This window comes from Eublepharis macularius, chromosome 3 (genome assembly GCF_028583425.1).
Source record: "Eublepharis macularius isolate TG4126 chromosome 3, MPM_Emac_v1.0, whole genome shotgun sequence".
Classification (NCBI taxonomy): Eukaryota; Metazoa; Chordata; class Lepidosauria; order Squamata; family Eublepharidae; genus Eublepharis; species Eublepharis macularius.
The window spans coordinates 16,135,388-16,207,476 of NC_072792.1; positions in this window are offsets into that span (position 1 = coordinate 16,135,388).

Sequence of the window (72,089 nt, forward strand, 5' to 3'; positions counted from 1 at the left end):
GCAGAATCAGTCAGAATGAGCCTTCTTGGCAAATATCACACACCCTAACTGTCCATGGATCACCCTGATTTTCTGATCCCTTGTCATTTTGCCTTTTGGGGAGATTCTGAGCACCTCTTTTTGAAACACTTGTTTTTCAAGGATGGAACAACCTCCCTGAAGTTTTAGAGCTTTGGGGACAAGATGGAGCTTGGCTGTACTGCCTGTTGTTCTTTTAAATAAGGAAAATGACTTGGATAGATTTACTAACACACCATGCAAGGCAGGCTGCTTGCAAATGAACCTGATATCCAGCAGTTGGAGACAATCTTTCAACAGTCTGTCAAGCAAGGATCTTTGAAGTGAGAATAGAGACGTTACAGGTGCCCAAGAATGTTCTTGTTTTCCTCCATGGAATGTTAGACTGTATTCTCTGGTCTGTAAATTGTAGCCACCTTCAGAGAAAAGAGTGAAAAGCCAGTCAACAGCCCAATGGATATAACAACAGTGCAATCCTATGCAGAGTTACTCCAGTTTAAGCCCATTGAAGTCAATGACCTTAGACTGGAGAAACTCTCCATAGAGTTGCACTGTAAGTGAACAGATTCCTTGTTGGAATGCAGCCATATTACATGACCTTAGCAAAATAAAAACTAGCACCCCCAAAGTAGAGGAAATTTTTAATGAGGAATAAAAGCTTAATGAATGCTAAACCAGCAGGGATAGTTAAGTGAATAGTTGTGTTGGTCTAGAACAGCAGAATATTTGTCCGGTGTCACCTTAGAGACCAACAACATTTTCAGAGTGTAAGTTTTCGAGAGTCAGAACTCCCTTCTTCAGACACCTGAAGAAGGGATCTTGAAGAAGGGAACTCTGACTCTCAGAAGTTTATAAACTCTCTAAAGTTTATAAACCAAAAAGCTGACAGAAGAGAAAGAAGCATTACAAAGGCAGAAGAATGCCAATCTTTGGTACCCACTGATACATAAACGTGTTGTCCTAATAAGAAGAGCCCTGCTGGATTAAACCAATCTTCCATTTAGTCTTTCTAGTCCAGCATTACAACAAAAAACACCATACTATCAAAAGTAGTTCTCTTGTGATCCCTCACTACAACTGTACCTCAACATAGAGCAAGTCAGATGCCTGTAAACATCTCAATAACTTGCATTACTTACCAGTAGAGATGGGCATGAACCGAAATATGAACCAAAATTAAGCATGAACCATGTTGGTTCATGGTTCGCGAACTGTGGTTCGTTAGATCCCATTTCTGATGAACCACCACAGACTTTTAGGTTGGTTCATTTGGTTCATTTTTTGGTTCATCACTGCAGACAGCCTGGTGCCAATCAATCAGTTTCCTAGGCAATGGGGGATGGACTTCCTTCAGACCTTCTGCTGACCCGGAAGTGACCTTCTGCTGGCCTGGGACAGAACTTCTGCTGATCTGGAAGTGACCTTCTGCTGACCTAGAAGTGACGATTTTCTGACCTGGATGTGACACTTTCACAAACCAGACAAACCGGTAAGCGAACCAGGGGCAGGCTCGTGAAAGTTCGTGGTTCATGAAATTTGACAAACCACGGACCACATTGTTCGGGGTTTTTTTTGGTTCGTGCCCATCTCTACTCATCAGGTCTCTAGAGAGGTGGCATACACATTTTCTAAATAATTAACCAAATCAAGGCACAATTGAGAATTGCCGTTTTCAAAAACCAAAAGCCACAAAAAGGACATCTCACATGGGGCAGGGGAGTATGGCCTGCTCTTTTTTGGATGGCAAGGATCAAATATATTGGACAAATTATGCCTAGGTCGTTTGCCAATTTGCCCAACACACATTGTATAATTTGTGTAGTGCTAGGCATAAATTGTCTTGAGTCCTGTCTCCAGCATTTGAGCGATGTTACTGTGGGATGAAATAGCTCAAATAGGAATAAGATTCCAGCACTAAATAGACAGGATTTCACACTCTTTGCACTTCATGAAACCATTGTGAAATATATTTAAAAATCCACATTATTTAGAGTTATTTCTGAGAGTGCTGTAGTGTCCGAAATTTACCAAACAGCCCATTGTTCTCTTAAGCTGCTAATACCTTTCTATTCTTACATTTGTTCTATTACTGTCTGTCTGTCTGTCTATCTGTTGGTCGGTTGGTCGATCGGTCGGATATTTCTTAAATTTATTAAGTTTTGCAGATTTCTAAAAACTTTTATGGATTTTTTTGGGTGCTAGTTTTGTGTTCTTTTCAACGGATTCTTTTTGTTTTTGTATTGATAATTTTTGATACTTTATGGTATTGTTTTTACTGGTAAGCCACTTTACAGGATTCTGGAGGGGCAGCCTCTACATTCTCTAAAAGAATGAATAAATGGGGTGATTGAAATTTCTTCATTTATGCTTAAAATAGCACTTTGGATCACAAGCATCAGGTTTATAGATCATGGGCTGGATCCAACCTGCTTTTCCCATGGTGAACAACAGAGGATAAGGTCCCCTTTGACCAGCAGAAGATTATACAGGGAATCATGCTACCTAAAAGGATATAATGAATGGGGATGAAGTAAGGAGAGGAATAAGGCAAGTTTGAATAAAAAGCTGGTTGGATCCAAGCCCAAGGAAGTTTTCTGAAAATATCTTTACTCAGAAAACTTCCCTAGCCACCACCACCAAATATAATACATGGGAAATTGGATGAGGTGAGGGGAGCAAGAAAAGAATATATCACTTAAAGAAAAATGTTTATGCCAAGACAGAAAAATAGTAAAAGAGTGTGGGCGTATAATAGACTGTATATATCTCTAGACCAACTTCATAACTATATGTTTTACCTTTCCGCAAATGCTGTGGACTCTGTTTTTTTTATTAAAGTTTTTGTAAAAGAAAGAATAACAAATAACAGAGAAATAAAACAAAGAGAAAAATTATATAAACTAAACTAAAAAGAGGCTTCCAATTTTCTTTTCCACAAATATAATTACAAATTTTTCTCTTACGCTTATGTTTACGAAAAAAGCTCTAATTTTTCTATTGTCTAAATTGCTTATTCATCAAACCTACAAACCATCAAATCATTACTATCGGTTTCATGCAAAAAGTTTATAAAGGTTTCCAATCAGCAATAAACAAACTTATTGTCTTTTCTCTAATCAGAGAAGTAAGTTCAGCCATCACTGTGAGTTCGAGGACATTCACTAACCATTCCTCTATTGCAGGCAATATTGGACTCTTCCATCTTTGGGCATATAATTATCTCACTGCTGTTGTCACATATATAAACAAAGTCCTACGACTTCTTTCCAGCTGAGTGTACATTAGTTTCAAAAGAAAAGACTGGTTTCAATTGTATATCAATCTTTTAAAATCTTTAAAAGTGTATATCAGTCTTTGAAATCTTCTGTGGACTCTGAACAACTGCAAACACATGGCCATTTCCACATGCCCTTAAAGGGACAGCACTCTAATGGAATGCTGGTGATGTCTTCGTTGGCGAAACAGGTGAGGGCAGTTTGGCTTCTGGGTTTTTTTGGCGCCTTTTCTGGGACTCCGGAAACTGTAAGCCAAGCTACAAGTGACTTTTTTTCACGTAGACAACAATGGACCGTTTTTGCAAGTTATCCTGGGAACTGAAGTCCCAGTATCCTTCCCCTCTCTGTTAGAATCGCTGCCTGAAGAGTCAGAGAAAGCTGGCTGCAGCAGCAGCTTTTGCAAATCATTCCTCCAGTCACAAGCCTGCTCTCACCGATCATTTGGGGGGCGGACAGCTGCTACTTTCTCCCTGGGTGTCCTGCTCTGGGGGAGCTGCTCTGGAGAAAGCTGCCCTTCCTTTTCTCCTGAGCTTTTGGAGAAAAACTGGAATGAGGGCATGTTAGAACAGCAGCAGATTCTTCCGCTGTCACTGCGGCTGGAGCTTTACCAACACGGCAGCTTTCTCCAGAGCAGCCCCCTGGGAGCAGGACGCCCAGGGAGAAAGTAGCAGCTACCTGCCCCCAAATGATCGTTGAGAGCAGGCTTGTGGCTGGAGGAACAATTTTCAAAAGCTGCTACTGCCGCCAACTTTCTCTGGCTCTTCAGGCAGCGATTCTAACAGAGAGGGGAAAGACACTGGGACTTCAGTTCCCAGAAAAACTTGTGGAAACGATCAAGTGTTGTCCACATGAAAAAAGTCACTTGTAGCTTGGCTCTGTGTTCTCAAAAAAGGTGCCCCCAAAAAGAAAAACCTGGAAGCCAGACAGCCCACAATTGCTTTGTAAATGGAGGCATCTAGATTCATGAGGAAAAGCCACCAGTGTTCAATGAGTGGGCCATCCATTTATGGGTGTGTGGAAACAGCCCATGTTAAGAACATAAGAATGTGAGGTTCATGGCTTAAGCCGTGGACCAGTTTGCCTCAGCCCACATGATTAAATGTGGCACAAGGCCTGGTTATTGGGGCTGAGGAGACTCAGAGAAACAGTAGGAGACAGCAGGAAATGTTTCTAGCTGTCCCCTTCCTTCTGCAGGCATTTATTAGAGACTGACAACCTTCCCTCCTGGAGTACATCACGGTACTACTGTTCACCAATCAGGGCCGAGCAAGAACTTGGGGGATTTTCACCAAATTTGGACCTGTTTTTCACCTGCTCCGTTGTGTCTTGGGTGGCAGGAGTTAAATAGACCTGGTCAGGTCATCGGTTAGGCCACAACTAATTTGGCAGGAATAGGACGGGTTACTCAGGATAAGTAGTGTTATTTGGCAAACACCTGGAGGCATCTTGGTGATTGAGTAAGTGTCTGGAACAGGTCATCACATGCCGTGCAGCTGGATGCACTGTGAAAGAATGTCCTGAGTGCTTAATATCGTCTCTCAAACCTGGTAGGTGACTTGCGGTCCATCAAGGGAGGCAGATAAAGCTGGACACCTCTTGGCATAGCAGTGACGTGCTGGCTATAATAAACAAGGGCGGGCAAAGTGCCAGCCAAGCTTGGAGACAGGGTGGACTTGCCAGGCAGGCACCCAGGGGGGAGGCCTAGAGCTACCCACTCTCAAATTGTCAGCTTTTAAATCTAGACAAAGATCAGCAGTTTAAAGTTAAATGATTCAATAAACACAAGCTTGTTGAACCCACACATACTTCTCTATGTAATTATTGCCTTGTCTCATACTTAGGTAACTAAGTACCTTCCTCCATGATTTTTTCCAATCTCCTTTTAAAGCCATCAATGCCTGTGGCCGTCACATGCCAGTATTTGACACAAAACCAAGCTATTGATAAGGCACCCATATAAAATGCAGTGTTTAGTATATTCCAGCCATGTTAACTTGAACAACTGCTAAAAGAGCAAAGTTCAGCAGTCTGATATTTAGTATTTAAGAGGAAAGGGGTGTGTGTGTAACTCTGAAAAACAATTTAAATCCAGCATTTATTTCCCTTTGCAATAATATATATTTTTTAAAGATACAGATGTGAATATTCTGCAAAAATATACTTATAACGTGTATAGATTATTCATTAGGGAACACATCTTCCTTATGCGGATTGAATAACAAAAAAAAAATCAGCGATCTGAAATGTTAAGCATTCAAGATTTGACTTAGTTTCTCACACCCTTAAGCTTTAGCACTCTGTAATATGAATGGCACTAATTATTTGAATGTTGCTATTCATTTTTTCTTTTTTAAAAATCTAGACTTTGTTGAGTATAAAAAGTAATTAATGTGAGAACTGCTCATTTGATGTCAAGATTGTGTTAATCAGTGAGCTACTTTGGGCTGAACTTGGATGTGTTTATAAAGAAGAACTTTCAATGGAACAAAAACATAGGATTGGAGCTAGGGTTGCCAATCTCCAGGTGGGAACTGGAGTTCTCTGGGAATTACAACTGATTTCCAGATTACAGTAATCCATTCCTGTGGAGAAAAATGACAGCTCTGGAGTATGGACTTTATGACATCATATTCCCACTGAGGCACCTCTCCCTGAAATTCTGCCCCCCTTCAAATCTCTAGGAATTTCCCAAACCTGAGCTGGCAACCATATTTGGAACCCAAAATGTTTTTTGCCAGGGTTAACAGCACTAATACCGGTGAAAAAGCACTTCTGCTTGCAGAGATGGGGGTGATTTTCCAACCCCCCCTTTTGACTGCATACTCCGAACTCTCAGAGCCAAACTACAAGTGACGTCTTACACAGGTTGGACACTAGTCGGCTTCCCTCAAGTTTTGATGGGAAATGTAGGCGCCCTGGTTTTACAGCTTGGCTCTCCATTACAGCTGCAAGACCAGGATGCCTACATTTCCCATCAAAACTTGAGGGAAGCCGACTAGTGTCCAACCTGTGTAAGACGTCACTTGTAGTTTGGCTCTTAGAATGACCCGGTTGCAGAATTTTGGGGGACTCTATAGACCTCGACAGGATGGGACGTCAAGCACATTTCTTCCATTCTCTCCATGATACACGAGCTCTGACTCAGAAAAGATAGCACAACAGTTAAAACACTGCAAAGGATTCAGGTTTAAAAATCTGGGGAAAACATACAACTGCAAGTCAATGTAGAATTTGTTTTGCTATTGAAGGCAAGGGTAAACTAGCCCTCAGGAGTTCTAGCATCCCACCACTACCTTTCCAGGTAACCAAAACACATGCCTGGAAATGTTTTGTTCCTTTGAATTTTCATGAAGCAGAATTCGCTGTGGAAACAGTCAAGCAGGAGCGGGAGAGGCATCTCTGTGGGACCTTAAACTAGGAGACAGAACTGCTATAAACTTGAAGAGCAAGGGCTGTGTCCACAGGGTTGCCAACTCCAGGTCAGGAAATCTCTGGACATTTCAGTGGTGGATCTTGTGGACGGGAGGGTTTGGAGAGGGAAGTGGTATTATAATAGAGTCTACCCTACAAAGCAGCCATTTGCTCAAAGTGAAATGATCTTTGTTGTGTGGAGATCAGTTGTAATTCTGGGAGATCTCCAGGTGCCACCTGATGGTTGTCAACCCACGTGGGATGAAGGCAGTGTATAAAGCTGCTTGACTGCATATTTTCTCAAAAGCCAGTATTTTTAAAAAGGTACAAAGCTGAAAAGAATGTAATTTCAGTTAAAGAACAGTTTTATTTTCTGTTGTTCATGCTATTAGCCTCTTGTAGCTAGTTGGATGACCTTGGGTCAGTCTCCACTCTCTCAGAGCTCTCTCAGCCCCACCCACCTCACAAGGTGATTCTCGTGAGGATAATAATAATGTGCTTTGTAAACCACTCTGAGTAGTTGTCCTGAAGCACGGTATATAAATCAAATGTCATTATTATCATTCGTCACGATTTGATTAGCCAGTATCTTGCCAGTGCCTCGTAGGAAAGCATCATCAAGAAGAAATCCTAACATGCTAGTTTCCTAAGGGTAGAGATCTGTCCATCTACATATAAGAACATAAGAGAAGCCATGTTGGATCAGGCCAATGGCCCATCCAGTCCAACACTCTGTGTCACACAGTGGCCAAAAACCAGGTGTCCTCAGGAGGTCTGCCAGTGGGGAAGGGACACTAGAAGTTCTAGAAGTTCTACACACAAGAACATTCAGTTGAGGGCCTACACATGTACTCAGCTTTGCAAGAAGCATGTCATCACCATTAGGTTAGGATTCAGATATATAAAACCAGTCAGTCTGCTTAGCCTCTTCTAATCTGTGTCCAGCTTTCTCTCTCTCTCTCTCTCTCTCATTCCAGTTATACTGACTCATTTCTGGTAGCTGCTCCCACAATCTCTATCATTCATTCCTTCATTTATTTATTTATTTCCCTCCTTTCTCCCCAGTTGGGAACCAAAGTCATTCACATCATTCCCTCCTCCATTTCCCCCCTTCACAACAACCCTAGCCTAAGTATTTGTAACTGGCTCAAAATCGCCCAGCAAGCTTCCATGGCAGAGCTTGGAATCAAACCAGGCTTGCCCAAGTCCTAGGCTGTCACTCTGGCCACTACACCACACGCCCTGTCTACTTTTCTTGATACCACTGAGTTATTCTTCCTCTTTGCTTCCCAAACTTCCTGGTTTAGCGCCTGTGTTGAAAAACTCCAGAGCAGTACCACATAGACACAGGATTACCTCTCAGCAAGGTCTCAAGGCTTACTCAGAAGTATTGCTGGAACTATCCCAACCAAGCCAATCCAGAAGTAAGTCCCATTTTATTCAATGGGGCCTACTCCCAGGAAAGTGTTCTTAAGGTTGAATGGAATATATAGAGCTCTGAATAGGGAAATGATGTGTTACAGCCCCTATTTATTTCTGTGCTGATGGCTAAATTGTTAATAGATACTATGGTAAGTTTTGGCCCAAAGAAGGTTGTTGGATATTTTCTAGGGCCCATCTCCATCTGTAATAATGCCCACCCTCTTTTAGCCGATTGGGATCAGGAGTGGACCAGGTGGCAATGCCCACACCCCCTTCTCCCAGCTGGTATCTGGAGCAGAGCAAGTAGTTAAGCCCGCCATCCACCTTCAACTGTCAGGATCAGGTGTGGAGCAGGAGGCAATACCTGTTCCTCCCTTCACCCAGCGTGGAGCAGGTGGCAATGCCCACCCCCCTTCACTCAGGTGGGATCAAGCTCGGAGCAGGCGGCAATGCCTTCCCCCTTCAACCAGCCATAGTCAGACACAGAACAGGAGGCAATGCCCCCCTCCTTTACCCAGGATGTATCAGGCATGGAGCAGGTAGAAAAGCCCTCCACCCCTTCACATGGCCGAGATAAGGCAGATCAGGTGTGGAGCAGATGACAATGCCCACCCCCCTCCTTCATCAGCTAGAATCAGTGATGGAGGAGGAGCAAATGCCTGCCTGCCTGCCCTCCCCTTTCTAGAGCCCATTGTATTTTTTCCCACAATGGGCTTTGTTGCTAGTCTGTAATAATTATAAACCAGCACTGGGTTGCATGTGTAACCCAGAATCCCCCAGTACATTGCAGGGAGATCTTCAGCAGATAAATCAACATGAATGATACATTGCAGTTAGAAAGCTCGAAAACTCCCTGCTCTTTTTTGCAGGGATGATGAATTTAAAGTTATACCCATTCTGTAGTAGAATAGCAGGGAGGTATGCTTTCTTTCTTTCTTTCTTTCTTTCTTTCTTTCTTTCTTTCTTTCTTTCTTTCTTTCTTTCTTTCTTTCTTTCTTTCTTTCTTTCTTTCTTTCTTTCTTTCTTTCTTTCTTTCTTTCTTTCCTCAACATATATTTCTATTACTGGATTTTGCAGTCGCAAGAGCAACAATAAACTTAATTAAGTACAATTGAAGGAAGGAAACAGGTCAGATGTAAATGGCTAGTTTCTCTCACCCTCAGAAAAAGCAGAGATAGAAGGACGAATAATGAGATCAATTTGCCGCCCGAGATTGCTATGATGCCCTATGATATAGGGCAGTGACAATCCAAATTAAGATTGTTTACAGACACACCACGGAAATCTCATTTAGAATGAGAATGGAATTCACAGTTACAGTCAGAGCATCTGCAACTCATTAACTGGAAGTGCTAATAGGCTCATGCTTTCCATCAGGCGTGCCTGCATGGTGGCAGCTACACCCAAACTGCAAAGTAATCTGTTCTGTTGTGGAATCATAACTACATATTGACAAGTTAAGCTGTGAGACTGAATCCAAGAGGATTTAAACTATAATGTGCGAATTCCCAGGAGGACAGCTGAAGGGACGTCCATCATTCATGCCAGAAGCCCACGCTCCTTTCCGATTTCCCCGTTCCTCTGTAATTTGGCATCCTGAAAGGAAAGCAACTGTAAAAATGTAAAAAAGAGCCCAGGCTTTCCAAGTCCTGCTTCCACATGCTTGTTTAGTAAGGACTGATTGAAAGCGGTATTAACTGACCAAGCTGTAAATATATGGGAGTTTTTTTTCAGTATAATTCTACAACAGACGATCAGCTTCCACCTCACAGGGTGATGTTGTGAGGATAATAACCACACACTTTGTAAATCACTCTGAGTGGGTGTTACGTTGCCCTGAAGTGTGGTATATAAGTTGAAGGTTATTGTTGTTCCTAGAAGAAATTGTTCATGTCAAGCCCCTAGCCCTGAGGAGAATTTCATACATGACCCCAGAAAGGCAGTGTCAGAAATCATGCAAATCCCAAATGCGAGGGTAGTTCCATTCTCTCTGAAGTGATCATGTGTTTTCAAACAAGAGTTTAACCTAATCTTGAATAGAGATGAGCAAGAACCGGGAAAAAAACCGAACCATGCAGTTCGTGGTTCATCAAATTTCATGAACCATGGACCACAAACTTTCACGAATCCGCCCCTGGTTCATGAACCGGTTTGTTTGGTTCGTGAAAATGTCACATATGGATCAGAAAGTCATCACTTCCGGGTCAGCAGAAGGTCACTTCTGGGCCAGAAGAAGGTCACTTCCGGGTCAGCAGAAGGTCCATCCCCTGTTGCCTAGGAAATTGATTGATTGGCACCAGGCTGTTTGCAGTCACAAAACCAAAAAACGAACCAAACGAACCAGCCTAAAGTTCATGGTGGTTTGTCAGAAATGGGATCTGACGAACCGCGGTTCACGAACCATGAACCGGCCTGGTTCATGCTTTATTTTGGTTTGTATTTTGGTTCATGCCCATCTCTACTCTTGAACAATGATCAGTCCTGACTGTAGGAATACAGACTGTCTGAATCAGCACTTTGAAATTTATGAATCTGTGACCAGTCCAAGGACTCTTCCCTAAATCCTTGCCTGAGGTCCCAGGAGAATGGCCTACCAGATCCACAATGCTGTATGCATGTTAAGGTTCCAGGCCACCCCACAGCTCTTTTAAGTTGTGCCTTCTCTAATGAGGAGTTAGGCTTAGAGCATTCATCAACACCTTAAGCTTAAGTTTTGCTTTGCTACCCATTAGAGGAATTTGCATAGGTCCTCCTGGTAGAAGATCTAGCCAACTGGAGATGCTTCTCTCCTTCTCTATCTGTTCTCTCCCCTAAACCTGTTCTCCAGTTATCTTCACTGGCTACTGTCCATCACAGCCTTCTGCCAAGCCAAGCGTCATCTGCTAGAGTTGCCAACCACCAAGTGGGGCTTGGAGGTCTGCTGTAGCACAGTGGTTAAGTGGTTTGGCTGTGAATCAGCACTCTACTGGTTCGAATCCCACTACTGCCATGAGCTCAGTAGGTGGCCTTGGGTAAGCCACTCCTCAGCCCCAGCTCCCCAGCTGTATTGTGGGGATAATAATAACACTAACTTGTTCACCACTCAGAGTAAGGCACTAATCTGTTTAGAAGTATATAAGCACAGTTATTATTGTTGTTGTTGCCATTGCCATTGCCATTGCCGTCGCCGTCGCCGTCGCCGTCGCCGTCGCTGTTGTCATTGTCATTGTCATTGTCAGGGCTTTTTTTCTGGGAAAAGAGGTGGTGGAACTCAGTGGTGGAACTCAAGACCGCACAATGATGTCACTTCGGGTCAGCTGGAACAAGGGGGAGTTTTTTGAAGTTCAAATTGCCCTTGGTGCTGAGCATCACAGAGGGCAATCTAAACTCCCCTCTGTCTGGAGATCAGGGGGTGGGGCCACCAGCCATGTGACCATTTTTAAGAGGTGCCGGAACTCTGTTCCACCACATTCCTGCTGAAAAAAAGCCCTGGCTATTGTTATTGTTATTAAAACTGATTTCCACACTAAGCCTTCAGCCATGGGATACCTGAAGTTGGTTAGCCAGAGGATAGTTTGGTGGCGGTCAACCGCAAACTGATCTTATGGGCAGCTCTTGGTGGTGCTGAAGAATGTGTTTACTGAGCATGTTTTCTCTTTTTGGAGAAAACAGCTGATTTGGAAGATGGACTTCACCTCTCTTCCCAAACCGCATCCTCCAACAAGCTTCTCCACCTAATCTCCAGGAATTTCCCAACTCAGAGCTGGCAACCCTGGCCTCCACAGAGACAACCTGGCCTTCAAAGGCAAGTAAATGAACATTTCTGTCAGTACAAAAAATCATGTATTCTGCCCTCCTTCTTTCGTGCTAGTTTTGCAATCCTGCTCAAAGTTTCTCATGGGTAAATCTCACTGAATGCAGGGAGACTTTGCCGTATGTACCAATGGCTGCAGCCAAAGATAAGCCTCCATTGCACAAAATGATTGACTTGAGAAATCACTTGCAAATAAAAGGTCATCATACATTCATTTCCTCAAGCATACATGGTGCAACAGGATCTTTATTAATGAATCAATTTTGCATGGCTCAACTGTCACTGATGATTGGTTCTATTGAAACATTTTTTCCTCCAGGTGAATGCTTCTGTAATAATGTCTCCTGTGGGAATACAGGCAGAAAAAGTTGCATTGAAATGGAAAATTCACATGGATTTTCCAGAAAGGATGAATGAGCACGGCACCTGATGCTAGGCAGTGTTGCTGAAATCCATATAGATGTTCAAGTTCAAGGAAACCATTTCATAGTATTTTTCCTTGAAAGAATCAGTCCAAAACCACTTCTGGAGAAGAATATATTGCAGATATGAGCTCCATGGTGCCATTCTAAGCAGTTATATCCTTCTAAAACCATTAGTGTAATAGCCTGAGAACCAGAGGAGTTAGCCGTGTTAGTCTGCAGTAGCAAAATAGAAAGGCGTCCAGTAGCACCTTTAAGACTAACCAACTTTACTGTGGCATAAGCTTTCGAGAACCACAGTTCTCTTCGTCAGATGCAGAGACGGGTGTAATTCTGCTTAGGATGAACATCTAAAAAATTAATTCAATCTGAAGTCAACATATTTCAGAGGGGGGAGAACAAACTGCTCCATTATTAATCCAAATGGGCATACACACATGATGTGCAACCATGATTTATATGTGCTTAGAGAAATATTCAGAAATGGAAAACCTTACACACAATTATGTCAGTGGTCAACAACAGTGGTGGAATGCCCTCAAGTCATAGCTGACTTACAGTGACCCCCTGATGGGGTTTTCATGACATGAGACCAACAGAGGTGGTTTGCCATTGTCTGCCTCTGCAACCCTGGACTTTGTTGGAGGTCTCCCATCCAATTACTAACCAAGGCTGACCCTGCTTAGCTTCTGAGATTTGATGAGATCAGGCCAACCTGAGCTATCCAGGTCAGGGTCATAATCCAAATGAAATGTGCAGCTATGTACTAATAGTATCAATAGAACTACACATCAGGATTTCTGAAGGCTATGTCCAAAATATGGGTACAGGAAGGGAACAATAATAAAGGAACAGCTTTTTCACACTCCAAAGCCCCACTGAATTATTACCAAAATCCTACCGGAATTGTCTATGTGTAAAATGTATTGAAATATTAGTTTCTTAGTCATGAATAAATGGGCAGAAGTACAGCCGTGGCTGCTTGCTCATGAATTTCAGCTACGGTTAGACTAGTCTTTTTCCTCTCTCTAATACACTCATGTAAAATTTCCTTGATCAGCATAAACCATTCTTTCATGTATTGGCACTTGCAATTTATTATCAGTGAGTGATTTCAAGGTGACTTAAATTTTAATAGCTTCACATCTTTTAGAAATGAAATTTCTGGAGTGATACAACAGAATAAAAATCTTGGCCATGTTTCATTGATTTGAGGTTCACGGGATATACCTGTAGAACCCACAAGGCACAGTATGTAATACTTAATACCTACAGCTTCCTTGTGGTTCTCCATAGCAACTGAAATGGAAGCCACTTGTTTCACAGAGATAAAATAACTTCTCTATTTTATTATATTTGACAGTTTCACTCAAGAGTTGAAGTGAGTTACCGATTTAACGGCGGGGGGCAGGGGGAGTTCTGTCATAGATTCTGGAATCGTTGCCCTTCCTAACACTGACCTCTCATATTGAACCTCTTAAAATCTGCAAAAAAGAAAAAAAAAGATGTTTAAACCACTGGCAAAACTGTGCAGCCAGATTTCACTGCAATTCACAGTGATCGAAACTGGCTTGCCTATAAAGCATAATTTAAACTTTCATGGCTTCAAAAATTCAATTCAGTTCATTAATTCTGTTCTCCAGTGAGCACAGAAATATACCAAATATTATAAATGCAGACACAGTAAATTCAGCCGACATACTGCTGTCCTTTATTCAGGGTAAACATTGAAAGAACATGGTAAACATTGCCAGCTATGCATCTGTGAGTTTCTCTACACAAGACATCTTAGTCAAGAACACACAAGTTTAGGGAGATACGATGTTAGGCAGTTTAAAAAGACAGAGCAGAAGACTCTGTCAATTTCACCTCTCTACAGAGCCAGTGGAGATCACTCCTCAGAGGGTTTGTTATTTTCATCTTCACCTCGCCAAAGCCTCTGTCAATTTCACCTCCCCTTTCAGGAGGTGAAACTTAAATTAACAAACTGTCTGAGGAGCGATCTCCAATGGTTCTCTCTTTTTAAACTATGCTTCCCAGCTAACATTGCCGCTTCCTACACTTGAGCATCCCTGTGTAAGATGTCTTGTGTAGAAAGTCTCTATGACTGTGCCTGTGGATAACCATCTTTCATATACAGCTGCTAGGTGAGTTGTAGGATAGTTACACCTTGACCTGGATGGCCCAGGCTAGTTTGATCTCATCTGATTTTGGATGCTAAGTAGGGTTGACCCGGATTAATATTTAGACAGGAGATCATCAAGGAAGACCAGGATCACTATGCAGAGGCAGGCAATGGCAAACCAACTCTGTTCATCTCTTGCCTTAAAAACCATGTCAGCTACGACTTGTTAGCAATTTCCACCACCAGGATAGCTACAGGACTCCGGTTGGCATTGTCTTATGTTTTCTTTAATATAAGAGTCATGCCATTTGGTTGTTGCTACATCACTAAGCTGGATGTTCGCCACCTTTCTAGGACCGTAGGATAAGACACTCCACCTCGCTCTCAAAAGCCGTGACACTTCTACTAAATCTTCTAAAATATATGGATCCTATGAATTTGTCCCACTGACTCTTCCTATCAAGGTGCCTCCCCCTGTGCTTGAGGAAATTGTTACTGTTAGTGGAAGGAATCCACAGGAACCAACCCTTAGCCAGTGTTTGGAGAATGACATTGTTAATGGTTTTTACTGTACTATAAAATAATGGTAGTAAGTAGGTGTTTCAAAGCACTTTTGGACTCCTCAGGCTGCAGGTAAGGAACATGTAGGCAATTGCCTGCATGCCAAGCATCTGACTCAGCTGTGCTAAAAACCATGTGCCCTCCATGTACTTCTAACCAAGCTTGGTTGCCCTTTGTGTAGTGGAATACACGGAATAGTCTAGAGGGCGTCCGAGCCTCACAGATGCCATTCACTCCTGGACACCTCCTTCTATAGTTGTGCCTCATAAGGAAGGAGTGAACCATGGCAATTGCTGGAGGAAGATAAGAGACCAGAAGATAAGGGGCCATATTTCCTCCCCAAGACAGCAGTTTGTGGGCCTTTCTGTATGAGAGCAGATGTATCACACTATATAAAAGGCAAGCCATATTGATGATGACTCACTTTTTATCTGCATACAGGCACATTGCTAACGACTCTGGCCTTGAGGCCACTGCTAAGTGCCTGCTTGCTGCAGGGAAGGGGCCCACTGAATCTTCACGCAGGTGCATTGCTGACGACTCTGGCCTTGAGGCCTCTGTGAAGCGCCTGCTTGCCGCCAGGAGGAGGCCTGCTGAATCGATGGCCTAGGCACTCCTCACCAAGCCTCCCCTCAGCGCCCTCCCACTTTGGCCATCAGGCTGCTATGAAGCGTCCCCTTGCTGCCAGGAGGGGGTGTGCAAAAATCAGTTTTCCAGAGCCTGTTGTATTTTTTCACACAACGGGCATTGTTTCTAGTCTTTATTTATTAAGCAATGTTGTTATGGGTTTGGCCTATGCAGCCTGAAATTCAATAATGTTAATATTTCTTATATACAGTGGCTATTACTTCACAATGAGGAATAATTGTTAGAAGATAGTCTACTCCTCAGAACTTGGAGAAGGTAACCATGCTCACCTGAGGATTTCCCTGAAGGTCTGGCAAAGAAAGAAAAACAGAGGCAGTCAGATGGCTAAAAGGTGGCTAATACATCTTATACATGCAGGTTCTTTATCTCTCTCAGGGCTGTTTTCACAAGATGGTGCCATGAGGTCTTCATCAATGTGCCAAAATTTCCTTCTCTGGACCATTTCTGTTCCAGATAATGTCAGATGGGGTGGAGGAGTTGAAATTCCTTCTACACGTATCTAAGGGTCCCCATCTGCAGTGGGAATTGTCTGTGTGGCAACTGAAAACAACACATAAGTCATACAGGACTCTGAAATTGTTCACTAGTTGGGTCTGTAGTCCCCACTAGGGATGCTATTCCCCCAGTAGAGGTGGGGATCCTCCAATCCCGCCTCTTCCAATCCCGCCTCTTCCACTCACCTGGCCAGCAGAGGAGGAAAGTGTGAGAATGGGCCCCCTAGGCGCTCTTGCCGAGCAGCATGCTTATATCACCTCTGGGAGTAACATCATCGAGCCACTCGTGAGAGCACTCCTGCACTTCTCAGCGGGCTGATTTTGGCCCCAAATGGGACAAACTGGGGCCCAAATGGACCCGCTGAGAAGCACCCATGCACTCTCGCAATGTGCAATGATGTCCCTTCCTGGAAGCGCTGTTGTCATGCCACTCTGGGGAGCACGCCCAGAAGGAGCACCCAGGAAGCGATGAAAGGAAAGTCCTGTGCCCTCCCTCCCACTGGGATGTTAAGGGGGCCTGGAGTCCCTAGTCCCCACCATGTGAATTCCATCTGTGGGAAACAACCCTAGGAATCTGATGCAGAATATAACATCTTTGTCTCCACCTCTGCTCTACCTGGACATTTCTAAATAATGCAATTATAATTTTTTATAAAATACAAAAATAAGAGTGTGTGTGTTTGGGGGGGGGCATAAATGTAGCCATTGAAAAATTAATTATCATTTATATTCAGGCCAGTGTAATAAATGCTGTAAATGAAAGGCTGGTCTAAAGCAATTAGCTTTGAATCAATAGGAGATTTTCGCTTGGGGGGAAACCCAGATGAAACTTGGAGATAGGATCATTATTATTAGTGTCACATTTATATTGCTCTTTATTAATTATCAATAATTGCAACCTAACAGAAGCACACACACACACCCCGCCAACGCTGATGTCAAAGACATTCACCTCACTTGCACTTTCTTTTAGCAAGAACAGAGAAATATCTTTTGCAGATATCTGGCTTGCTGCTATCTAGATTAATAGGATAATGTGCTCTGGGCTTAATGCTAAGTTTCATGGCAGCACCAGCTTGGTCCAGGATGTTAGCCTTCAGTGAATGGCTTTTATGTTAGGCAGATATCATTATGAGTGATTGCTCCTCTTAGTAGCAAGGGAACAGTCACCTCTTTGGCATTGCTTTGTTCATGGCAAGCCTCCAGAACTCCCACAGTTCAATCGGAATTAAGTAGCCTTAATATGTTTGATGTTAAACATTTTCCAAAGCTACCAATTACGTCGACAGCTGAACACTGCAAGGCTATAAAGAAATCAGTTCCTTTATCTTTGCAAAAAAAAAAAAAAGTTGAAGTCTGCAGACCCAGGTAGGCTTTGCTAAGTTAACACATTTTCTTAAAAGCCATCCCTCCCATCTCCCCCCCCCCAAACTGCTCTACAGTCTGAAATTAAGTATCATCTTGTACATGAAGCAGTAATAAATGAATATGTACAGCAACCCATTTGGGAATCCAATAAGCACAGTAAGTCATTTGATATGTTACAGAGAAGGAAGGGAAATACAGAAAGGAGACTGCATCTGGGATGTATCCAAAGATGCAGCCCATGGGCCAATTTGGTCTGTCTGACTCCAGAGTTCAGCCATTCTGAGATTTTTAGCTTTTCAGATGTTCAAGTTTAACTCCTCCACAATTGCATCATGAAACTGGGGCAATATGAACAATTACTGGCAAGCACCATGCCTGCCAGTGTGGCTGAGTTTCAAGAGGAACTGATTGAGGGATCTTTGTGGAATTCATGTGGCCAACACACATGCAGATTTCTGATCATGTTGTTACCCAAATAGGCAGTCTCCTAATTAGTTGGGAGAATTAGCTTAAAGGAGACAAGCGAGAGGGGGTAAACTGGGATTCTCCACCTATGTTTATGGGGATTATTCCCTTAAGACAACTCTTGAAATAAGCCAGGCAGATGTTTAGCTGGAAAGTTTTTTTTAAAGAAGAAATAAAAGGGCAAAAGTACAGAAAATCACACAAAGCACACATGCAAGACTAACTAAAAGAAAATCAGCGGGGAGAAAGCAGTTTGGGGGCAGCAATATTACCAGTCTTGAGGATAGAGGTCCATAGAGGCAGCAGCAAAACAACCAGCATTTCACAAAAAGAAGGAGAGAAGGCATGTGTTCAGATTGAAAGACATACACACACTCACTGGTGGTGGCTAGAGTGTCCAGTTATAGAGCAAAATACTCCCTGGGGCAAGCTGACATCTCTGTCCCCAAACAATGACTTAATAGGTTATCTCTGGAGGTGGACAATGAAGTTGGGACAGGCTTAATGGGTCTTCCTGAGGTGGACTATAGGTGTGAAGGGTGCTTAATGACCCTTTGAGTACAGGATAGGAAAAGCTACCAGGTTTTCTGAATAGCATTAAGTGGTGCTTAATCAGGGTAAATGGGTGAGGGAAAGTGAGGCAGAGCATTGATGAGTTCCTGGGAGCCTCATTGTCCTAAGTTATGCATCTCTCCAGGCCATGGAGGAGGCTATTAGTCAGGCAGCCACTCTGATTCTCCTAAAATATTTTTCTAGGCTTTTACCTGGCTGGCATTTATTTTGTTTTATTTCAGGCTGGGCAGTGCCTTCTACTTACGCTATATGAGTAGCCTACTGTTGACAATTGAACGCCTCTGTATTAGCAAGACCAGCTGACCAGATTTAAACCAAAGGATCACATGCAGGTAGACAGCACTAGAGTTGCCAACCTCCAGGTTGGAGATCTCCCAGAATTACAACTGATCTCCAGGTGACAGAAATCAGTTCCCATGGAGAAAATGACTGTTTTGGAAGGTGAACTGTATGGCATTATACCGCATGGAGGTCCCTCAGCTTTCCAAGCTCTGCCCTCCCTAGGATCCATCCACAAATCTCCAGGAATTTTCTAACTCAGATCTGGAAACCCTGGACAGCACACTTGCTCTACCTTTCATTTTATTTCCTTCTGAAGATTATCAGTTTCTAAGAATCTATGCTCTTCATTTCAATGTAGTTTTGTAGCACTTGTAGCATTTATTGTGGTGTAAGCATTGATTGCCCTGACCTGGATGGCCCAGGCTAACTTGATTCAGTCCGATTTTGAAAGCTAAGCAGGGTTGGCCTGGTTAGTGCTTAGAGGAGAGACCAGGGTCACCACACAGAGGCAGGCAATGGCAGGCCACCGCTGAACATGTCTTGCTTTGAAATATCCAGCAGGGGTCACCATAAGTCAGGTGCAACCTGTCAGCACTTCCAACCACCACCAAACATTGATAATCTACTGCCCATTCTGTCAGATGCACATAATGTTACACTCAATTGAGAGATGTGTGTTGGATCCAAACTAATGTGTTCACGAACAGAAAGGCATTTCTGTCTGTGGAGCCGAACCTTCCTACCTCCCCCCTCCCACTGAAGCCCACTGATCTCCCTGAAAAGCCAATCACGGGGGAAAGGGGACCCATGGGAATGGTATGGGGGTAAATCAGGGGTCTGCAACAGGAAGCAGGGACTAGCAGAACATTCTACTTCCCTTTCTGTAATAGAAAATTTAGTTTGGCTCCCCCCTTGTGTGTGTTGTGCATATAAGGCTCCAAGCAATTGCTTGAAGCCTTGTGTACATATGTCTGACCGTGGATGGAAACTAAGGTTGGTATTGCAAATATACAAACACAAAGGCACCATACAAACAAATGTCTGTACCTGTGTGTGCGCAGCACAATAACATATGCCACAATATATTTTCCAGTCTTAAGTTGTTGTCACACATCTTTTGTTGTTAGCCACTAACAGTTTGGTTATTTCCATTCCGTAATACACCAATTAAAAATCATAGGTTTTAGAATATAGACAAAATATCCTCTTATATAGACTTGACTTTTTAACTCAAACCCTATTAGATAAGAATTTTGCCACTGATGATATCATCTTTTCAAAAAAATGAAATCACAAAGTTGAACACAACAGACTTCTCTGTAGCTTGCACGTAAATGTCCACATTCTCCGATTATTCAAACTTATTTGGGACTGTCCCTATTTTCTGAATCCTATTCCTCAAAAACCAGTGATCGTATTTTGCCTTTGAGGATGTCTTTTAAGCATTTTTTAAAAAAAAATGTACACACACATTCATTAGAGATGTCCTTGACAGAGACGTACCATAGTAAAATACCTGAGCGTGGATGCACGTTGCACATATGTGCAGTCGTGTATTCCTTGATATGTATGGCTAATTGCCTGCCATTTCATGCCGGGAAGGCCCATTTTGAACAGAACAATCCTGTGTTTCTAGCATATCATGAACAGAAAGAACAGAGACTCTGGCCGTTTCCACACGGCTTACCTTGTTCCGGGAAACAGCAAAGCCTTGCACGAAATCACGCGAGATTTCGCTGTTTTCCAGAACAAGGTAAGCCGTGTGGAAACGGCTCTGTTTCGGAATGGCGTGAACACACCCAGTCTATATTAACTCTTTTTTCATTGTTTAAAGAGAAAATGCCAGTGCAGACCGAAACATTGCTAATTGTAAGTGTTCTACAGTCAGATCCACTAAATGATCTGCATTGTGTTCATTTCTTCTTATTACTAAAGAAAATTAATAGGGTCAGCTTGATAACATAGACCTGACCCTGATAGCCCAGGTGAGCCTGATTTCATCAGATTTCCAAAGCTAAACAGGGTCGATCTTGGTTAATAATTGAATGGGAGATCTCCATCGAAGACCAGGGTTAAAGGGACAGGCAATATGAAACCACCTTTGTTAGTCTCTTGTCATGAAAATAATAACAACAACAGCATTCGATTTATATACTGCTCTTCAAGACAACTTAACGCCCCTCTCAGAGCGGTTTACAAAGTGTGTTATTATTATCCCAACAATCACCCTGTGAGGTGGGTAGGGTTCTGAGAAGCTCTGACTGATCTAAGGTGAGGTGAATGGGGCTCAGAGAGCTCTGAGAGAGCTGTGACTGACCCAAGTTCACCCAGCTGGCTTCAAGCAGAGGAGTGCGGAATCAAACCTGGTTCTCCAGATTAGAGTCCTGCTGCTCTTTAACTACTGCACCAAACTGAAGATGGACTGCCAGGGGTTGACATAAGGCAGCTATGATTTGAGGGTACGCTCCATCACCAATATTTGGGGGAAAGGATGGAGTGCGGAGAACGTTCCAAGATTGATCCTTGGTATATGAAAGAATGCCACTGTTTTCATTTAGTAAAGCTCGTAATGTCTCTTGAGCACTGAAGACTTCTGATTATGCCATTACAGGTCATGGGACATTGTATAGTCTGGTGTTTTTTCATTAGCTGTTGCTTGCCAAGACTCTCAACAAAGGATCCTTTAAAATTCAAGGCCTGACTTGTCCCATGATCAGTCTTAAACTGGATTTAATCAGCATTAGAAAATCCAGCAGAAGTCCCAAGCATCCCTGAGAAACGATAATTGAATTGGCAGTACAGATGGTCTCAAGATTTGGGATAACTATTTCTGTTGTTATTCCGAGATGGAAACAGTTGGCTAGCTGGAACAATCTTAGTAAATACAGCATCCTCTGTACTCTATTAGCCACTGTAAGGTTGCACAGGGTAGTCATTCCCTGCACAGACGCGTAGGAATGGATTGAAACAATGCAAGGGGTAATTTTGTCACAAATAACACAGCGTGCTGATGTTAATGGAACCACCACAGTAGAACCAGATGATGATGATGTGGTGCTGGAGAAGGAAGTCAGCAGCAATTAATCCTAATTCTGAAAGATCATTTCTCAAAGTGAAACAACAGGACGTTATAGAATCATAGAATCATCAAGTTGGAAGGGGTCTTACAGACCATCTAGTCCACCCTCCTGCCCAATGCAGGAACAGCCTAAAGCATCCCTAACAGTTATTTGTCCAGATGCTCCTTGAAGACTGCCAATGAAGGGGAACCCACCACATTTCCAGGCAGCCAATGCCACGGCTGCAATTTATTATGAGTAACACCTTACTTCAGTAAATGGGGGGACTTAGAAACTCTAGCAACGTGGCTGAGGGCCAAGCTACAAGTGACAAATGACACTTGAACGGCAAGTGTATTTCTCCCTGTTCACTTGCCCTCCACTCAATCCACTTGCCGTTCAAGTGTCATTTGTCACTTGTAGCTTGGCCCTCAGATAATATTTAAATGACCCAACCACATGGGCAAATTGCATGGCACCTGCAGAGTGGACAGTTATGTGGACAGTTTTCACAAGGAAAAACCCATATGACTGACCCCATAATGTTACTCTTCACCACCTAGGAGTCATTCATAATACAGTAGGTCCACACAACTATAGAGTCCTTCAGTTTTATCTTGATTTATTTTCCCTCAAACTGGAAAAGATAATAACAACAACATTTGATTTATATACCCCCTTTCAGGACAACTTAATGCCCACTTAGAGCAATTTACAAAGTATGTTATTATTATCCTCATGACAATCACCCTGTGAGGTAGGTGAGGCTGAGAGAGCTCCAAGAAGCTATGACTGACTCAAGGTCACCCAGGTGGCTTCCAGCAGAGGAGTGGGGAATCAAACCTGGTTCTCCAAATTAGAGTCCTGCTGCTCTTAACCACTACACCAAACTGGCTGTATGTCAAAGCCAAAGTTAAGTACCTTTAGAGACCATTAACATCAATAGAAGAGTTAGGGACATACACTGAAATCAGTGAGACTTAGGGTATCGATCAAAAGCTTCAGAAATAATTTTGGTTCGCTGATTTTTGCTATTAGATTCATATATATATTTATATTTTTATGTTTATATGGTATACACCTAGATAGGATTTTTTTAATGTAGTGTATAAAATGGTTCAAAATACAGAATCACAATTTCCATTGACACAAGCGAAAAACAAAATCAAAGCTGTAAGTTTCAGCAGAAATGAAAAATTCAAAAGCATCCATATGGTAAAGGCACTCCTGAGATGGAGAGCCAGGCTACAAGTGATGCCTGACACAGGTTGGACTCTTGTCAACTTTCCTCAAGTTTTGATGGGAAATGTAGGCATCCTGATCTTGCAGCTGTAATGGAGAGCCAAGCTGTAAAACCAGGACGCCTACATTTCCCATCAAAACTTGAGGGAGGCTGACAAGTGTCCAACCTATGTCAGGCATCACTTGTAGCTTGGCTCTGGGTGTTTCAGTGCTTTCATGAACTCATAGGAAAAGCCTGGGCCTTCTCAGAGAGCTCTCCAAAAGGTTGAGAAAGACCCAACATGATCTAAACTGAACAATGATACCTTATACTGAGTAAGCCCATTGGTTTATCAAGGTCATTCTTATCTACTCTAACTGGCAGTGGCTCTCAAAAAAAATTAGGTGCAAGTAGAGTTTCCAGCCTCCAAGTGGTGGCTGGAGATCTCCTGGAATTAAAACAGATCTCCAAGCTTCAGAGATCAGTTCCCCTGGAGCAAACGGCTGCGTTCAAGGGTAGATACTATGGCATTATACTCAGTTCAGGACTTTTGGCTCCCCAAACACTGCCCTATGGACCCACCCCAAAATCTCCAGAAATTTCCCAACTCGGAGTTGGCAACCTTCGGTAAAAGGCTTCACATCACCTATCTTGAACGGATCCTTTCAACAGGAGATTCCAGGGACTGAATCTGGGATCTTCTCCTTCCAAAGCAGATACTCCATCACGGATCTAAAAACCCTCCCAAATCAGATGGGCGTTGTCCATCTCTGATTAAAACAAACAAGGAATAATCTGGAACCTTAAAGAATAACAGATAGGGTGGAGTGGATTTTCTCTGTTCTGTTCCATTATTGTTCTAGACATTTGCCGTGTGTTTCAGAGGCTTACTGCTTCTGTATCTGGAAGCTCCTTTTACTCAACAGGGCTAGTAGCCGGCGATGGAACTTGTCATAAATAAGAGCCACTTGGCCTTGGGAAAATATACATAACTGTACTGCAGCAACACACTTGTTAGCCTAACTTGTCATGGAAAACATTGCTGTTTTTGCTACAATAATCACTTAACATGCCTACGGGCCCTCTGGAATTTGTCGTTGTAGTGTAAAATCAGATTACGGCTAAGGGCTAGACACTGATACATCAACTGGAGGCCTCTAACTTCAAACACACCAATGTTACTTTTTTTTTAAGTCGGAGGCTGTTGGAAGGGTCATTCTTGGCAAACATCTCATAACAACAGCTGCCAATCATTTTGACAGAAATGGGGGGGAAATCTTGTCCCCAGAAGCAATTAGGGTCCACACTGCTAGAGAACTGAAACCAGAAAGCTCTATATATTATGACTGTGAAACAGCTGTATTGGAGAAGGATAAAACTGGAAATAGATTATGAATTACTCTTGCTACTCCTTGCTAGAGGCGATAATGTAATGCAGGTGCATATTTGCAACACAGAGGGGTATCTTAATACCCACTTTCCATGCAACTCCTGTCGGCAAAGGAACATATTTCCAGCTGTGAGCATGCATATGGCTTTTGCTACTCTTCATCCTAGGGCTGTGTGGAACAAAAGCCAGGCGGATGTGATAGTGTAATAAGCAAGCGTAACACGCAGGCTACAGAGGCAACATTTCACATCTTTCCCCTGTTGTTAGCTCCCAGTGGTTGGATATAAGAATCCCAAACTGATATCTAAATTTCCCCCTCCATAGACAGAAACACATTACATCAACACCAGGGGAGCTTAACTCTCAGGCTGCTAAAAGAACCACTCAAGATCTTATTTAATTATATTTAAAAAACTAACACAAAGGACCTGTAAACCACACACAAGATAATCAAGAACGGGACTGACACCTACCAGAAGAAAGCAAGCTTGTTCTTGCTGCTCTGCTACTAGCAAACAGCCAGCACAGGACATGGGCTGGAGTTGATTAGACTGTAAAGCTAAATTTATGGTCCTCATATGTTGAAAGGACCTCTAGAGGTTATTTTTATGCGGGAAGAAGGTGAGAAGATGCTGAAATAGGTAGACAACACTATATATGTTTCGTGCACACAAACACAAGCACGCACACGCCACCACCCCCACACCAAATGAGGAATGACAAAACAAAACAAAAAATAGTTTTCATGCTTGACATAATTTCCCTGTGGCATTGTGCCACCTCCAGAAAGACATCTATAACTCTTCTCCTGCTTGAAACAATCTCCAGCATGCCAGTCTGCCTAATGACGGAGGTACCCCCTGACGGTGCTTAACATTTAAGAATGCTGGAGCACCACGTTTGCCCAAACAACCTTTTTCCATTTACCGTACCTCAAAGGCCTTCTAATTTTTCTTCAGAGACAGAAATCCTTTAAGCCCATTGTATCCTTAGGCTACAAATTTACTGAGATTTAGGTTTCCAATAAGAGCGTCAAGATGAATGCCACCTTCTCATTTATGAATCAATTTTTGCCCATCGGCTTTTCAGCGTTATTACTTTTTATTTTATTTTGTACTCAAAGGGCCAAACCTCAAAAATATATATGCTGGGGGGGGGGGGGGGAAGCACAAGAGGACAACATTGAAACTGGGCTAGAAGAAAAACCTGCGACTAGCTGGCTGGCAACCCACAGAAGTAGGGGGACATGGAGGGGCATTGTCACGCTAGAGTGACATCACTTCCAGGGGAAAACTGGAAGTGACATCATACCTCTCTAGGAATCACCAGAAACAGAAAGGTAAAACCACAGCATTTCTAGCAATTCCTAGAGAGGACTGGTATCACTTCTAAGTTTTCCACGGAAGTGGCATCATGCTATATCCTGTAGAGTTCCCACCACCATCATTTTTCACCTGCTGGTCACAGAAGCAATGGTAGGAAACAGAAGTCCTACTTGTGACCCATTTTCTCTTCAATGCACTACATTCAGATTTCCTGCAGAACACATGTTCTCCAGCCCAATTTCTCTTCCCAATCTGTCTTACTTCTCTCATCAGCATTTCACCACAACTATGAAAATATGTTATTTCTTAGGTAAAGGTAGTCCCCTGTGCAAGCACTGAGTTATTTCTGACCCATGGAGGGACGTCACATCACGACTTTTTCTTGGCAGACTTTTGTTACGGGGTGGTTTGCCATTGCCTTCCCCAGTCATCTACACTTTACCCTCAGGAAACTGGGTACTCATTTTACCGACCTCGGAAGGATGGAAGGCTGAGTCAACCTTGAGCCGGCTACCTGAACCTGGCTTCTGCCAGGATTGAACTCAGGTCATGAGCAGAGCTTGGACTGCAGTACTGCAGCTCACCACTCTGCGCCACGGGGCTCTTATGTTATTCATTAGTAATGTTGTATACCATGTTTCTATATTATGCTTGTAAGTGTTTAGAAACGTCTTTCCTTAGCTGTAATTCAAGCAGCACAATCCTGCTGACACCTCAATCTATCTTTCGGGAGGCTTTGGTTTAAATGAAGATGACTTGGCAGCTGGCAAAAAAAAATTGTAATAAAGTTGCAGATGATAAAAACACACACATTTGTTTGACTGAAAAGCCTGCAAATCTCCATGTTCTCAAAGCTGCCCCTCTTCCCAGCTACATTTTCATAAGTAAATGAACAGCTTATACAGTTGACCTTTAGTAGTTATAGGTTTGCAGTGTTATGATTGTGTGTGTGTGGGAGGGGGGGGAGTAATTTCTCTCATTATATTTGAAATACATGGGTATGCTCTGAATAGTGCAGTCCTTTCTAGCATAGTTACTTCCTTGTAAACCCATTGGCTTCCATTGCAGTTCTGCCATGTCTATAAGACAGAGCTGTTCCACCAGGCCTATGCTGGTGGCTGAGACACTGGTGAATTGTCCTCCCTTGTATGTATGTATGTATGTATACACACACACACACACACAAATATCAATATTAGAGTTAAACTACAGTTTCAAAAGACATGGAATACCATATATATGATAATACGGACAAAGAATCTCCAGTTATTCACTTATTTATAAACGTGTGTTTAAGTAAAATAAATTTTTAGCCTAACATCAAGAATTTTATATACTAAGAGCCAAATGGCCCTGATCTGTGGATGCTTAAATCCAGAGACTGGAACAATGAATGGACAAGACAGATCTTCCTACACACCTTAAAAATGTTCCAGGTTTGCAGAAAAATCTGAAATCTAAAAAAAATATATTTGGGGTTTAAAAAAATCCCAAATTGATAAAAGAAACTGCTGTAGCTTCAAGAACCAGATGCCCTCAATGGTTGTTGCTAGGCAACCAGAACAGTATTCCGAGCTTGGTTTCTGTCAGGAAAAGGCAGGGTGGGTGGCGAGGCCCTTCCCAGGGCTGTTGGGGTCTTTGAGGAAGGACTCGATGGGGCCAGGCCCAGAAACAAAGCATTGACAACTTGCTCCCACATGACTTGCCTGACTCACCCAGGCCTGGCTGCTTGCTACTGCTCAACAGCAATACAAACAAAACGCTGTGGAAACTGGCTAATAATTACTGTTTACACAAGGTGCTTTATAACCATTTGAACACTGAAAAATAATTAGTACAATTGGCAAAACGTCTGCAATTTGTTATAAAGTGCTCTTACGTCCAATATTTCAGTTGCCGTCACAATGAAGGCCCACAAGATAGCCAGTTTGGTGTAGTGGTTAAGAGCGCAGGACTCTAATCTGGAGAGCCGGGTTTGATTCCCCACTCCTCCACTTGAAGCCAGCTGGGTGACCTTGGGCGAGTCACAGCTCTCTGGAGGTCTCTCAGCCCCTACCTCACAGGGTGATTGTTGTGGGGTAATAATGGCATACTTTGTAAAGTGCTCTGAGTGGGCATTAAGTTGTCCTGAAGGGCAGTATATAAATCAAATGTTGTTCTTGTTCTTGTTGTTATTATTATTATTATTAAGATAGTAGATAGCAGATAGCTTAAATAATAAATTCCAACACAGAACAGATGGTGCCTCCCGTGTTGAGCTTCTCTTGCAGCTGGCTGAGGGGTAGCCCTGTGTTCATTCCTCGTTTCAACATTAGCTTTTATCAAAACTATGATTTCCCCATAAGATAATTAGTTTATTCATAAGGCACAACAGTGTCAGCTCTTATTCGATAATGTTTCTAATCCATATTAGCCATTAGACCATTTCCCTCAGGAACAGTGTCTTCCAATACTTTCTTCTGGCAGCTGTCTGTTCTATGTTTAACCTCCTGAGAAACTGTTGAGATAACCAATGAAGTAGACCCATGAGCTCCTAGCAAGGGAAGAGAGGAGCATGTGCCACTTTGGGTCCCCATTAGCAAATAATCAAACACTAGCCAGGTTATGAAGCAAATATAACTACATTAACCCTTGTAGCATTAGTTTTTGTGATATTTCAGAAAGATTTCATCTCTATGCTTGACTTTAGACTTATCTTTGAATTTTCTGCTACTGTGCCCAGTTGTATCTGTTTTCACCTAATGTACTAACTGTTGTTCATTGTATTGTGTATTTCGGGTTGCCAGGTCCCCTTACCCTCATGGGGGGTGGGAAGCCTGGCTCTTACCGCCTTCTTCCTGTGATGATGTCATTTCTGGTTGTGTGCGCGCTTCACCGTGGGTCAATTTGGGTCTCAAACAGGCCCAATTCAGCCCATTTGGGGCCCAAATTGGCCTGCAGCGAAGCATGAGAGCGCTCTTGGAGAGGCGCAATGACGTCAGTGATGCCGTCACCCTGCCCCAAGAGTGCACCTGGGAGGCCTGTTCCCAAGCCTCCCTCTCCCACCAGCTAAGTAAGTAGAGGTGGGGGGCGAAGGGTGAAAGCGGGGGAATCCTGTGCCCCCACCAGGGGAATGGCATTCCTTTGTGAAATCCACCTTGTCATGCTAACACAGCTTGGTTACTGTTTCACCCTGGCCGAATTTCATAACATCAGAAACATTAGACGGGCACTTCTTAGTTTTAACAACGTCGTTGTTATTGTTATAATGTTATAATGAAGAGACCACTGGATTTGGACTATTGACTAAAGTTAAAATCCTCACTGATCCTTAAAGCTTGTTTTACCTTGAGACAGTCAGTCTCTCAGCCTAACCCAGGGGTCCCCAACCTTTTTGAGCCTGCAGGCACATTTGGAATATTGAGAGGGGGTGGAATCCAACCCCAAAATAGCTGTCGTGGGAGACAGAGCCAAATGACTGCCATAGGAGGCAGAGCTGAATATTCCCCTCTTCACATTTCCTGGGAAGAAGGAAAGCCTGAAGAGGAAATGAAGCCACACAGTGACCAAGGAAAGCCCAGTTGCTTACCAGTCCCCCAGATCTTTCATTGGAAAACCTTTTCATTTGAATGAGGGCAGCCAATAACAATCTTTTCCTTACAATGGCCCCACATACCTTCTGAAATGCAAAGCAGGTTCTAAAGTGCCATGGTGCCCACAGGCACCACACTGGAGAACCCTCATCTAACCTATCTCACAGATATATTGTCGAAAACTTTCACACATTGACACATTGAAATGGAGAGATCTCTGTCTTTCGGTGCTACACCTCTGAAGATGCCAGTCACAGCTGCTGGCAAAACACCAGGAACTACAATGACATACAGCCCGGAAAATCTACAACTATCTCACAGAGTTGTTGTGAGGATACAACGTGATATCCCCTCAGATACTACACATAAAGTAGGAAGGAGATTCTCTACTTTGTTTCACTCTCTATTTGCCTGTCCTAAATCACCTCTGTGGGACAGCCCCCCCCCCATATTTTCTCTTGTGGGTGAGAAGGCAGCTGAAATACCAATTTCGCCCTGACAAACAGCACAAATGGCAGTCTTTCACTGTTCTGATTTCTTTTGCAGCTTCCAAAGACTACCTTTCATTAAAAAAAAATAAGTGAGAGGAAAGAGAAGGCCACATCTTTCTTGGGCTCTCATAGGCACTAATCTATGCTGGTTTCAGAATGTCACAGAATTATGCACCACTGTGATGTGTGTGTTAGGAAAAAGCTCAAATAAAAATCCTCAGAGTTGCCAGTGCTTGCATAGCAACACACGTGTTGCATAGTAAACAGGAGGAAAAGCCATTTTCAAAGGTTATCTGAAAGCATGTTAAATAGTTGACTATTCAACGAAGCGAAAAATAGATCCAGCGGATGAAATAATAAAACTCCAGGGACAACACATCCACACACTATTTAGCAGAGAATGAGGTTCTGTAGAAACGGCAACAGAAGCAATGTTTCCTATGGTACTTATGGAAAATGATTGCATGCAAGCAAAGACCAGTGAAACATTAAACTATTCAGCAGCAGCTGTTTAGAGCTTTTTTGCTAAGAAGATGCACACAGCTGCATTTCAGGGCCGGTAATGCCTCTTTAGTTTATTCCTTTTCTGAAGCTGTTTCACATATAAGATTTCAGAGGCAAATATTATGCTCACTTGAAAAATACATTACAGTTCTATTGTAAGCAGTTGTTTTGTTAAAAGGCGCACACTAACATGGTTTAATGAAACCTTACACTGGGTTTGGTCCAAATGTGCCTTGTAGGTTTAGAAATGCACCACTTAATATTCAGAATGAATGTGTGCGTGTGTGTGTGGGGGGTGCACGCGCACATCCAGATAAACTGCTTAGAATGGTAATTTATTATAGACTTGTACATGGTAAATCTCCAAGTTTCCCCGCCTTTCCATCAACAAAGAGAGATATTTAATTTAATCCCTCATCCTCTCCTTGTCTGAAATAAGCTGATGGTAAGTCTTCTTCTACAGTCGTGCACTTAAAATAATGTCACTGTCAAGTACCACCCCGGCAAGCCAGAAAATTACATACTGCCACACTCTTCATGTAGCTTTTGACACGCTAATATTTTCATTTCATTTTATGACCATAACACAGAACTTTTTCCCCTATAAAAATGTTGTTCAACAAGAACTGGGAAATATATTTTATAAAGTGGGGTGTACAGATAAATAATCCATCTGAAGGGAACAGACATTTCCATTTCTTCCTGTGCCTTCCTCCAAATTTGGAAAATGTACACAGCATTTTACATTACCCATACAATATGCAATGTTAAGGTCATCAAAGCAGGACAGTGGCTGTTTTCACACTGCTTACTGGCCATGGGACATCATATCGAGCTCCTGGAATGACAACGTCTTTCTGGCGTGATTTCGTGCTAGGAAGATGCTGTCGTTCCAGGAGCTTGGCTTGATGTTCCATGGCCGGTAAGCAGTGTAAAAATGGCCAGTGAGCTCAGGCAGAATATCAGCATCATGACACAGGTTGTAAGTGGGCACATTTGTCCAGAGGAAAGCCCCCAAACAAAAATTCATGTAATACTTTTTATTAGGAGCAACTGAGTAATAAAAAATATATATAAAAACTTGTGAGTTTTTTAGACCTCTTAATCAGGCGGAATGTTGAAGGGAAGAGAAGGGGAGATACTTCCAGCCCAAGTCCTAAGCCACTTTGTCTACATTGTATGTAGAATGATAGGAAGATTTAAGTGTCGCTGTGCTGGTTGGTGTTAGCATACTTTGGGGGCTCGGGAAAGAAGAAACAACGGCACCCCACAAGTGAATATATATATATATATATTAAGTGATTGATCAAATTACTATCTTAACACAAAAACAGAACACTGAGTGGGAAAGCGGTTGTCATTATACCAATAAAATTGGAAATCAGCTTCAGATGATACACTGGGTCTAGAGTAGAGATGGGCATGAACAGCAATATGAACAAAAAAAAAAGCCACGGACAGCCCAATCTGCTGTTCAGGGACAAGCAGTTCATGAGGCCCCATTCTAAGCGAACAGGTCGTTGTTGCAAGCCTCATTCCTTGCCCTTCATTGCTGTTCGTCAAGCTAGACAGTCTGGCACCTGTAATCAATTCCCTTGGCAACCATGTATAGAGACTATCTGAACTCTGTCTGAATTCTTGCTGTTGCCCTGGAAACCCCAATCTAAGCCCAATTTAGCCAAATAGGCAGGTCTTCCTTTCAAAGCAAAGACCAGGGGGGAGGGGGGTTCCCAGCTCTGACTTTGCAGACAATGGAGAGACAGCTGCTGTTGGCATTTTGATAGAGTGCATTGGAGCATGAATTTTCTTTGTGTGTGGTGGGATAGGGATCTCCCCCTTCAAGTTCCAGGGCTGCTGCCAGGCTCTGGGCCCAAGCTATTATTTATTATTGGTACCTTTCCTGCTGCCTGCTCAGGTCAGGTTTCTGGGAGTGGTGCAGTAAGGATCTTGACTTGGATGATGGCTGGAGGAGAGCATGCTAGCCCCCACGAACAGCCAGTCATGAACATGTTCGTAAACAGGGCCATGTTCATGGTTGTTTGTGAGTCCCTATTTGTGGATGGCAATGAACAACGAACAACAAACAATGAACATCATGTTCATTTTTTTCCTGTTCGTGCCCATCTCTAGTCTGGAGAGATCACATTGTGCAGTGGGGGAAAGCAGGAAACCCCATAAGCATAGTTTATTCCAAAGTCATTTTCTTCCAGTTGAGGAATCCTTCTGTATCTGAAATTCTGTTATTTCCAAAACAGACAGAAGTTGAAGAGTGAAACCGTGGACAGCTTCTTCTCATGCCCTCATTTAAAAAATAAAACAGGAAACGGCTCCTAGCAGGGGTGGTGATGGGGAGGTGTGCCCCATGAGACATCAGTTGGCATTTGCACAGATGCTCTGCTGGATGCATTAAATCATCAGGAATTGTAGAAAGACAGTATTTCAGATGATGAGCCTGCGTAGCCTAAAGCCTAGAAATTGTGGTAGGAGTGCTGATCCTGTATAGAACATGGCTGTTTCCGCATGCCCTAAAAGGGATGGCCCACTCACTGAATGCTGACAGCTTTCCCCCAGGAATCCAGATGTCTCCATCTGAAAAAAGATTTGGCTTCTGTTTTTTTTGGAGCCATTGGGAATGCACTTTCCATGATCACAAAAAAGGCTCTGAAGAAATGGAAGCCAAATGGCCCACAAAGCTTTTGCAAACAGAGATGTTGCCAGCATTCCATGAGCGGGCTGTCCCTTTACGGGCATGTGGAAATGGCCCCCATTATGCTAAAAGGATATCAAATTGGCCTTTAGATGTCAAGCTAGTCTTAACAGTATTCTCCTTTCTGACTCAGGACTAGAGATGGGCACGAACCAAAATACGAACCAAAATTAAGCACGAACCAGGCCGGTCCGTGGTTTGTGAACCAAGTTTCGCCAGATCCCATTTCTGATGAACTGCCATGAACTTTTAGGCTGGTTTGTTTGGTTCAGTTTTGGTTCATCACTGCAGACAGCCTGGTGCCAATCAATTAGTTTTCTAGGCAATAGGGGATGGACTTCCTGCAGACCTTCTGCTGGCCCGAAAATGAACTTCTGCTGGCCCAGAAGTGACTTTCTGCTGACCTGGAAGTGATGATTTTATGACCCGGAAGTGACATTTTCATGAACCAAACAAACCAGTTTGTGAACTAGGGGCAGGTTCGTGAAAGTTCGTGGTTCATGGTTCGTGAAAGTTGATGAACCACGAACCACATGGTTCGGTATTTTTCCAGTTCGTGCCCATCTATCCTCAGGACCCGGGAAAGCTGATCTCTTCTCAGGAAGAAGAGGTCATAAAAGAGGCCTGGGCATCACAATGTGTTGTAACTGTCATCCTGTGTTAGAAAAATGGATGTTGTCTAGCATTTTGGTGGCATCATAAAGCCTGGACTCCGTGTACTATGTGACTAGGTTTTGAGGGTGCTCTGGCACCTAGAGAGAGGCTAACTTAGGGGAGGAGGGGAACACACCTTTCTGAAGAAGGGTTTTAAAAGATGTGCAGTCTTTCGTATTGTGTGGTTGGAAGTAAGGTAGGAGAAGTTTGTTTCTACCGCCTGACTCTCCAGAGAGATATGCACTCATCCTGAAGGATGCTACGGTATCTTTAGTAATTCTCAAGTGCTGTAGCTAGACATGAGTAATTTTCTTTTCCATTTTCAAATTTAGCAGCCCCAAATCCTATTTCATTTAGGATTAGAAATACCTAAACCGAAGCAAGGTACACCCAATTTGGGACCACCTCTCATCGTATGTGCCCACAGGGTACTTGGATCTGCTGATAAACCATTGCTGATGGATCTGCTAATAAACAGTTGCTGATAGGTGGCCTCAGGGAGGCTCACCTAATGTCAGTCCTTGGCAGGTAGACCCCCAAGTCCCTCACAGGAAGCACTCAGGTGCATTGGTTGAAGTAACTTTTATTAGAGATCTATACAGTCCAAGTGAGCTATACGAATGCATTGGCAGAAGTGACTATTCAAAAAAGGACAGTGTTAGTTATAGGGAAACTTCCCCCCCTTTAGTCTATTAACATTCTGGCGTGAAAAACCCAAAGAGTTACATGGGAACTGATTAATTTAAGCAAGACAGCACAGAATGCAATCATCTCAGTCTCTGAGAAAAGATACAGTGCTCGCAGCCCTTTTAGTATGCTGCACCTTCTGACATATCACACCTTCTCTGTCTTTTATACTCTAATGTAGTACAATAAAGATCTTTCTTTGTTTAAGAAGAAAAGGTGTCCTCACCCCCTGGCCTAACTGCTCATCCATATGTTAGTACTTTGTACATGGTTAGAAGTTCACAAGCTTCAAACGGTTGGTGAGGATTGGAATCTATACATTTGGTGATGGCAGGGAATGAATGGAAAATGACCAAAGAGGGAATGAAGGAAATCCCACCCTCCCCAGCCATAATATACTGTGCTGGCTAAAATGTATTAAAATGATAATTTTTAAAGCATCCTTAAAATTGTGCGTGTTCACCAATCTGCAAAGCACCAATCACAAATCAGTTTAGACTGATTATAAAAGAGCTCGATCCAGTAGCAATCCAGCCAGTTACTCACTGAAATCAAGGCTCTGAGACTAAGACCCTTTCTCAGTTCATCAAGTAAATGGGAGTCTTTGCATTCCAATAAGACCCAGCTGACACATTAGTCAGGGAGCTGTAATAACTATTGTTTCTAACAATTGCTAGTCACACCAGGATAGCTATGTTCCAGCTTTCTCACTCGCCTTCCTCAGTCTGGCCTGGATTATTTGGGATAGTAGTGAAGATAACCATGGAAGAGGGAGTATGAGGGGAGCCGTGGGCCTGTAGATGTGGAGCTAATGATTAAAAAGCAATAGTGATATTTTGGAAGGTGAAATGTGGAAGGAGGACACAAAAGGACTTGACGGGAGGTTTGCTTGAGAATTCTTTCTGCTCTCTTGGTCACCTGTAGATGGCCACCCCCAACCCATCTCAAATTAAGGACTAAGATACAAGCTACCACATCCTGCACCAAACACATGACCTTCCTCTTCTGACAAAAGAAACACCAGAGTTAATTAATTCATGTATTAAAACAGTTAAAATGTTAAAACATTTATACCCCACCTTACCACCTGGTTCAAAGTGGCTTACAATAATATTTTTTTCAAAAGCCATTTCAAACTAAAACCAAACTACACTAACAAGCACCAACTCTTTCTCTCTCCCCTCCCTTAAAAGATGCCTGCCAAATTTGCAACGTGACACCAGCACTGCCCGTTTGTCTCTTTCCAGTTCAGTAATGCTAAATGTATGGACCAAGCCACGCTGAATAGAGGCAAGCACTTGGAAATTTGAAAAGTGCCCCAAATCCTATTGCATTTAGGATCAGAAATACCTAAAACAAAGCACGGCACACCCAAAGTGAGACCACTCGCATCATGTGTGCCCCAGAGGGGACTTTGATCTACTGATAAAGAGTTGCTGATGTTCCCTGGCCCCAGGGAGGCTCACCTAATGTCAGTCCTTGGCAGGTAGACTCCCACGTCCCTCACAGCAAGCACTCAGGTGCATTGGTTGAAGTATCTTTTATTAGAGATCTATGCAGTCCAAGTGATCTATACGAATGCATTGGCAGAAGTGACTATTCAAAAAGGGGTAGTGTTAATTATAGGAAAACTTCCCGCCCTTTGGGTGCGTTAACATTCTGGCGGGAAAACCCCAAAGAGTTACATGGGAATGGATTAGTTTAGGCTAGACATAGTACAGAATGAAATTATCACAGTCTCTGAGAAAAGATACAGTCCTCGTTGCCTGTAGTTTGCATCCAAGGACACTTACTGTAGAACGGAAAGTAAATACCTTCAACAGATAACAGACAACCCCCACTGGCTCAGTACATTTCATGTTAGCAGTTTACATACTATCAGATGATCAACACAGTGTACAGAATACAACATCAGCAAACACGATCAGCACAAAATGCAAAACAGGTATGCAGGCAGGCATACATGGCATCTAGCCTCGACCACAGCCAGAGCCTTTTTGGTGCTGGCCCCAGCTTGATGGAACTCTTTGTCTGCTGAGATTCGGGCCCGGACACTCTTGTTATCTTTTCACTGGGCCTGTAAGACAGAGATGTTCCTCCAGGCATATGGCTGAGGTTGAGGCATGGGTGAGTTCTTCCTTCCAGTCTCCTGTTGGGAGGTATACTGTGCCCCTCCCACCCCAGCTTTCCCACCAGTTCATTTATCTTCATTTTTCCATCCTCATTCCCATGGGATGTTTGGCTGGGGTTGAGTAATGTGGGTGTGCCATCAAGAGATCTTCACTAAACTGCATTTTTAAAAAAATTTATGGTTTTAAATATGATTTTATTCATTGTTGTTTATCCAATCTGAGCCCACATAAGTGAGCCCTCAATACCAAGAAACCAAGAGTGATTCCGCACACGTTGGATAATGCGCTTCCAATCCTCTTTATAGATGATTTGGAATGGATTTTTTTGTGTGCGGAACAAAAAATCCACCTCAAACGATTGATAAAGTGCATTGAAAGTGCTTTATCCAACGTGTGCGGAATCAGCCCAAATTAAATCAAATCAAACTTTCAGGATTCTTGAAATTTATCTCCTGAAATTTTGTGATGATTTAGGTCTACTGATACTCAATTTTTACTTAGTAGATTTAGGTCTACTGATACTCAATTTTTACTCAATTTCTAAAAATTTTTACTCATTTCTAAAATGATACCAAAACTCCTGAAATGTTGGGGACATTATCATCATGGACTTTCTGAAATAACAAAACAAAATGTGTTTTTTTTGAGAGAGAGAGAAAGATAATGTAATATTTGCAACGAGACTCTAATACTAAGACACTTGTACTTTACTGAAATGATATTACATTAGGGAAGAATTAGTGGAGTTAATTTATTAATAAACTGACAAGGCTAAAAGCCTAAACTCATGTTAAGCACTGAAGTGGGTATTAAACATACAGGCATTGTTGCTTAGGTAAATGTTTAACAAAAACCTGAGCTGAAGGGTGCTGTTGCGAGATATGCAGCAATCATCCCTTTGAGTGACTCTCTTCTTTCAGTCAAGGTTGTGTTATACTTTTTCTTTTCTCTGGCGGATAATATGGGAGTTTTGAAGCCTTCTAAGGACAACTGTTCCCTTCAAATTCATGCAGTTGGCAGAAAGATTCATGGACATATTTGAGCCATAAATAAAATAACTTTCTGACTTTCAAGTCTCACTACAGTTTTTCACTGGAGAAGCAAGAATTGCCCAGACAGCTGCCAGCTCCCTCAGAACTGCATTTTCCCTAGTTAACCCATTCCTTCCATAGGTTTCACTCTTGGAGAAGGTGGGGGGGAAGCCCTCACACACACCTCAATAAATCTAGCATAGATTTATGCTTCAAATGCCAGACTTGAGGTCAGGGACTGATGGTAAGCCAATTTGCACCTGAATGTACCCCCTCCCTCCCTACACACACACACACACACACAACCACATGGTACAGTATATTGGTTAAGCAAAATCTGCACTGATGTTCCATTTAGTTTAATTATTAAACCAAAATTTGAGCCAAATTCTAAACCATATTATAAATGCATGAAATCTAGAAAAGCAAATTCATATAGTGAGTTGAAAGTTACCAGTGGAGTTCTTGGACGATTAGTTGCTCCACATTATAGAAGACAGGACTATCAATAAACAGGAGGAAATATAGAGATTGAGATAAGGATTAAAGTGGTCCCTGAAACGTTACTAAAACACAAACCAAATATAAGAAGCAGGGTTTTTTTGGTTAAAACATTAGAGTCATTTTGAACAACGCAAAATAAAATTTCAATAAAGAGTAGCAAAATTTCTCAAGTGAGCTAGGAAGAAGTCTGCATATCCTCAAATGAAAGATGAATGATGAATGTTGAACAAAAATGAATCCTTCATAGAACCAAACTTGAATAAATCCTCAGATTTTGATGTGTTAGTTTGTTGATCACTACAGTAGGGTGCTGATTAAAAATAAAAACTCATCCAAAAATGAGCTAAGAATGTGGACCGCTAAGTATTCTTTTGCATCTTGCCTTAATAAACATGTTTAATTCATTTATGTACATTATTGTGGGACCAGCTGCTTGCCCTTCAGCCAAAGAGTAAATAAAACATAATAACGGTAAGGTACTTTGGCAGTTACAGTACCCCTTATTATTTATTGAAGACATTCATTACTTAGCTAACTTCGTTTTCCATATAGGAAAATGTCTCTCAGTCATCAAAAGAACTGCTATTAACAAATGCCAAAAATGATCACAAAACCGAGGTGCATAATTTAATACAGTCTTGCCTTTGCAATCTGTGCCAATTTAGATATTAATAAGCAAATGTAGAGAATAGTTATCTTCCTTGACAGACAATCGGAGACTTTCACATCTATATCTCTCTATATCTGTATCTCTATATTACCCATATATATCCCTGTAACCCTTAGATATGGGCATGAACCAAAATACGAACCAAATTTTGTTACAAACCGAGACGGTTTTTGGTTTGCGAACCAGTGGTTCATTGGAGGGCATTTCTTATGACCTGTGATGAACCGCTACAATTTTTAGCCTGGTACGTTTGGTTTGTTTTTCGGTTCGTCACTGCAGACAGCCTGGTGCCGATCAATCAGTTTCCTAGGCAATGGGGGAAAGGGGGAATGGGCTTTCTGCAGATATTCTGCTGCCCTGGAAATGACGTTTTCATGAACCAAATGAACTGGTTCATGAACCAGGCAATTTCATGCCAGTTCGTGATTCGTGAAATGCAATGAACCACGAACTGCAACGAACCATCATTTCCCCAGTTTGTGCCCATCTCTAGTAACCCTCAATGGTCCAACGGGGAGAAATGTTTTTGTCCCCAGAAGAGTTTGAAATAAGTGATCTCTTTCCATTCATGAACTAGAACATTTCAATTCAAGGAGCAGTGATCACATGTACATGTGAGGCTCTAATGTTACAAGGCACATGTGTTTGTGTGTGTGCGGCAATGAATCGTGTGATGAGACTAGAACAGTACACAGTAGTGTAAGTCAACATGCATAGGAGGAGGAGCAGGACTGGGCCCATTGGTTCCTCTCCATCTAATGGCTTAGACCCACCCACTGCGGGAAGAAATGCTTCTGTCAATGAAAATACTCCAGAAATCCCACCAACCGCCTATGTGCATTTGGTATGAGGTTTGCATGCATACAGGTAGCCCCTGTGATAGGGATGGGCAAATATGATCTGTGCTATCATAATTACGTCCCAAGATGTTTTTCTTACTGGTGTTGGTTCTTTACTGGCTATTCATTTTTAATGCGCTTTAAACATATAAAATACTAAACACTAATGTATCGTTGCATAATGTTTGGGTTTTGGGAATGGGGGCTATTTCACAAAAATAGCTCAGTGCAAATAAACAGAAAATAAATACTCATGGGTTTGAGATGCAAAAGAGAAAAGCAAAATAAAAAGGAGGATATTCACAGTAAACCAGCAAGCTTCTGAAATTCCAGTGCATCTCTGCTCTTTCAAGCATTAAACTAAATGTGCATGGAGAGGCAGCTTTCTCTATACGTACCCTGTTGTCATGTGTAAACTATACAGGGCCACTGAGAAGCAAGGAAGGAGGTCTGCCAATCTCCACGGGGGGGTTGGAGATTTCCTGGAATAACAACTACAGAAGTTAGTTCCCATGGAGAAAATGGCTGCTCTGGCAAGTGGTCTCTACCTTTCTGAGGCCCCTCCCCTCCCCAAAATCCACATTCTCCAGAACTAAAACACACAAGACAAATTACACGAGGACGCTCAAGTGAAGGGAGATGCAATGTTAGCTGGGAAGCTGAGTTCTAAAAGACAGATTGGAAGGCTTTGTCAATTTCCTCTCTCTACAGAGCCAAGGGAGATCCCTCCTCAGAGGGTTTGTTAATTTCCTCTTTGCCTCCTGAAGGCTCTGTCAGTTTCACCTCCCCTTCTGTTAACCCTACATGGGAGAAGGAATGGGTGCTGGTGTTGTTTTTTCCCATCCAGAGCAGAAGTACATGTGTGTGCCTCCCTCTCCACAGGGAAGAGAAAGAACAGAGAACCTGCCATGGTGCCTTTAAAGGGAAGGGCAAAAAAGTGATTACAACAGCACTGGAGGAAGGAGTGTTACTTTTTATCACTTGAAGAGTGACCAGTCGCTCCTGAGTGACCTTCTGCCTATCTCTAATTTATGCTCTCTCATCTCTGAACACAGACACCACAGTTCCTTCTCACTGGAATCATCTGAAAGATTATACAAAAACCTGCATTGTGCAGGGGGTTGGACTAGATGACCCTAGAGGTCCCTTCCAACCCTATGATTTAATGAGTATATGATTCTAGCTATTTTCTTCTGAATAATCACACCAGCAAGGCATAGCACTGCATCAGTCAGCAAAATGTCTTCATTTCTGCACCTTATCAGAAATTCAAACAAACTATCCAGAAAATCGAAGTACCTAGTGGGTTAATTTAATCCTAATTTGAGCACTGTTCTAGAAGTATTTTTTTAAAGAAAAATTTCCTAAATGAACATTTGGGTGAGTGATAACGCAACAGCACAGCATGAGGAAAGGACATCCAAACCCAAACTTTTAATTTTGCAAGCTAACCTTCAAATGACTTTAGAATTGCTGGTAACGCTGAAACCCTACTACCCACCTACACAGCTTTGTTGAGAGACTGTAGCTCCGATCCATTAGTTAATGACTAAGCTATGCTTGCCAGATCGCATTCACGCTCCCGATGACTGGAACATGGCTGGCTTTCAAGGGCTTTGCACTTGGTCAGGATTAAGCCAGTTGCCTTGTGTTCTTTGTTTGTAAAACCAATATGCCTTAAAACACACACACATACACACTTGAATTTTATTGGTTTCTCTATTGAAAATGCAAGCCTTATCTTCTAAGGCCCATTGCTTTGTCACAGTGAATTTATTTTCTCTCGCCAAACTGGATTGTGCATATTATGTTCAATTCTCCTTCCCCAAACAAGGCTTTAACTTAGGTAGCACCGTTAACTTAAGAATTTGTTCAAGATCAAAATCAATTAAGAACATACCAATAGTAGATTTATCACCTTGGCTGCCCGGTATGAACCGCTATGACTCAGTTAAAAGCTTCAATGTCAGCGCTAGTCAATTATATCAATCCACTACTGAGCTGCTTCTGCACTCTTGCCAAGTATCCCTTTTGATACCAAAGCAAGTCAGTGCCAGAAAACACTGTCATGCCAGCTGCATTGATACTGACACCTTGGACAAAGAATGATCCCTCATGTACACACACAGCCACAAGAGGCCCATGGCACAGGTTCCTCTGAATGCTTAGCAGGTGGAACTTGAGGTCCTTCCCCAGCAGCTGGGTCCATTCCTGTCTCCAGGGATTCAACTCACCAGGAACCTTCTGAGAAGACCTGTACCTCATCAGCACTCCGGCCAACATAACACCATTACAGGAACCCAGCCACAACTCACCCCCCCCCGGGCCGCTGAGTTTCCCCAAGACCTCTGGGAATGGGAACCAAGGAGTACCAGGGCAAAGGCATGGATCCAACAACCTCTTTTGTATGGGCTCTATGGGGTTAATTTAGGAAGTAAGCTTTCACCCACATGTAAGTTAAAGGGGGGGGGACTTTTTTCCAAACCTTTTAACAATTCACAATTGCTTAGTTATTCTGAGAGGCTGTGTCTAGTTGCACTGAGTACTGAAAGCAAGAATTCAGAGCTCTGTCTCAGAGATAACGGTGCAAGCTAGCACAGTGTGTGCCAGATGCATACAGGCGGAAAGGAACGCTTAAAAGGTAATATACTCGGACAAGAACTTATTTTGTAGGGTCACACATGCGCAATGTAACAGGAGCTGACTGCCTTTAAAAGACGTCATGCATACTAAAATTTCTAACTGCGACATATCGGAACCAATTGTATTGTAATTAATTAATTGTCCTAATGCTTGGTGGATGTGCAATATGGGCATGGCTGTCTGATTTAGATTTTACTGTACTGACTGATATGTTTTAATCTAATTTATCCTATCTGTTCCTTCCTTCCATTCCTTTCCAGCACCTTTGATCCAATGATCTTGAGCAGCAGATATCTTTAAGGCAAATATGGAGGAGAGGTACTTGGTCTCTTTCCACCAGCAAATAAGGGACTATATCGTCTTTTGGTACAATAGGGGGTAGTTTATTTAAAATAGGAGAAGTCCACAGTTCACAATAAGAATTATAATGAGGGCATTCCAGTGTTATATGGGGCAAAGAATCGACCTTTTCTATGTCGCACTCGCAAAGTCTATCCGAATAAGGTATATTACAGTATCTCCCATGTAAAACTGTTGAAGAAGCAGCATTCAGACCTGGGAGCATAAATGCTCTGCAATAGTAAGGAACTATTAAGAGTTTAATGTAGGCTGGGATTGTTGGAGATGGAAGAATGCCAAAGAACTGGGTTGAGCATACTCCCAGAGCACATATAACTGAAATAGAGTAATCTAGATCTTTTATTCGTTTCTAGATGGCTGATTCACTCTTCCCAAGTCTCATTATATCATCCTATACTAACCTGAGGCTGGATAGTTTCTTATCTATTTCTTGCTATCTGTTTTTATTGTATTTATTACCCTCGGGCACAGAGGGCAATCTAAACTCCCCTCTGTCTGGAGATCAAGGGGTGGGGCCACCAGCCATGTGACCATTTTCACTGAGGATGATTTATTTTTTTAAAAACTCCCCCCTTGTTCCAGCTGACCCAAAGTGACGTCATTGGCCCTGGGACCATGCATGCACTTTGCGCGTGCACATGTGGTACCAGGGGCACCACCTCCCACCAAGAATTGCCCTCTGTGCTGGCAACCCACTGAGTTCCACCACCTCTTTTCCCAGAAAAAAAGCCCTGCGTTCAATTAGGTACTTGTGCCTAGCCAGGAGAAAGAGGACCCTTCTGCTTCATCCTTCAGACAGCCCAGTACAGTTGGGTGTTTGATATAGAACATGTATACAACATTCTTATGGTTGTGAAAAATACAAGAAATAAATGACAATGGAACCCAAATCTGCTCCACATAATCTACTTGATTCTAATCCCCAGGTTACGTTGGTGTGTGCCAAATTTTTGGAAGCAGCCTTTAGATTCTGCAGAGAATATGTGAACACATGACATGAATGACTCTCAAGTTAATCTATCCTATTTTAATCTTTTGGAAATGATTCAGATTCTGTTTTTAGATTGGAACCGAAATACTTCTATTACTATGGTTGCATTTCTGTCTGTTTTGTGCTCATTTACGAACCGCAATAAAATTTGACTGGCTGAATCTGTCTCACTGTGAGCCAAGCTACAAGTGACTTTTTTCACGTGGAGAACACTTGATCGTTCTCGCAAGTTTTCCTGGGAAGTGAAGTCTGAGTGTCCTTCCCTTCTCTGTTAGAATAACTGCCTGAAGAGCCAGAGAAAGCCGGCGGCAGCAGCAGCTTTTGCAAATCGTTCCTCCAGTCACAAGCCTGCTGCTCTGGAGAAAGCCACTGTGTCAGTGAAGCTCCCTGGGAGCAGGATGCCCAGGAAGAAAGTAGCAGCTGCCCGCCTCCAAACGATCATTGGGAGTCCTCTTCTTGACTGGAGGAATGATTTGCAAAAGCTGCTGCCGCCGCCAGCTTTCTCTGGCTCTTCAGGCAGCGATTCTAACACAGAGAGGAAGGACACTGGGACTTCACTTCCCAGGAAAACTTGCAAGAACGATCAAGTGTTCTCCACGTGAAAAAAGTCACTTGTAGCTTGGCTCTGAGAGGGGCAATCTCACCTTACTCATCTCAACATCCTACATAGAACCCACATTTCTTTACCTTTTTTAACCCAGCATTTCCCAATCTGTGAGTCGGGACTCAAAAAGTGAGTCACAAAGATAGGATTGCCAGGTTCCCCCCTGTCAACCAGCTGGAGGTGAGGGTTGAGGGGTGCATGTACTCGCATCAGCGGCAGAGTACATGGGCATGCATGTGTGTACTCACATGCATGCCCATGTACTCTGCCACTGATGTCATTCTGGCATGAACCAGAAATGGCGGCATCACACCAGGGCCAATTAAATCAGCCTCAAATCAATGTCTAAAAGCAAACAAACAGTGTGACACTGTTATTCCTGGGCTGCGCTGGAAGTGACATCACTAGCAGGGGGCGTGGGTGTGCCCATTTTGCCACCTTGCCAATCAGCTGGAGTTCGGCGGGAAGAGGATTGAGTCACCATGGGATTGCCCACCATTGGCGGGCACCTGGCAAGGCTACTTCCTGTAAGAAATATGGATAGCTATTTTTACAGGCGATTAGGCATCATGTGGTTCAAAGAACCTTGTGGATGTGGCATGTCCTTCCTGCTCCTCTGGGGCTGTTGGCTACGGGAAAGAACCACAAGTGGTTCTTACTGGGGGCATTCACACAACAGCACAGAGAGCCATTGCCTGTGGAGTCAGGTGACACCAGACAGCCAATCTGATGCTTTTATCTGATATGCAGTTCTCGTCTCGTCTGCTGCCTTCCCTTAGTCAGAACAGCCTGTGGAGAACCTATCACTTCCTGACTCAGAACCACTAGGCCTGGAACCAGCTTGATTTTGGGCCGTCTTACTATCTTTCCAAATGTACTTGTCTGTCCTTGGGCAGAACATGTCGTGATCATTCCCTCAAACTGCTCCAACTCATTTCAAAGGAACTTGTGCCAAGAACTTCCTAAAGGATGACTCCTGCACCCTTTGTCCCCCAATCACTGATTCAGCAACAAAAAAAAATCACTTCAGGAGCAGTCTTGCAAAGAAACGACCTTTTGATATTTTTCATGACTGATGAACTTACAGAGAGATGTTTTCAAATGTTAACAACACCATGAACTTAAGCACTGATACAATGGATTGTGACCGCAGATAAAGACAGAAATTACTTCTAAGTATGGTGAGCTTTAGTGCCCGGTTGCTCCTATAACCTCTCTCTCAGATTGCATCTATCCATAAATATAAGTGAATGTCAGACTATTTAAAAATACAGCAGCACTGCAGATATCTTATGATTAAAAAAAATCTGCTTACCAGGAGGAGTTGATTTATAAGAGCCAACAAAAAATGTACAAAGCTACTATAAAAGAGACATAGTACCTGTGGAAAGGATCAGGCAAATACTATTTTTTTTTAAAAATACAGTAAATTTCATTTAACAGTTTTCTCTCCCACACACATTGCATAATGTCTGTTCCTGATAGCTAACTGCTTGAATCAGAACTAATTCAATCTTTTCCGCACCAGTATCCCAATTCTAATTAAGCACAGACCATTGTGGCTGTTTGGAAACAATATTGGTTATCAGGCTTGTCAGATGGAGGCTAGAATTATACTGGACCGCAGGGAAGGAGGGACTGGCACCAACCCTTTTTTGCATGTGCCCCCATGCCCATCCAGCACAATGATGTCACTACCGGAAGTGACGTCAACCGCCAACTAATTTCTGAGCGCCTCGGGTTGGTTGGCCACTCTTAGGTGGTACCACACAGCCTCAGGAGCCTCTCCCCCCAAATCCTCCCAGCAGTTGACATAGCATCTCTGAAATATCGAAAGCTAATGTGCAACTGGCCGTCTCATGCCATTTGTATTTATTTACTTATTTACTGTACTTATTTAATTATTTATTTGTCCGTTCGTTCGTTTTATTCAACTTATAACCCACCCCTCCTGCAAGTGGGCTCAGAGCGGCTTCCAACAAATATACTGATAAAATACAATAAAAAGCTATTAACATATTAACACATTTAACCATTGGAAGAGGACCAGTTTTATTTAAAACACCAAGCCTGCATAAATGCCACTTCTTCGTTGGAACAGATAACTGCAGCTTCTTGTACACAGGCGTTGCATGTTTGGGATACTGACCCACAAGGGGGATATGATATTTTCAGAATGATGTTCTAAATCATTGCTGTATGTTGTTTGCTTATTATTATCACTGGCAGATTGGCTACACTATACATCATGTTTCCGATCCACAAGAGCAAGTATTTCTCTGGGCAGTACAAAGCAGATCAAAGTCACTCTTGCGCATCACATAAACCTCTGGTTTACTTGCAGATCCACGTCCCATCGCGTTTTAAAAATAGTTCCAACGATATTCTCAAACCTGCTACTTGATTGAAACACTCCCGGGGAACATTGCCTTCTCCCCTACCATTATTTTCAGAAGACCGCACAGAGATTCATGGTATAGAGAAGTATAGACATGTCCATTCTGTATCAGTGAGTTCTTTCCAGCTTAGTTAGATGGTGCAGGACAATGAAAATCACAAGCCCTTGTCCAAACCACACTTCAAAATTAAAAAGCACATTTGTTCTAGTTTGTCTTCTTCATCTTTTTCATCATAGTCACTATTATCTGACAATATTTCTGAGAATGACATGAATTTCAAAACTGACATAGACTATATATATATATATATAGCAAGTACCAATATCCAAAAGCAACTAGATACATTCAGTTGTGACATAAACAGGGAAATTGATGTGGTGGATTCCCCCCTGGTGTAAATCTCGGAGACTGGATTTCTGTCAAAACTAAAATGTTCAGGCTCCACAAAGTTATGTAGGTCTTAAAAAAAAAAAAGATTAGTGAGTTAGAATCTTTGATCTGATTTTAAATTTACACTGGAGTTCAAACTAAGTCACTGGAAGGTATGAAGAATGAATATACCTATATGGACATTTACTGTATTCTAATCAAGAGAGTCTAAATCAGGAGCCACAGACCACAGATTTTAGTTATAATATCACAGCTGAATGAATAGAGTGGGCACTGAGTGGTACTATGACAGGTTTCAGTGGGGGACAAAATTAGATGAGACACAAAACCTCTGTAGATTTTCTGTTCTCTTCCATTTATGCAAACTGGGAGACAGCTTGCTGCATGCTTCCAGACAATGCAGGTCCCCACGGGCACGGGGTATGTACAGTCACTCTCTCCTGTGAATTAGGCAACACATTGATGTTCCATGAGGATACAGCTTCCATTTACAGAAATCAGAACCATAGAAAATCAAGGTTGTGGTTTGCTTGAACGGAAGCTAGCCCACCTGGAAAATCAACACATTGAGATTCACCAAGAGCAACCACACATACAGTCCCTGTATTAGTGGCTGGTGGGCTCCTAGTTCAACATGAATGGGACAGAACAGAGTATCTGCATAAGGCTAATATGGCTCTTGGGTGTATCCAAGGGTGCAGGGTGTGAGTGTTTATTAACATAGTTTCTTGCAATTATTTCTCTTCTCTTCTTTGTCTCTCAGGATACCCATGCACATATCAACACCAGATAAAGGCAAAGGCATACACATCTAGGTCTAATGGTCTAGAGCAATAGTTCACAATGCTGTAAAACTGGTGGGCTGGTCATTCATACAGGTTGTCTGGAGAAGAACGAGGGACTGGTAAGTCTATGTGTGTTTGAGAGTGGAGGGAACCTTTGCTTCCAGGATGATCTCAGGACATCGGTGCTGTCACAGGAACCTGCCTTCTTCTAAAACAGACCATTGGTCTAGTAAGATCCGTACTGTCTATTCAAACCTGCATTGGCTCTCCAGGGACTCAGGCAGAGGTCTTCCACATCACCTGCTACCTGGTCCTTTGAACAGGAGGTGCTGAGAATTGAACCTCAGAGCCTCTGCATGTCAAGCAGATGCTCTACCACTGAACCAGAGCCCCATCATAAGGAGATCCCAGTTTTAGACTATGAAGACCAGATGCATCAAATCCCCCCTTGACATTTGTTCTTAATTACTGGTTCTAGTCTCAGATCGGGAGGTAGGAATGGCTAAAGAAGGAGGGGGGGGAACACCCAACACTATTATTCGATTGGAAGAGTGGAAAATCCACTTTCAATAACAACAACAACAACAACAACAACAACAACAACAACAACAACAACAACAACAACAACAACAACAAAGATAGTACTTAGGTTTGCCAGATTCCCTTCCTGGTGTGTGTGTGTGGGGGGGGTGCCTGGCACTTACCTTATGAAACTTCTGGTGCAGCACGATGACATCACTTCTGGGAGTGACATCATTGTGCAGTGCACGGAAGCACTCCTACGCTTCACATTGGGCCGATTTGGCCCTTTTGGGGCCCAAGTTAGCCTGATACGAAGCAGGGGAGCACTCCCAGGGCCTGTTCGATGACATCACTCCTGGCAGTGAGAATGTCATGCCATACAGGGAGTGCATCCCAGGAGGCCCATTCCCCTGCCTTCCCCCCCCACCAGCCAGATGAGTGGTGGCAGGAAGCAGAGGCTGGGAGCAGGGGATCCCCAACCCCCACTGTGGGAATGGCAACCCTAACTGTACTATATTATGTCTCTTGTAACTTTCTACATTCAATGTGTTAAGTATGCAATCCTAGGCATACTTTCATAGAAGAAGCCCCTCGGAATTCAGTGGGATTTACTCCTGAGTAAAAATATACAGGATCCGGTTGCAAGAGAAAAATCAGTCTAACTTCTGTGTTATTCATAACAGCATTTCTCCCCTTCCTATTTATTCATTAAAACCTAGTAATACTAAATAGGATAACAACATGAGATATGAACTAGAGTCAACCAAGTACATCTTTAAATTCAGAGAATGATTCATAGTGTGAAAGACTGAACTGAACAAACTGGAAGAACTGGAAGTGACGCTAAAAACATAACTCATTTTTTATGAGAGGGTTTCTTAGTTGTTTTGCGTCGTTTTCTTTTCTGTGTGTTTCTAGTTAGCAACTTATCTATGGTTCTTGCATTAAGAGTTCAGATATCATTTTAAGCCAGTTATTTTTTTGCGTGGGGGAGATTTGTTTTAAGTGAAAATATTTTCAAAATGTCAATGCATTTTTATTGAAAGATATTATTATTAGACTGAACCACAATAGCATTAGGTTCATTCAAATATGTGGTATTACTATCCACACTTATGTGAAGGCTTGGGGAATGTAAGTTTTAAAAAAGCAGCTAGTTTAGACAGCCGTTCAACACCACTTCCAAGAATAGAGAATTGCTTACTTTTTTTTAACGCTAAAGAATTATTCAACTATTTTCATAATATTGTATCTAGAGATGATCTTTGAAATTCAGCTGGGTGTTTCAATTAATTCTGGGCTTTAGGAGACACTTTTTTGTGTGTGCCATTATATTTAAAATACATTACGTAGAGCCCCGTGGTGCAGAGTGGTAAGCTGCAGTGCTGCAGCCCAAGCTTTGCTCATGACCTGAGTTCAATCCCAGCAGAAGCCGGGTTCAGGTAGCCAGCTCAAGGTTGACTCAGCCTTCCGAGGTCGGTAAAATGAGTACCCAGTTTCCTGGGGGTAAAGTGTAGATGACCGGGGAAGACAATGGCAAACCACCCCGTAACAAGTCTGCCAAGAAAACGTTGTGATGTGACGTCCCCCCGTGGGTTAGTAATGACTCAGGGCTTGCAGAGGGGACTACCTTTACCTTTTTACATTACGTATTAATCATCAGAGGGAATTAGTTAAACTTTCTCAGCTGCATAAACTGGTAGTGGACATCGATCTGATTCAACTCCCTCTTCCAGCTCTTATATCAGAGGAATCATTTACAGATATTCTCCTGCAGCATATAGGCTCACCAACCCTAAAGCAGTGTTGCCACCCCTTTGAATATATGCTGTTCCTCTTTATCTCTTTGAAGAAGAATGAAATGCATCTGCTGCTTGCAGCTATTAAAATGTAATTTCATCAAGTATGCTCATGAACGTTCACATTTCCACAGCTCTACACTAGGAGGCAAGTTTTTCCCACATACCAGCCTACCACACTGTTCTCCGAATGGTACGTAACAACAAAAACAATTTTTTTGCAATGTAATGTAATTGTCAAACAGCTGTCCATGCAAAGCAGCAAAAAACAGGCCACGATCCTGTACATGGGCTATTTAAGGCTTTATCTATGGTGACTTTAAAAAAAGATGCAAAATTATTTAATTGCAAAGCCATCTAAAGCAGAAATCTTTAAACATCCCAAACTCAGAATGCACCTTTCAGCCCAGGACAAGTTTGCCAGCTTCGCAGTGATAGAATCATAGAATCATAGGGTTGGAAGGTACCACTAGGTTCATCTAGTCCAACCCCCTGCAAAGTGCAGGAAATTCAGAAATACTTCCCCCCCCACACACACACACAATGACCCTTACGGCATGCCCAGAAGATGGCAAAAAAACCATCAGGATCCCTAGCCAAACTGACCAGGGGAAAATTGCTACCTGATCCCAAGGTTGCGATTGGCCTTACCCTGGGCATGTAAGAAGGGGCCTCGAGAACTAAGCACTGATGAAACCGTTCTTGCCCACCCTCTTATGATTTGCCCAGGTTCACAGAATCAGCATTGCTGTCAGATAACCATCTAGCTTCTGCTTAAAAACCTCCAAAGAAGGAGACCCACCACCTCTCGAAGAAGTCCACTGAGGGACTGCTCTAACTGTCAGGAGGTTCTTCCTAATGTTTAGCCAAAAACTCTTTTGATTTAATTTCACCTCGTGAGTTCTGGTCCGACCTTCTGGGGCAGCGGAAAACAACTCCACGGCATCCTCTATACGGCAGCCCTTCAAGTATTTGGAGATGGTTATCATATCACCTCTCCATTGTCTCCTCTAAACATACCAAGCTCCTTCAACCTTTCCTCATAGGTCTCCAGACCCTTCCCCATCTTTGTTGCCCACCTCTGGACACATTCCAGCTTGTTTATGTCCTTCTGAAAATGTAGTGCCCCAAACTGAACACAATACTCTACGTGAGGTCTAATCAGAGTAGAGGAGACCAACACCATCACTTCGTGAGAACTGGACACTACGCTTCTATTGATACAGCCCCAAACAGCATTTGCCTTTTTAACTACCACATCACACTGCTGACTCACGTTCACTGTATGATCTACTAAGACCCCTAGATCTTTTTCACACACATACTACTGTCAAGACAAGTCTCCCCCGTCCTATAATTATGCATTTGATTTTTCCTACCTAAATGCAGAACTTTGTATTTATCTCAGTTGAAATTATTTGTTTATTTTAGCCCAGTTTTCCAGCCAGTCAACATCATCCTATATCCCGACTCTGGGCCAAGCCACACATGACGAATGACTCTTGAACGGCAAGTGTATTTCTCCCTGTTCACTTGCCCTCCACTCAATCCACTTGCCGTTCAAGTGTCATTCGTCATGTGTAGCTTGGCCCTCTGTCTTCAACCATATTTGCTACCCCTCCCAGTTTAGTATCATCTGCAAATTTCATAAGCATTCCCTCTATTCCTTCATCCAACTCATTTATAAAAATGTTGAACAGAACAGGTCCCAGGACCGATCCCTGAGGCACTCCACTTGTCACTCTTCTCCGAGAGGATGAGGAACCATTAACAAACACTCTTTGATGGTTGGAGATCTGGAATTACAACTGAACTCCAGGTGATATAGTTCAATTTGTCTGGAGAAAATGGTTGGTTTGGAAAGTGAACTCTATAGCATTATGCCTCACTGAGGTCCCTCCCCACCCCAAACTCCAACCTCCTCAAGCTCCATCCCCAACTCTACAGGAATTTCCCAACCCAGAGGTGGCAATCCTAGCCCAGGGAGGGGAAGTCTGGGACCCACTGGGCCAAGCTACACATGACGAATGACACTTGAATAGCAAGTGTATTTCTCCCTGTTCACTTGCCCTCCACTCAATCCACTTGCCGTTCAAGTGTCATTCGTCATGTGTAGCTTGGCCCTGAGTTGCAAGCATGTGATAGGTAGTCCTGTGACATCACAGCCATGTCACAGGAAGAGGAAAAGACAGAGTTCAGATGTCACCAGGTCAAGCTCAGGACCATGGGCAGCAGTTGAGAGAACCAGGGACAGGAAATGCAAGCCGCAGATCAAGAGGCGTACTGCATACAGAAAAAGCCATCTCAGGCAGGTTCAGAAAAGTCCTTTCTGGTCTTGCCTTTATTTATTTAAATATTACCCCATGTCTGTCCTTTGTGGCTCCATGCAACTTACAAATCCAGCCAGGCTCAACTGCCCCTGCTCCTTTACTGCATAAGGGAACCAGTGTGGTATAGCGGTTAAGAGTGCCAGATTTGGGAGACCCAGGTTCGAATCCTCACTCTGTCACGGAAGCCCGCTGGGTAATTTTGAGCCAATCATACACTCTCAGCCTAAACTGCCTTGCAGGGTTGCTGTGAGGAGACAATGGCAGAGAAGAGAACGATGTAAGCCACTTTGGGTCCCCATGGTGAGGGAGGAGTATAGACAAAGTAAACAAACATAAATTTGTGACCTGGTGTTTCCCCACCTGTGAAAGATTGGCACTGTTGGGGAAATGGGGCTCTGAACTGCAAATGGTCATGTGTGGAATTCTGGAAGAACAACAGGTGAGAGTTAGGGATGGGCTCTGATCTGCCAAGCAGGGGGAAGAGGAAAGAAAGCAGATATTGGCTGATTCCACACATGTTGGATAATGCACTTTCAATGTACTTTATCAACCATTTGAGGTGGATTATTTGTTCCGCACATGAAAAAAATGCGTTCCAAATGATCTATAAAGAGGATTGGAAGTGCATTATCCAACGTGTGCGGAATCAGCCATTGTATCTAGAGACAATCTTTGAAATTCAGCTGGCTGTTTCAACCAATTCTGGTCTTTAAGGGACAATTTGCACGGAGGAAGGGCCTCCAAAGTTACCTCTGCAAAAAAGGAACCCTCTGCTCTGCTGGGATGGCTCTGCCTCCCTGATTGACTGTTTCTCTCAATGGGCATGCAGTGAGGGGGCGTCATCCAGGCTGCCATGTGCTCTAGTAGCACATCCTTCTAAAGAGCAGGAGAAACATGATGGCACTGCATGGGGGTCATTCCATCTTTACAAAGACATGTTTTCAGTGAGAATTTCCCCAGGCACAGTAGTGGCTAATAACATCCATCAAATCTTGGCCCAAAGTGCTTAAATTTGATTTACATAATATGCTCATAGAAGCTTGGATCCACTGGAAGATTTCCACATGCACTGGAGATTTTGCACTGAAGCAAATGCAACACATCCTAAATTTCTTTCCTACTTGCGGTAGGTATTGCACAAAATCTTGTACACGTGGAACTTCATGTAGTCTGTTAATGTTTCCTGCTTGTATAATCACTCAATCCAAACCAATGTAACAACAATGGATTGAACTGGATGAACTTGTCAGTGAATGGAGGTTAATGCATACTGGGTGAGCCACACTGGGCCTTCCTGTACCACTGTACAGAGCCACCTGCCCTGCTTCCAGGCTCACTAGGTACCTACACGAGACATCTGACCCATGAAGAACACATGTGGGGAGATGCAATGTTAGTTGGGTAGCTTAAAAAGGCAGAGCTGGTGGCAGGGCAATGGCTTTGCTATACACTGGAGCTGTGTGAAGGAGCTGTGAAATGCCAGAAGAGAAACTTCAGCCCATTATAACCTTTCCAGGCCTAAGCTCAGCTCTAGAAGGCGGCTCCAGCCCATTTCCATTCCTTGCTGCCCTCTGGTTGTGATTCTACACAGTTTTAGACTAGAGAGGTGAAATTGACAGAGCCTTGGGATGCAAAGATGAAATTAACAACCCTCCGAAGAGTGATCTCCATTGGCTCTGTTTTTTTAAACTACATTTCCCGGCTAACACTGCACCTCCCTACACTTGACAAACACATTCCATCTGCATCTGGAGATAAAATCCAAAGCTCTTTGGTTCAAATTGAACAACCGACATACCATAATTCTAAGAACTGGTGGTGTGATTTGGATCTATTCACATTGGTTTTACCATGCACAGTCCCTATGCCAATGTTACATCCACGTATATTAATCTGGTAGGGCCAGCAGTGGGAAAGAAAGATGCTGTCTCATTCCCCTCCTACACTAACCTATCCATGCAGAAACTCTTCCAAAGCATCCTGCGGTCTGCACGAACTATTTAATTGGAAATGGAGCATGAGAAGGTAGTCTACTTTATCCTTGGACCTAATCATGTTGTCATTATTAACACATCCAAGCAAAACAACTGAATATTGTATTCAAAAATGGAGGAGGTCTTCCCAAAAATTTAACTATAGAAGCACAATATCAATGCTAACTGATTTTTTCCCCTTTGTACTCCAATATATAAGAAATGCCCTCAATCAAAAGAGCCTATATATGTGCATTTCTAACATCCTTTGGCAGTAGAACAGTATAATTCTGTCTTCGGCACTTTAGATCATAAACACTATAGGAAGCCACCAATTTTATAACACATGCAAAAAAAGTGAAGTTGTCGATATGCAATTAATCACAGGGCATCATGCTATTTGCTGAGGCAGTTAATATTTAATGCAATTTTGGACATGCAAATTTGAGAGAGTGAAAGGTAATATGCAACATTAGTCAAACTTTTTTTCCCTCTGAACGTTCTCTCCTTTCAGAGCTTACCAGCAAGCATAATCAGGAATAATATTTCTATACTCTGAACTGCAATTCAGCTAAATGGATGAAAATGGGGATTCAGTAAGAATGTACGTCCCTTCAGTCCACTGGGTTTATGGGTACATGTGGCATTTCCAGAAATAGTCCATGTGCAAAATTCTGATTTCCTGTTATATACTTAAAGAACAAGGCAGTAGGGTTGCCAACTCCAGGTTGGGAAATTCCTAGAGATTTGGTGGGAGGAGCCTGGAAAGAGCAGGATTTGGGGAGGAAAGAACCTCAGCGAGGCATAATGCCGTACAATCCACCCTCCAAAGCATCCATTTTCTTCAGGGGAACTGATCTCTGTGGCCAACTTATTAGTTGTAATTCTGGGAGATCTCCAGCAACCCTACAAGTAAGCTATGCCCGTTATGACATCCTTCCTACATGTTATGTGCCTTGTTATTCGAAAGATGTAACGTGTGTAAAGCTGCCTTGTCCTTTTTAAAAAGAGCTAGGGCGATCTGTTAAGAGATCTCCCAAGGTCACATTTGCTTTTGCTCTTCTTTGCTAAGGATATCAACTTTGAGAATCTCATCTTTGAATTCACTAAGGCCTGGTTCTCACAAACAGCGGATGAAGCGGCAAGCCCATGTTGGGGTTATACCATTTCAGACCACATGAATGAATTCCCCCCCAAATTCCTGGTATATAGAAAGTTGGATCCCATGAATAGCCATGCTAGGGCCAAGCTAGAAGTGACAAATTACATTTGAATGGTAAGTGAACAGACTCACATGTATTCCTCTCTGTGCACATGCACTCCATGAGATTGCATGGAGCGCAAGTGGAGTGCAAGTGGAGCGCAAGTGAACAGGGAGGAATACATGTGAGGGCCAAGCTACACATGACGAATTACACTTGAACAGCAAGTGTATTTCTCCCTGTTCACTTGCCCTCCACTCAATCCACTTGCCGTTCAAGTGTCATTCGTCACTTGTAGCTTGGCCCTGAGTCTGTTCAGTTGCCATTCAAGTGTAATTAGTCACTTCTAGCTGGGCCCCTAGGCTTCCTACTATTGCTGGAGGCCTCCTGACATCAAGCCCCATTGCACAAGGAGGAAAATAAAATAAAAAACAGTGATGTTTCCAATGTGACTATACCAGGTACTACCTGGAAGTGACAAAAGGTAGCTCTAGGCATCACCACAAACTCTATGCACAGTCCTTGCCCCCCCCCTCACCCCTCTCACTGTTTTCCAGGCTTGACGTGGCAGCTTTACATACAAATGAGTTCCATATACAGTACATAGGGCCAAGCTACACATGACGAATGACACTTGAACGGCAAGTGGATTGAGTGGAGGGCAAGTGAACAGGGAGAAATACACTTGCCGTTCACGTGTCATTCGTCATGTGTAGCTTGGCCCACTGTCTCTGCTTTGCACAAGATCAGTGATTTTCAATGGGCTCTTGTGCAAATGGAGGCTCTCTCTGTGGCACAAACTATCTAGAATGCACAAAGCTTGCTCATGGGATCACACTGTGGTTTTCAGGAAGCCTTCTCTCTTAAAGCCATTATCTTGGACACGTCCCAAGGCAGGCTGAGACTCACTGCAAACTCAGCAGGAGTAGAGGGAGTCACATTATTGCTACACAACTGCTGTGTTCTTTTAATCTTCTCCTTCATATTGGGAGAGGAGGTTGGAAGAGTCGCACTTTGAAAGGGAACGGCTCCTTCTCGAATTAATGCCGGAAGATCAAACTCAAAAACCCAGGCAGCAAATGTTACCCCACCCTCAGACGAGGGCTGAGAGGATACTTCAAGCTCTTCCAGTTTCCCCTGCTTATTGAAACAGCTGTGAGAAGGAGACCTCCAGGAGTCGAACAGCTTCCCCCACGAGCAGCTGCAATGCCTATTCCCTCTCTGCAAGGATAGCCTTTCTCATACTGAAGTGAAGAAAGGAAGAAATCCACTGAAATGAGACGTAATAGTCTGGTGCATACACTCACTAGGCATTCACTTAGCAGAGGAGAGGCGAAGTGTTCTTTCACACGCATAACATCACATATGAAGACCTGAAAATCCTTTTATTGTGAGAGTTTGGTTCACGCAGTCTTTGCTTCCTTATCTGGCATGAATGTATTGTGTGTTCATATCTGCCGTGAATGTATTCTGTGTTAAGTACTGGCCCTCTGAGGGCATGAGAAGTTTCTTATTGAAGTTAAGGCAGTAGGTTATCTCGCAAGTATTTACTTTCTCTTTCCCCGCTGCCACCAGAAGTGTGCTTGAAGGCTAGCTGTGGCCAGCTCGAAATGTATCTTTCTTGGGAGCGGAGATGATTTCATTCTTTGTTCTGTCTAGCCTAAACCTAGCTTCTCCCTGACAACCCCCCTGGCTCTTTCATGTCCAAAACTTTAATGGCCGTTATCCTGATGGTGGGAACCTTCCCTGTAACTAACACTACCAACCCCATCCATGTCACTTCTGCCAGTTCAGCTGTCTGAGCACCTTAAACTTGCTGGATCTCTAATAAAGTTACTTCAACCAATACCCCTGAGTGTTTGCTGTGGAGAACTTGGGGATTCTACCTGCCAAGGACTGACAACCAGAGCCAGTTTGGTGTAGAGGTTAAGAGCACGGGACTCTAATCTGAAGAACCAGGTTTGATTCCCTGCTCCACCATTTGAAGCCAGCTAGGTGACCTTGGGTCAGTCACAGCTTCTCAGAGCTCTCTCAGCCCCACTTACCTCACAGGGTGATTGTTTTGGGGATAATTATAAGATAGTTGTTGTGGGTTTTCCAGGCTGTATTGCCGTGGTCTTGGCATTGTAGTTCCTGACGTTTCGCCAGCAGCTGTGGCTGGCATCTTCAGAGGTGTAGCACTCACTGAGAGATCTCTGTCTTTTGGTGCTACACCTCTGAAGATGCCAGCCACAGCTGCTGGCGAAACGTCAGGAACTACAATGCCAAGACCACGGCAATACAGCCCGGAAAACCCACAACAACCATCGTTCTCCGGCCGTGAAAGCCTTCGACAATACAATTATAAGATACTTTGTAAACTTCTCTGAGTGGGCATTAAGTTGTCCTGAAGGGCAGTATGTACATTTATTATTATTATTATTATTATTATTATTATTATTACTACTACTACTACTACTACTACTACTACTACTACTACTACGACCACCACCACCACCACCACCACCACCACCACCACCAAAAAGGGGGGCACAAATTAGATCATCACAAATGTGGGCTTTTAGGTGAAGCACCCTTTCAGGTGTGCGGGTTGAAGAGAAGGGCTTAAACTATTCCTTGAAAACAAGAAGATGCCTTTACTGAGCATGGATGTCAACATCCAGGTGGTGCCTGGAGATTCCTTGGAATTATGGCTTATACTCCACACTATTTAGACCAATTTCCTAGGAGAAAATAGCCACTTTAGAGGGTGGATTCTTTGGCATTATATCCCTGCTGAGATCCCACTTTTCCGTAAACTCTTCCCTTCCCAGGCTCTGCCTCCAAATCTCCAAGAATTTCCCAACCTACTAGTCAATCAGACACTTGGTGTATCTATGTCAGTATTGTCTACTTGGACTGGTAGAACCTCTCCAGAGACTCAAGTAGAGGTCTTTTACATCACCTACTTCTTTTAAAGGGAGATGCCCCCGATTGAACCTAGAACCTTTTGTATGCAAAGCAGTTGCCTTACTACTGGGCCAAAGTCCCTTCTTCTCTGCACAAAATCATTGTACCAGGATTAGAAGCGGGCATAAACTGGGGAAATGGTGGTTCATTGAGGTTTGTGGTTCAACACATTTCACAAACCATGAACCACAATGAACTTGACTGGTTCATGAACCAGTTTGTTTGGTTCATCGGTTTGTCACTTCTGGGGCTGCAGAATGTCTACAGAAATCCCCCTCCTCTCATTGCCAAGGTAACAGATTGATTGGTGCCAGGCTGTCTGCAGTGATGAACCAAAAAACGAACTGTGGAAACTGCTCGAAAAATCATAGCAGTTCGTCAGAAAGCTGCTCCAATGAACCACTGATTCACGAATAGGGATGTGCGTTTCGGCATTCTGAATGCCGAAAGAATGCCGAAACAAAAGTGTTTCGGCATTCTTCAAGAATCCCGAAACGTTTCGGGGAATGCCGAAACGTTTCGGGATTGCCGAAAGAAAAACCCGAAACGTTTCGGGATTCTTTCGGCATTCTTTCGGCATTCGAGAATCGCCATTTTGATTTTGCTAGCCGTTTGCCTTAGCAAGCGGCTAGCAAAATCCTGCTGGAAGCAAAGGCTTCCTGCAGGCTCTTAGAAGAGGGGAGGGGGGGAGAAGGAGTGAATCACTCACTCCTTCTGTCACCCCCCACCCCTCTTGCAAAGGAGGATAGGGAATCCTGCTTTGCCTTGCAAATGCAAGGTGCAAGCATTGCATTGCACTTTGCATTTGCAAAGCAGCAGAGATTCCCGCCAAAACTAACAGGTAGGGGAGGGGGAGCAGGAGGAGGGTGGCTCTTGGAGTGTGGGTGGGGAAAGGCAGGGGACTGGGGACTTTAGGAGTCACCAATCCCACTGCTGCATTCTCATGCCAGCCAATAGATTTAAATCTTTGGCTGAGGCTGCAGCAGGGGATTTAAATTTGGAGCAAGACTGTCTGGAACACTTCTGTTGCTGCTGCTGCTGAGCTGTGACCGAGAGAGGAGAAGAAGAGAGACTGCACCTGGAGCCTGGAGGACATCTGCCTGGAGGATCAACTGTGCTGGACATCCTGAGAGGACACCTGGTAGGCCTTTTTAAAATTTTTGTAAATTTTTTTGATGCTGGGCAATGTGCTGCTGTGGCCTGCCTCTGCAAAAAGGTGTTGCAGTTTATTCTTGGCATGGCCTGGGGGACAGGTTGGGCAGACAATGTTTGATGGTGGGGTGGGGGTTTCAGCATTGGTTGTTGTGCTTGCCTTCTTAAAGCTTGATCCACTGTTTTAAGATTAAAACAAGAGTGTGCCAGCTTTGGGCCTACACAGGCCAGAAGCCTTTCTTCTGGCTGGCTCTCACAGTTGTGCTCCACAATCTGGAATGGTGTGGCTTGCTTTTCTGTGTCTGGTCCCCTGCTTGCAAGGATTCCCAACAGGCTCCGTCCTGATCAACTGTGCCAGCCTGTTTATCGGGTTGTTTTATCTGTTTTATCAGGTTGTTTATCGTTGGTTCAGCATTGGTTGCTGTGCTTGCCTTCTTTAAGCTTGATCCACTGTTTTAAGATTAAAACCAGAGTGTGCCAGCTTCGGGCCTACACAGGCCAGAAGCCTTTCTTCTGGCTGGCTCTCACAGTTGTGCTTCACAATCTGGAATGGTGTGGCTTGCCTTTCTGTGTCTGGTCCCCTGCTAGCAAGGATTCCAATCCCAACAGGCTCCGTCCTGATCAACTGTGCCAGCCTGTGGGCCACACACAGGTATGGCCTGGGGGACAGGTTGGGCAGACAATGTTTGATGGTGGGGGGGGGGGGGGTTTCAGCATTGGTTGTTGTGCTTGCCTTCTTTAAGCTTGATCCACTGTTTGAAGATTAAAACCAGAGTGTGCCAGCTTCGGGCCTACACAGGCCAGAAGCCTTTCTTCTGGCTGGCTCTCACAGTTGTGCTTCACAATCTGGAATGGTGTGGCTTGCCTTTCTGTGTCTGGTCCCCTGCTAGCAAGGATTCCCAACAGGCTCCGTCCTGATCAACTGTGCCAGCCTGTGGGCCACACACAGGTATGGCCTGGGGGACAGGTTGGGCAGACAATGTTTGATGGGGGGGGGGGGGTTCAGCATTGGTTGCTGTGCTTGCCTTCTTTAAGCTTGATCCACTGTTTGAAGATTAAAACCAGAGTGTGCCAGCTTCGGGCCTACACAGGCCAGAAGCCTTTCTTCTGGCTGGCTCTCACAGTTGTGCTCCACAATCTGGAATGGTGTGGCTTGCTTTTCTGTGTCTGGTCCCCTGCTTGCAAGGATTCCCAACAGGCTCCGTCCTGATCAACTGTGCCAGCCTGTGGGCCACACACAGGTATGGCCTGGGGGACAGGTTGGGCAGACAATGTTTGATGGGGGGGGGGGTTCAGCATTGGTTGTTGTGCTTGCCTTCTTTAAGCTTGATCCACTGTTTGAAGATTAAAACCAGAGTGTGCCAGCTTCGGGCCTACACAGGCCAGAAGCCTTTCTTCTGGCTGGCTCTCACAGTTGTGCTTCACAATCTGGAATGGTGTGGCTTGCCTTTCTGTGTCTGGTCCCCTGCTAGCAAGGATTCCCAACAGGCTCCGTCCTGATCAACTGTGCCAGCCTGTGGGCCACACACAGGTATGGCCTGGGGGACAGGTTGGGCAGACAATCTTTGATGGTGGGGGGGGGGGTTCAGCATTGGTTGTTGTGCTTGCCTTCTTTAAGCTTGATCCACTGTTTGAAGATTAAAACCAGAGTGTGCCAGCTTCGGGCCTACACAGGCCAGAAGCCTTTCTTCTGGCTGGCTCTCACAGTTGTGCTTCACAATCTGGAATGGTGTGGCTTGCCTTTCTGTGTCTGGTCCCCTGCTAGCAAGGATTCCCAACAGGCTCCGTCCTGATCAACTGTGCCAGCCTGTGGGCCACACACAGGTATGGCCTGGGGGACAGGTTGGGCAGACAATGTTTGATGGTGGGGGGGGGGTTTCAGCATTGGTTGTTGTGCTTGCCTTCTTTAAGCTTGATCCACTGTTTGAAGATTAAAACCAGAGTGTGCCAGCTTCGGGCCTACACAGGCCAGAAGCCTTTCTTCTGGCTGGCTCTCACAGTTGTGCTTCACAATCTGGAATGGTGTGGCTTGCCTTTCTGTGTCTGGTCCCCTGCTAGCAAGGATTCCCAACAGGCTCCGTCCTGATCAACTGTGCCAGCCTGTGGGCCACACACAGGTATGGCCTGGGGGACAGGTTGGGCAGACAATCTTTGATGGTGGGGGGGGGGGGTTCAGCATTGGTTGTTGTGCTTGCCTTCTTTAAGCTTGATCCACTGTTTGAAGATTAAAACCAGAGTGTGCCAGCTTCGGGCCTACACAGGCCAGAAGCCTTTCTTCTGGCTGGCTCTCACAGTTGTGCTTCACAATCTGGAATGGTGTGGCTTGCCTTTCTGTGTCTGGTCCCCTGCTAGCAAGGATTCCCAACAGGCTCCGTCCTGATCAACTGTGCCAGCCTGTGGGCCACACACAGGTATGGCCTGGGGGACAGGTTGGGCAGACAATGTTTGATGGTGGGGGGGGGGGGGTTTCAGCATTGGTTGTTGTGCTTGCCTTCTTTAAGCTTGATCCACTGTTTGAAGATTAAAACCAGAGTGTGCCAGCTTCGGGCCTACACAGGCCAGAAGCCTTTCTTCTGGCTGGCTCTCACAGTTGTGCTTCACAATCTGGAATGGTGTGGCTTGCCTTTCTGTGTCTGGTCCCCTGCTAGCAAGGATTCCCAACAGGCTCCGTCCTGATCAACTGTGCCAGCCTGTGGGCCACACACAGGTATGCTGCTTTGGCCAAGGTAACCCTTTTTGGTTGCTGGCCTGGCACTCACAGTTGTGCTCCACAATCTGGAATGGTGTGGCTTGCGTTTCTGTGTCTGGTCCCCTGCTTGCAAGGATTCCCAACAGGCTCCTTCCTGATCAACTGTGCCAGCCTTCGGCCCACACACAGGCCTGCTGCTCCGGCTTTGGTAACCCTTCCCGTTTGCTGGCCTGGCACTCACTGTTTTGCTTCACATTCAGGTTGTTTATCGTTGGTGGACCTCTTCTGGACTGGACTGCACTTGGTGGACATCGGCCTGCAGATCTCTGCGTGGAGGATCAACATTGCTGGACATCTGCACTGGTGGACTGGTAGGGTTGTTGTTAAATTTGGTTTTTGAGCTTATGTCTGCTGCTGTGCCTACCTGCGAGCATATGCTTTGGCTCTGTCTTTATGGCTTGGGCCGGGGGGGGGGGGGGCATTTTCTGGTTGGGCAAGAGGATATTGTTTGGGGGTTAGGGGGGCCAGCATTGATCGCAGTGCCTGCTTTCTTTCATGTTTCATTTTTCAAGTTTGAGTGTGGGGTGGGCATGAACTGCTGTTTCACAGGACTAAAAAATGAGTGTGCCAGCTTCTGGCCTGCACAGGCCAGAAGCTCTGCTGGGTGGATGTGTTTTGTTTTGCTGCTGGTTGGCCCTAGCCTTTAAGGGGGGGGAGCTGACTTGGCTTGTGCAACGGGGCCTTGAATTTTGGGGTTGCGTGTGCGGCGTGTGGTGTTGACTCTGCTAACATTTCCAATTTTCTTGACAGCATCGTGGAGGAGAGGAGGACCAGCTGCAAGACCGCCTGAACATCGCTGGACTGCAGGACTGGTGTTAGTGTGAGCGAGTCCGGGTTCATATTTGGGTGGCCTTGGGGGTGGGTTCTTGCTAGCTTGGGAGGGGGGAGGCTCATCTTCAAAACACCACATCCACACCCCACACCGACATACCACAGATACATCGGTCCCGCTAAATAGTGTCTCTTAGGTAGGTAGGCCAGTTGGTAGGTGATCAGTGGATAATTGCCCTCAACATAATTATTAGGGAAACCGAGCCTAGTTTTTTTTAAAAAACTAAATAGGGACTCAGCAGGGAAAGCATTAGTGAGTGAGTGTTAGGTTTGAATTCTATATATATATATATATATATATATATATAAATTTGTAATAGCTGTCAATAGGCTTCCCATTAGTGCCCCCATAACTAGGGTTCCACTGCCCATCTCTGGCACCCGTGGTGGTGCCAGGCCGGCCCGGGCATACTAGTGTGTGAGTGTTTAAGGCTTTGTCACCTGTTATTGGGGTTTAGGGCCAGCTCAATTCCAGAGGAATTCAGCTGATTGGCAGGCTCAGGTTCCCTGACATAAATAGGGTTGCTTAAAAAGGCACTTGATTGTTCATCTCCAAGTCACAGAGCCACTAGAAGCACAGATTTAGAGCAGGTTAGTTAGGTCTTGAAAACAAAGTTGACCTTTGTTTTCTAAATCTTTTCTGATTAGTTAGGGTTGAATTTGGGAGGGGAAAGTATGTCGGAGAGGAAAGCAGAGAGGGGCCCCGGGGGAAAGGCTAGGGAGAAATCTAGAGGGGAGGAGGGGAGGGGGAGGGGGACTGCTGCGGCAGCCCCTCCATCTGAGCGGAGGAGGCCCTCCCCTGCGCTGCTGCCGTTCACCAGCCTGGCTTCTGGTGACAGGAAGAGGGTTCGCAAGACTCTCTTTCCTGAGGCAGCTGCTGGAGGGCCACCCCCAACCCGGGTGCGTGAGGCAGGGGCTGGCACTGGGCAGGGGCCTGCTGCTGAGGCTCCTCCTCCTCCAGTGGTTGCGAGCCAGCTGCTGGAGGAGGGGCAGCATGTGGTGTCTCCTGGGATGGGCACGGAGCACATGACTTTCCCTGCGCTCCCGCTCACCCCAGGAACCCGGAGGATGTTGGAGGAACTGCCCGTGAGACCCCCCCTGGGGCGGTCCACCCCAGTTTCCTCTGAGGCCAGCAGCAGGCCTCTCGCGGCTGTGCAGGAGGAGAGGACGCGGGAGGAAGAGGCAGAGACTGTGGTGGAAGAGCCCACATCTCTGCCCCTTCAGCCTCGTCCATCCCCACCTGCCCGGCCGAGAGTGGGACACGGTGTGTCCGGCCAGAGCACCTCACAGGAGGTGCCGCAGGGTGGTCCCGAACGCGCTTCTCCTGGGAAGCGTGGGATGCCCTTTTCCTCCGAAATCTGGAAGCACTTCCAGACAACGGAGGATCCCCGAGCAGCCCTGTGCCTGCATTGTAGGCAGCGCGTCAGCCGTGGCAAAGATGTGTGGCATCTCTCCACGTCTGGGATGAGGTACCATATGAAGAGGCACCACCAGGCGGTGCTTCTTCGGGAGGAGGGTTCGAGTGGCGCCGCACGGCCGCCAGCTAGCCAGAAGGAGGCAGGCTCCTCTGGTGCTCTCCCCCCAAGGGTACCTGCAGGAAAGGGACGCCAAGCCTCTCTCCCGGAGATGCTTGGTATGCAGGGCGCTAGTGTGCCCAGAGAGGGGATCCGGAGGGCGAGCAGGCGCATCACGCGCCACATCGTCAACATGATAGCAGTGGATGGGCAACCGTATTCCGTAGTTGAAGACTTCGGCTTCTCAGGGCTGCTCCAAGATTGCTTTCCCTGGTACGCCGTCCCTGCTCGCACGTCGTTGAGCAGATCGGTGGTGCCCTCGTTTTACAGGGCTGCCAGGGATCATGTGAAGGCACAGCTGTCCCGGGTTGCCGGGAGAACTGTGCACTTCACATCGGACATCTGGACCTGCCCAAGTGTGCAGCAAGCGTACCTCTCGCTTACTGCTCACTGGTGGGAACCCGAGTCGGTTCTGGGTGGGGGCCGGGGGGAGGTTCCTAGCACAGCTAGACAGGGAAGGATGCGAGACCGCCAGGCCGGCTACTGCAAGGCCTTGCTTCACGCCGAGGTGCTCGACGTGTCCCACACGGCGGAGAACATCGCTGCCACCTTAAGGAGACAGTTGGACGAGTGGATAGGCCAGGGACCCGCCACCGTGGGATGCATGGTGACGGACGGTGGCAAGAACATGAGGGCAGCGGCGCATCTAGTGAGCCGAGAGAGCGTCTACTGTGCCGCTCACAAGCTTCACCTAGTGGTGAGAGATGCGCTGGGGTTGGGCTCCTCGAAGGAACCCGTGGATACCCGGACCCGTGAACTCCAGTTACTTGTCCAGAAATGTCGGAGGCTCACGGGTCACTTCTCGCGCAGCGTGAAGGCCACGCACGAACTGCGCCAGACACAGGTCAGGACAGGTGTGCCAGAGCACGCTCTGATCACTGACGTCAGCACTCGCTGGAACTCCACCTGCGCCATGCTTGAGCGCTTGGTGGAGCAGCAGGCCGCACTCCACGCGTGGCTCTCCGAGCACCGCGGTGCGAGTCAGGTGGGTGAGTTCAACCGGGAGGATTGGCTCACCATCACCCAGACAGTGGAGGTCCTGAAGCCCTTCAAGGACTTCACTGTGGCGGTCTCGTCAGACACGGCGACCCTCGGTCTGGTCATTCCCCTGGTGCACACGCTCCAGAGGAATCTGGCCACCCTTGCAGACCGGGTCGCGCCCCGTGCTGACCTTGTTCCAGCGGTGCGCGCATTAGTGAGAAGGCTGCAGCAGGGCATAGCTGCCAGGCTAACTCCTCTCACTAAGGAAGAGTCATACATGTTGGCGACCATGTGTGACCCGCGCATAAAGGGCACTTTCGCCGAGCGGGACGGGAACCTCACCCAAGCCAGAGACGGGCTCTGCTCTTGGGTGAGGCGCAGGCAGGCCAAGAGGGGACGCCTGTCGACAGGGGGGACGCAAGAGGGGCCCTGCCGTGCGGGTCCCTCTGACGCCCCCTCTGCGCAGGCCCCCCCCGAGGCCACCACCGGAGTGCCGATGGAGATGGAGATGCTCCGGTGGGCCCTCGTCCCCTCTGGGGTCGTGAGGACCGTGAGAGAGGATCCGGCGGAGGCGATGGTCAGGGACTACCTCGCGGAGCCCTGCGAGTCGCTCTCCACCGATCCGCTCAGCTACTGGGCCAGGAAGGAGTCGGTCTGGCCGGACCTCTCCCTCGAGGCGCAGCGGCTGCTCTCATGCCCTCCGACGAGCGTGGAGAGCGAGCGCGTCTTTTCACATGCGGGCGACATTGTCGGCCCACATCGCACTCGCCTTCTCCCATGGAGAGTCGAGCAGTTGACCTTCCTGAAGGTCAACTCTCGCCTCTTCGATTTCTCAGGACTGGACTTCCAGAGTGACTGAGGTGAGCCCAACTTGTGGCCTGCATCCTCTATGAGTCCAATCCTTTGGAATCGCGCTCTCCCCTGTATAAAACCCTGTATATACAGTTAAAACCGGCCAGTAGAGGGAGGGTGGTTAGGAACCAGTGGCAAAGGGAAAACACCCAGCAATTTGAAAGCCCCCCCCCCAGGGTATTCAAAACATCTCCCATCACTGAGACATACCCTGTGGGACCAAATTTATTATGAAAAATAATGCCCCAGAAACATGGATTGCTACTGGAGGGAGAAACAGGTTAGATAGGGATTGCTTAGGTGTTTTTATCAGATGAAATCATTGTAAAAAAAATTGTAGAAGAATTGTTGTACTGTTTTTTGAAAGTTGATGTTCTGTTCATGTAAAAAAAAGGAAAAAAAACCAAAAAAAAATGTTGTGATTATGTTTTTTAAAAGTTGATTGAATGTTCATGTAAAAAAAAAAAAAACCCAAAAAAATGTTGTGATTATGTTTTTTAAAAGTTGATGTTCTGTTCATGTAAAAAAAAGGAAAAAAACCCAAAAAAAAATGTTGTGATTATGTTTTTTAAAAGTTGATTGAATGTTCATGTTTAAAAAAAAAAATTTGATGTTAATGTTGGGTTTGCATGGTTGGGGGATGCGGGAAGAGTGGTGGATGGGCACCGGCCAATGATGATCTCTCACAGATGTTCCCAGGTAAATTCTGAGGCTGGTGTGGGGGTGGGGGGAGACCTCTGCAGAACTGCTCCAGAAATACCATTGTCCAGTGCCTTGGAAGTGCCCAGTTCAGCTTTGTGTGTCTGAACTGAAAGCACAGCCACAGGAAATGACATAGGTTCTGCTGGACCCTGTTGCAGTGGTTCCCCCCCATTAAGTCGTTTTATGGAGGGAGAGTTGTATTAGGCTGGTAGTTATTATGATCATCTTCTGTTTCCATGCCCTGTTGTGCCCGCTCACTATGTGACCTGTTGTAATGTTCAAAACTTTACTGTTTGTCCATTTCAAAAAAAAAATTGTGTTTAAGATTCTCTGATGTGTAGTTAATTGTGTTGTGTTGTGCTATGAGGGACAATAAGTGTAATATGTTGTGATTTGTTGACCACTTGTAATTTGAAAATGAGAAAATAAAGGTTTTTTAAACTTAATGATTGTGTGTCTGTGTTCCCTTCTTTGATGGGAGGTTGGTTCCCAGCATAGGGAACAATGGGGCAGGCTGGCCAGCCTGTTCCTGGGGTACTCGGTGTGGGGCAGCTGAGGGTGGTTTTGGTTCTGAGAGGGGCTGAGTGGAGGATTTGGGTCTGTGTGTGGCAGCTGGGGTGGGGGAACTGGGTTTGTGTGGGGCTGTAAGGAGTGGACTATGGGGGATGAGAGCACTGGTCGTCCCTTTTGCCCAAGTAGGCCCCTGCTACTGTCCTGGTGTGGGCTTCCATGCCTCTATCAGTTGCTGGCCCTCCTTTGCCATCTTTTTCAGAAATTTTCCTAGGGCTGCCAAACTCCTGGTTGGGCTTGAGTTCAGGTTAGAGAGAGTAGTTCCCTACAGAGAAACTGGCTGCTTCCAAGGGCAATCTCTTTAGAGGGCAAATGCGGACCATGGATTCTGGGGGAGATCCCTACTCAGATTTTCCTTTCCACAAGTCCCACCCCCAAATTGCCAGTAACTTCCAAGGCCAGAGTTTGCCACCCCAGAGAGATCCCGTTCCCACCCTCTTAGCCTTGGCATGAAAGTTGTAGCCCCCATGGAACGCTTCCAGGTTCCTGATTCCAAGCCCAATGACACCAATGTAAGACAATCCAGACCTCCATCAAAAATGGATTTTAAGTAGCAGTGGGATTGGGCTGCATTTCAGTCATTCACATATCTGGTTGTGTTCCCAAACATTTAGCTTATGGTTTTTTAAATCGGCGTATGGCACTTAAGGACACTTTTAAATGGTTCTAAAAACATATTTTTATTATGAAGTATTTAATGTGGCATTGATCAAGGGCAGGCCTTTTGGCCAAATGAGCAGTATCAGTACAGTAAAATTTAGACAAAGCTCATAGGAGGAAAAAGCATTCACACTGTGAAGTGGGAAGAAAGTTTCAATTTACATGTACCATGGACTCCGAAAAAGACATGTCCAGACCAAATCAGGCCTGCTTTCTCCCTTGAAGATATCAATTGATGATAGTGCTTATGTCACATCATGAGAAGACAAGGTTCACTAGAAAAGACAATAATGCTAAGAAAAATTGAAGGCAGTAGGGAAAAGAAGAATACCCTAGATGTGGTAGATTGACTTCGGTTTGCAATACATGGACAAGGTTTTTGGGATACTGTGGAGCTCAATATAATTCTAAAGTACACCACAAGTGATTTGAATGCATAAAACATACAGACACATACACATAAAATGTATATACCCCCTCCCCACCAAATTAAAGGTTTATCTTATGCCCCGGTTTTCTCCCCCATGGGAACCTAGAGTGGTTTACACATTGCTGTTCTCCCTTGATTTGTTTCACCCTCATCACAACCAGGCTAACAATAGACAGCTGCTCCATGCCTCACATTGGAGTGACTCCACCGATGGCCTTCTTAGTTGTTGGAGGGGGTGGAGGGGGGGGGAGGAAGGAAACAACGCACTCCTGCCCACTCTATCTGGGGCCTAGGTGACCAAATTGCTTGGCCTTGGCAAGGAGCCAGTGGTGGGGTGGCACTGGTTCTGGGGCCCCATCCAGAACATTTGTCTAGGGCCCCAAAATCACCTAGACTGCCTCTGGAAAACACAACACAATTGTTTACTTAGGCTGAGCCAAGAACATCCATCAAGCCTACAAGGCACAGAATCAGAGTCTGCCAGATTCTAGACCAACTCTCTAGCCATTGCACTACAGTGGATATCTAAAAATTGTTCATACCCCCACCAGCAACTTGAACATTTTTCTCCAAAAGGCACACAACTTGGCTGGGTCTCAAAAAGGACTATGATGCATGGGCCTGTCAATGCATACTGGTACTAAGGCTCTGGCCGGGGGGAGGGGGGCATTGTGCCAATGCCACCCTGGCTTTGGAAGGGGACAGTAAAATAGAAGAAATAATCTAGTTTCAGTGCCTCCCCCCCTTCTCTCTCTCTCTCTCTCTCTCTATAATGTGAGTGAAAACATTACTATACCATCACTGAAGCCTACAGGATACTTAGGGTCTGTTCACACACGCATGATCATTTAATGGCAATGCTCTGGCATGATGATGTCTGTTCTAGGAAGTGATGTGATCATCACACAAGGCTGGGGAGCACGCACAATTCACAGCAGGCAGATTTGGGCCACAAGGGATCCTGCTTTGGCCTGCAGGGCCCAAATCAGCCCACTGCAAAGCACAGGCATACTCTCAGGGCAGCCAGATGACATCAGTGACATCACGGCAGCAGCCCCTGGAGCGTACCTTGAAGGCTCATTCACTGACTTTCCCCCTTCGGGGTGATAGGTGAGAGTGGGGGATCCCCCACCAAGGGGAAACGGATCCCTAATTGTGTCTGAGGTTGTGGAAATCAAATGGGTCATATTGCTTCTGTCTTTGAGGGACTTACATGCACATTATATTTAACTCCAGATTTCTTGATTGTCAAGGAATGCATGTGGTGGGGGGTGGGGGGAAGGGTGGGAGAAGGGCCCCTGAGGGTGAGGGTGGCATTTGGCATGCAAAATGCCACCCCTGGCAAGACAAGCCTCTCCCAGCTGTCAGTGGTAGAGATGAGAGCAGAGCACCCACTTGGGGAGGCCATGAAATGGCCCCCCCAAGTGGGAGCAGGCTGAGCCTTGGTGGGGGGATGGGAGGAAGGGTGGGAGAAGGGCCCCAGAGGGTTGGGGGGGGATTTTGTTGCAGTGGTTCCCCCCCATTAAGTCATGTTATGGAGGGAGAGTTGTATTAGGCTGGTAGTTATTATGATCATCTTCTGTTTCCATGCCCTGTTGTGCCCGCTCACTATGTGACCTGTTGTAATGTTCAAAACTTTACTGTTTGTCCATTTCAAAAAAAAAATTGTGTTTAAGATTCTCTGATGTGTAGTTAATTGTGTTGTGTTGTGCTATGAGGGACAATAAGTGTAATATGTTGTGATTTGTTGACCACTTGTAATTTGAAAATGAGAAAATAAAGGTTTTTTAAACTTAATGATTGTGTGTCTGTGTTCCCTTCTTTGATGGGAGGTTGGTTCCCAGCATGGGGAACAATGGGGCAGGCTGGCCAGCCTTCTCTGCGGGTGGTGGGGGGGGTCAGGGGGGTGGTTGTCTGTGTGCCAGGGCAGGTGCTCTTTCCCAGGGACGATTTGGCACTGCCACCATTGTGGCACCCCTTGTCTGTGCAGAACTGCCCTGGGAAAGAGAGTTTAGGGGTTCCCAAAAGGGGAGGGCAGGCCAGCCTGTTCCTGGGGTTATGGTGGGTGTGGGGCAGATGGGGGTTGATTTGGGTCTGTGAGGGGCTACTGGGGGGATTTGGGTCTGTGTGTGGCAGCTGGGGGGGAATTGGGTTTGTGTGGGGCTGTGAAGGGTGGACTTTAGGGGCTGAGAGCACCTACTTGGGGAGGCCATGAAATGGCCCCCCCAAGTGGGAGCAGGCTGAGCCTTGGTGGGGGGTGGGAGGAGGGGTGGGAGAAGGGCCCCAGAGGGTTGGGGGGCATTTTGCATGCAAAATGCCACCCCTGGCAACACAAGCCTCCCCCAGCTGTCAGTGGTAGAGATTAGAGCACCTACTTGGGGAGGCCATGAAATGGCCCCCCCAAGTGGGAGCAGGCTGAGCCTTGGTGGGGGGTGGGAGGAGGGGTGGGAGAAGGGCCCCTGAGGGCTGGGGGGCATTTTGCATGCAAAATGCCACCCCTGGCAAAGGAAGCCTGCTTCTTCATTTTTTCCCCATAGGAAATAATGAAGAAGATGCTCCTTTATGGGAGGATGGGGGGACCTGCTTTGGGGGGCCATAACATGGCCCCCCAAAGTCCAATCTGTCTGAAACTTGGGTGGTTGTTAGAGAAGGGTTAGAGGAAGGTCCCCACCAATTTTGGGCTTATTTGGTGGGAAAATGCCTCCTCCAGGCGTCCTGAAAGACGGAGGCATTTTCCCAGCAAAAAAACCCGAAAGAATCCCGAAAGAATGCCGAAATAATGCCGAATCCCGAATCCCGAAAGAGATTCTTGTTTCGGCTTTCGGCTAATGCCGGTAGAGAATCTTGTTTCGGGTAATCCCGAAACAAGAAAGCCGAAAGTTTTTTCCTTGCACACCCCTATTCACGAATCAAAAAATGGCCCAGTTCATGACGAACTTTGCTTTGTATTTTGGTTTGTGCCCATCTCTTACCAGGATTACAGAGGCCTGAATACAA